The 72,089-nt window shown below is 42.4% G+C and overlaps 2 protein-coding genes across 6 annotated transcripts; one reads left to right on the forward strand and one right to left on the reverse strand.

Moving 5' to 3' along the window:
- Positions 1-3,139: 3,139 nt before the first annotated feature.
- Positions 3,140-13,296, forward strand: RNF146 (ring finger protein 146). Of its 5 annotated transcripts, XM_084284820.1 has the most exons (5): positions 3,162-3,241; positions 4,769-4,855; positions 5,279-5,494; positions 7,793-7,949; positions 11,535-13,296. In XM_084284820.1, exon 5 carries the CDS (start codon positions 11,536-11,538, stop codon positions 12,592-12,594), a length of 1,059 nt encoding a protein of 352 aa, XP_084140946.1. In that variant the 5' UTR covers positions 3,162-3,241; positions 4,769-4,855; positions 5,279-5,494; positions 7,793-7,949; position 11,535; the 3' UTR covers positions 12,595-13,296. The 5 variants fall into 5 exon arrangements, with proteins under 5 accessions (XP_084140948.1, XP_084140949.1, XP_084140945.1 ...); XM_084284822.1 differs by lacking the exons at positions 4,769-4,855; positions 5,279-5,494 and adding an exon at positions 10,065-10,130 and having other exon boundaries at positions 3,140-3,241; XM_084284823.1 differs by lacking the exons at positions 4,769-4,855; positions 5,279-5,494 and having other exon boundaries at positions 3,140-3,241; positions 11,535-11,673; positions 11,761-13,296.
- A 121-nt stretch (positions 13,297-13,417) lies between these two features.
- ECHDC1 (ethylmalonyl-CoA decarboxylase 1) lies at positions 13,418-55,023 on the reverse strand. The gene is made up of 6 exons (XM_084284824.1): positions 54,988-55,023; positions 48,719-48,940; positions 42,522-42,664; positions 38,903-38,955; positions 36,872-36,952; positions 13,418-18,595 (listed from the first exon to the last, which is right to left on the reverse strand). The coding sequence occupies exons 2-6, from the start codon at positions 48,936-48,938 to the stop codon at positions 18,190-18,192; spliced, it is 903 nt and encodes a 300-aa protein (XP_084140950.1). The 5' UTR covers positions 48,939-48,940; positions 54,988-55,023; the 3' UTR covers positions 13,418-18,189.
- Positions 55,024-72,089: the final 17,066 nt, after the last annotated feature.

Below are 72,089 nucleotides of genomic sequence, written 5' to 3' on the forward strand. Positions count from 1 at the left end.
TCCCTTGTTGCAGCTTGACACCATTCCCTCGGGTCCTATTGCTGCACCTCAGTTTTGTTCTTTTCCATAAAGAATAGAATGAAATTATCTAAAAAAAAATGTTAAAAATAAACTCAGGGCACAGGATGGCAGGTGGAGGGCAGTCCCTGTGGGTGAGGGGCACCCTTTCTCTCTGGCAAGCCAAATGGCCCGGGGGAGCCAGCCTCAGAAAAGGGGCTCTCAGCCCCCACAACCCTCCTCCTTGTCCATCTGAGGGCATCTTCCAGGCCACTCCCAACACAGCTGCCTTTGGCCATGTGTGGGCCACTCCATCAGAGAGGCTTGCTGAGGTCACAGTGGCCACCACTGCCCCGCCCCTGCTCCAGGTCCTATAAACCAGGACCCCTGCAGCTGGCCCACCACTCGCTGAGCTTCTAGGCACTCTGACAGCCAGCTTGTGTGGCAGGAAGAAGTCCAGAAGCAGTAAGGTGAGAGGCAGGCCTCCTTGGTGTGAGAGGACAGCAATGCAGTCCAAGGAAGCACCGAGAATGAAGGCACCTAACGAGAAGTGTCATGGGCAGAGGGGTAGCACCTGCGGCACAACTGAAACCAGTGCCCGAGGTACCTCTGGTGCACAGCCCACAGACACTTACAGGCAGTACCACTGACACCGCAACAATGCGGGGAACAGGCCGCCCCCTCAGCCACACAGTGACAGGGGGCCTGGGCCTTCCCAGTGGCACAACGGCAGTGTGGGGTGAAGGCAGGAGCATCAGGCAGACAGCCACAGGGAGCAGAGGCCTGCCCATAGTCCAGAACACAGTGTGGGACCCAACTGTGGCTGTAAAGCACACAGCAGCATGAAACCCACAGATGGAAATCAGCCAGACAGTGGCATGGGACCTAGGGGTGGAACTGGGCAACCCCCTGGTTCGGCACCCTGGCCTGAAAACATTCTGGATGGAAGGCATCCTGTTTGGGCAGTCCCAGGCAAGGAGTGGCTTATCCTTCTGCCAAACACTGTGGGGCCCATGCAGGTGAATCCACCAGCAGATGTGGAGGAACCGATGGAAGTGGATCCACCTCAGCCAGATCAGACCTGCGGCTACCCCAGCATGTCTTCACTCTCTGTCATCCGAGCCCACCAACAGCGTCGCAGCACTGCCTGGAGAGCTCCCTACTCATCACGCAGGCTCCATCCCAAGCATTAGCTTGGAGCTGCCAAACACCACAGACACCCTGCAGGCTTACCTGCAAGATGTCCCGGCAATTAAGAACTCTGTTGCCAATTCTCAGGGGTTGTGTGAGTGCTTCTTTCCCATCCCCCAGCCCTTGTGCAAGAGGTGGCATCCCTTCTGCACAGAGCCTTGAGGAAGAGCATGAGAGAGGAGCCAGCTTCTTTTGGGCTGCTGTGCTGGGGTGACAGGAGGAGTCCCTGAGGGCCACCATGCTCCTTTAACATTTGTGAAAATAGACTGAGGGGTAAAAATAGTAGTGTGTAAGCAATTATAGGTGGCTAATTTCTTATATTAGGAGTGAGTTTCTATACCTGAGTAATTGACAACAACAGACATGGAGAAGGCTGAGGTACTCAACAATTTCTTTGCCTCTGTCTGCACTGGTAGATGGGCTTCCCAAGTCTTTAATTTCCCTGAACCCATAGATGGAGGTTGGGGGATCAAAGTCCCACCCGCTGTAAGTGAAGAGCAGGTTCAAGACCACCTGATGAATTTGAAGAGGTACAAGTCTATGGGACCTGATGACATGAATCCCAGAGTCCTGAGGGAACGGGATGATGTAGCTGCCATGCCTCTCTCCATCATAGTTGAAATGCACTGGCAGTTGGGCCATGTCCCTTGTGAGTGGAAAAAGGAAAATGTCATTCCCCTACTCTTCAACAATTAAAACAAAGAATTGAACAATGAGCACTACTCTTCAACAGTTAAAACAACTAGGAGACATTTCTTCTTGGAAAGAGTGGTCAGGCATTGGAACGGGTTGCCCAGGGAAGCGGTCAAGTCACCGTCCCTGGGGGTGTTGAAGGAAATCATAGAATCATAGAACATCCCGTGCTGGAAGGGACCCACAAGGACCATTGAGTCCAACTCCTGGCACCACACAGCTCTACCCACAAGTTCAGACCATACGGCTAAGTGCACAGTCCAAATGTTCCTTAAACTCTGGCGCTTGGTGCTGTGACTACAGCCCTGGGGAGCCTGTTCCAGCGTGCAACAACTCTCTTGGTGAAGAACCTCTTCCTGATATCCAGCCTGAACCTCCCCTGTCACAGTTTGACACCATTCCCTCGGGTCCTATCGCTGGTCAGTAAAGAGAATAGGTCAGTGCCTGCCCCTCCACTACCCCTCGTGAGGAAGCTGTATCTCCCCTCAGCCTCCTCTTCTCCAGGCTGAACAGGCCAAGTGATCTCAGCCTCATCTCATACGTCTTCAGGCCCCTATAGGCCCTTCACCATCTTTGTAGCCACAGGAAGGTTGGGCCTGGTGCATAGGGACATGATTGTGGGTGACATTGGTAGTAGGGTGATGGTTGGACCAGACGATCTCAAAGGTCTTTTCTAGCCTTAATGTTTCTGTGGTTCCATCTGAAGTGATACATCGATTATTGTTTCACACCATGGTTTATTTACGGTGTACCTGCAGAAAACACGCCTCTCCTTCCCGTACGCTGCCTCCAAGGCAGCAGCCCCCGTTTTGGGTCAGCCCAGCCCCCAGCTACACCCGGGTCCTGTCCCAGAGGCAGGAGGCCAGAGGAGCATCCAGCCCTCCTCGGGGCAGAGCTGGGGCTGCGACTTGGGGGAAGGCTGGACGGGGTGCTTAGGGACACAGTGCTTAAGGACGTGGTGCTTAGGGACACGGTGCTTAGGGACGTGGGTTTGTGAGTGACACCGGTGGTGGTAGGGTTGGACCAGATGCTCTCGGGGGTCTTTCCCAGCCCTAACGCCTGTGTGGCTGCCCAGAAGCAGAACACGGCCCCTCCGCCATGACACCTCCTCGGGCTGGGAGGCGAGGGGCGTGGCCGTGCCACCCCCCGCCCCGTGACGCCACCGGCGCGCGCGCCCCTCCCCTCCCCTCCCCTCCTCTCCCCTTACGGCCCCTCCCTCCCGGTGGCGTCACGGTGGCGCGGCAGCCCCCCCCCCTCCCTCCCCTCCCCGCCCGTGACGTCGGCGCGTCCCGCGGCGGCGGCAGGTGGCGGAGCGGCGCGCGCCGGGCCCGGCCCGACCCGACCCGACCCGGCCGTGCGGGTGAGTCCCCGGCGGCGGCACCCCGGGGGGACGGGGGGGCTCCAACGGTCACCAACGGCCGTCAACGGCCGCGCACCACCCCCCCCCCCCCGCTTCCCACCCTCCTCCCCGCGGCGGGGCCGGGCTGTGCGAGGCCCGGAACAAAAGGGCAGGCCCCGGGGTGCCGGCGGGGCTCCCCCCGGGCCCGGCAGCGCCGTGGGGAGGGAGGCGGCGGCCGGCGGCGGGGCCCGGGGGGGCGGCGGTGCCGGTGCCGGTGTCGGTGCGGGCCCTGCGCGGCCCGTCGCGCTGCGGTGTTGGTGTCCGTGCCGGTGCCGCTTCGCTGTGAGCCCAGCCCGCGGTCCCGTGCCGTGAACCGTGCCCCCGGTGATCGCAAGGGGAGGGCGCTGCGAAAAGTTGAGCCTTTGTCGGGTCTGTGCTAGGAGAAGCGCAGCCTCCCCTACCGCAGGGGATTGCTGAAAACAGGCCTGGAAGTGCCTCCCAAAACGCGTCGCCGAAAGCGACCTGCCGTGACAGCGCCCAGCGCCCGCTACGAAGCCCTGGGATCGATTTGGCCGCTTTGAGTTAATCTTAAATCCCCTGTGCTGGCCAGAGCCCGCTTGGCAGCGCCGTGTGGCTGATGCTGTGGTTGCTGTCCGAGGGAATCAAAGTGCCGATTGTTTAAATCGCTACAGTGCCGAATCTGTGCGGGGAGAAAAGAAAAAAGTTCTTTTTGTTTCCTCCCAAACCCGCTGCAGCAGTTGGGGTGTCGGTCACGCCGTTGTCATTTGCCGAGAGGGATGGAGCTGCAGGATTTCAAGGGAGTTTGCATGGTGGGCTCTTGGAAATGGTGGAAGAAAAAACCTTTATTGGAATTGATTTTCCCCCCCTCCTTTTTCTGTGCATGTTAATCTCTCTCTGTTTAAAGATGTTCCTGCACTTACTTTGTGTTTCCAAAGCATTGATAACTTCAGATGAACCCATTCTTGCTTTGTTTCCCTACGGCAGCTTTGACACTATCAGTTTTGTTTGAGAAAGAAGCTAATATTTTGCTCTCTTAAATAAAATGAAATATTTACTTCAAATTCAGTGCTCCAATTGTAGCATAGGACAAGAAACTCACTTTGAATAAATATGCAGCAGTTCAATAGCAAAATGGTTGACTGTTCTGAGCTTGACTATTTTTCTGTGGTTTAGTTCTAAATCTATACGAGGTGTCTTTTGTTTTGTTTTGTTTTGTTTTAATTAATGTGTAATGGCACTGCATAAGGAATGACAGGGAAGTTGAGCCCTCATGACATCTCTAATTTCCCAAAGATACTCTAACTTTAAGAAAGAGGTACAGAGAAGTCACCGTGGACAGGAGACAGGTTATTTATCTGCTGTGCATTGCCTGGTGATGGTTTGAAAAATATCTGAAAGGTTCAGTACCTTTAGCTGAAACTGCATTGACAATAACAGGCCTTCAGCTGGGAGAATGAGTTTTTTTCCCTCCCCTTATTAAAAAAAAAAAAAAAAAAGGCAAAAATCTTCCCTTCTTTCTTTCCCCAGTGTTTGGCTGATGGTGGCTGGTAGGGAAGGACAGAGTTCTATCCCCTGCTTCCACCTCCTTCCACCCCGCCTCCCCCAGGAATCGAGGTATGAGATAGGGAGCTTGATGGAAACAGTCAAGTACTAAACTACATAAAAGCATTTACCGTTTTTATTTTGTAGTGCTGCACCCATTGATTTTTCAGCATATGGGGACACAAAGGATTAGCTTGTGGTAACTATTCTAAGTAATCTGCAGAGTACTGCAGAATTTATCATTTGAGGCAGGATTTAAATAAGACTGTAGGTAACACCACATTTACATTCAGGAGCTGGCTTCTTAAATATGTGCATTTCTGGGGTACTTTTTTTTTTTTTTTAATTATTATTGCTGTTTTTCTTTTCGCTCTGGTCTCCAAAGCAAAAGAAAAATGGGGGAAAAAAAAAAGTAGTTTGGGCTCTGATAGGTTACTGGGAACCTGATGGGTAGCAGTTAACTGACAAGAAAGGTTTTGTTCCATCTTGGTTTAGTAAAAGCTCGACTTTTTTTCAAAGAAGACCTGGGGTCACTGTTGGATGGTAGCTCAGGTAGGAGGTCAGCCACTTTGGAGTCATAAAGCTGCATGGAAGAGGCTGGCACAACTTCTCCCAGCAAGCGTCCCTGGAGACTTCCAAGGGAACAAAGAGCAGTCAGACACCGCCTGAGCCTCAGCGTGGGAGGAGCTGCTGGCCAGCTGCTGATGCCAGGTCGGTGCCAGGTCGAAGCCCTTGCTCCTGGGTGGTGGGATTGTCCTGCATCCGTTGCGTGTTGAATGCACGTTTCCAAATCCACGTGTGATGGGACGTGTGGGTTTAGTCAGTGCGCAAGGGGAAGGGACTCTTGCAGGTTGCCACAGTTAGCGTAACTCCCCGTACGAGGTGCTCGTCTAACGTAGGCAGTTAATTGCTACGTAGAGAACACGGCTCTTAGCCACTTAACTTCAAAGGAGCAGAGTCCGGGAAAGGGTGTGTGTAACCACCAGCGTCTTTTATCCCGTTTTGTAAAGTTTTCATGACTGGCTTATTACATAAATAACAACGTAATGAAGAGTAGAGGTTACCTGAAGTCAGTTTGTGAACTAGTTCTTTTTAAGAGCTGTGCAGCATTTAGAAAGTTGCCTTACCATAATCCCATAATTATGCCCTAATTGGATTCTTCCCAGTATAATTACATGCATCGTATATGTGCGTGCATTTTTTTTAATAGGAAATCTGTCAGAGCTGACCCAGCGTCCTTCTCCCATGCCTACGTAACATTTGGTGTTAGAATGCTCCACCTCTGACAGTGGATTAGAGGAGGTAGCAGATAAAACCTGCAGAAGGAATAGGAAGCCAGGGTCTGAGCTGAAGGGCTGGGCACCACACCCACAGCATCGAGCTTGTTGCAACCATCTCTTTGATCGTAGCAAACACGGTATTTGGTCTGAGTGGATTAGTGGAGCCAAAATTTCAGTGTGATTGCATCTCTCCATTTCAGATTAATGTGTGAAGAAAGGGGAAGTTGCTGGATTGATGAGGGGAGAACCATCTCCCTTTTGAAGGGATGCTAGGACAAGTAGATAGGCATGTTCATTTTTGCATTTTTCCTTTTGAACGTTTGCTAAAAATAGCTGGACTGAATGCTACGTGGAGCTCAGCTATAAGGAAAAAACCACGTTTGAGTAATTTATCTTACACTGGAGTCATCTGAACATTTCAATCCGACATTATTCGTGATAAATGTTCAGTCATTTGATGGACCATAGCACAGAACACCGTAATACTAAATGCTCCATGTTCTTTCTGAGACTTACCACTCCTTGACTTTGCTCTAGTCTGTGCATAAATCTGATCTGCACCACGTTTACACCAAAACGATTCTTTCCTTGAGCAAATTGAAATCAAATACGTGACGTTCTTGGGTCTGCTTCAAAGCATTCGTAAGTGTAAGATTTTGCAGCAACTGAAAATTGTAATTCAAAATGCCTGAGAAACATCTTGAAAGCGACAGCCCAGAAGAGAGGAAGATACAGCTGTATGGCTCACCAGTCTTCCTACATACGATTCCCAAAATACTTTCTGTAACTAAGGGTGGCTCTTTCAGGTCAAGACCTTCCTGTTTAGAGCTTGAGAACAGGACAGTGAAATCTTGGTGGTCTCCCTGCTCTTGCCCAGTTTGCAGATTCCTACCTGCCTACTGTAGAGTTATTTAGGTAATTGTTAAGACACTGGTTTCTAGTGACTGTTCTGTATTTGTGAAATGAATTGGTTCAAATTCTGGCTGGTGACATACTGCAAAATGTATTTTGGCTGACATTAACTGGTAGCCTGAAGAGGGGCATGTTACCTCAGAGTTGCGGAGCCTGAACTACACCCTTGTCCTCTTTTTCAGAGATCACACGTATTTGTTTCAGGATTGAACCTCAGAAGCACTTGGCACTTCATAAAGAGGGCCGTAAGCTGCAGAGTGCTTGAAATGTGGACAGGACCTAGGGAAATCACCTGTTTGCATGCATTGTTTTCTCCTCAAACATCCCAAAACAGCCCTTGTTTACAGACAAGATACAAAGCTGGATAGGCCTTTGGAATAATATGATATGGCTCTTTTTAGATACAGGTTTAGGATGCTGTTGTTACTTGTTAAACTCTCTGAAAACAGGAAGTCATTTACTAGAGATTAAATATGCACAAACGTAACATACTCCTAACTTTAGTCTTGTTTCTCATTTTGTCTACATGGTTACTTTATGGAAATGAGGCATTAACTTCAGATGTAATAAGATAATTGCCTTTTATAATACTTTAGAAAAAGATAATTTGCATAAGTTAGACATCAGAATAATAGACATCAAACTGTAGGGCAAAATTGGCAATTGCAAAAAACGCAACAATGTCTGATGGTGTCTGCATCAAGTAAATTAAAGGATAGTTATTTCTTTTCTGTAACAGGACCATGGCATTGGGTTTTGTTCACTCATACCTGCGTACAATGCTGTTGTAATGGTGATACTGTTTGCTTTCCATTAGTGTGCAGAGAAGCTGAAACACTGCAGTGTACCATTGGGCAGGACAGACAAGGAATGAGCCAGCCTTGGGAAAGAGGACCTGCCATCCTAGCTGGAGCCATCTGAAGAGAGGACATCTTAGTCTCGTGGCATGCGTCAGTAGAAATTACTCTGAGAAAGTAAGCTGCTGTTGTTTTGTTAATGGTCTTGCATGTGTCAGCTCGTTGACAAACTGCTTAGTTGTAGCTGGGATTTGATCTGGAGTCTGAAAAATTACTTTTTGGGGTAGGGTTATGGGAATTTACTTGCTCTTTGGACAGAGTTCCAGAAGGCCTGGGGAATTTTAGTATAATTTTTATACATTACCTATTCCATACTTTGTGTGTTGATGAAGGCACTCTAGGCTATGTGTCCTAAGCTTACCAAATGAAATGTAGGTTTTAATATTAATTAAAAAAAAGAGAGAGATAATAGAAGTGAGATCTGCCAAGATTGTAGACCAGCTCCTTCACAGTTGGCTTTAGGCTGTATTTATGTTAAAATGTAGCATTCAGATGCTTGTTGTTCCCTTTTTTATATCTGAACTGATGATCCAAATACTTCAAATAATTTTATTTTTAGAACCTGTCACTGATTTTAATTTATTCGATAATGTAATTTTCCCTGTTAGCCAAAATTAATAAAGTAACCCATCTCTCCAAAAAACAGAGGTTAGTATTTGAAAACCATTTTAATATGAATCCTTTTTTGATTAAATCTTGTTATAAAATATTACTGTTAATTTCAGGGAAAATACTCTGCGCTCAGATTTGTTTAGTTATTAATGCCATGAAGCTGGAATGAATGTACTCCCACAGCCATAACTTAGCAGAATAGCAGCTCTAGATGTTTTTCCTCTTTTCCAAAGGGCTTACCTGTTCGATAAAAATCTACGTATATATGCCCTAGTACTAATTTATAGACAAACTCTATGAACTAGATCTGATACTTAAAAAGATAAACAATAAAGGATTAATTAGTATGTTCTTTTAGAAACAAAAAGTGAGAGCCTCAGTTCAGTTGATCTAAATCTTTAAATGGATAATTGTCCTGCATTCTGAGCACATGCAACTGCAGTTGTGCTTGTCTTTTATTAAAAGTTTTATGTTGTGGGTAGTGCTTGGTTAGAGATAAGGGTATTCCTCTAGCTGTATTAATTTTACAAATACTGTCTTCCTCTAATTCATTAAAAATCAGTTAAGACTTTCAAAATAAGGCATTTATTCCTCCTTTCCGTTCATATGCTGCATTATTAGCTTGATCTAGTAAGGAATCAAAGAACCTTCAAATTAAAAGGTGACGTATTTAGCACAGCTCAAATATTAATGAGAACTCTCACACTGCTTTTTGTTTACTCATGATACAGCGTAATACATTTACTCATAATAGTAACAATACCAGAATTTGATTTGTCAAAATGGGTTTCATTTTTAATCCCAGAAGTCTCCAAATTCTTAATTATTATACACAAATTATATAGAAGTTACTTATCTTCATGTTGTTTTTATCTTTTCTTTGAAGAGGATAACCTTATAAAACATATTTAGGGAAAAGAAGCCTTTTGTAAAACTGTAGCATGGAAATAAAAATCTCAGCTGCTGTGCCTTTCTGCACAGTAGTATGTCATTATGGGAACACTTGAAAATTCAGATCTTTTTTCCTCAGCCATGGTTGGCACAAATTAATCAATACATGGATTTCTCTTTCAGCTCTTCTGTTGTGAGATAGCCTTTGACTTGTGTTCGTGGGTATTCTGAAATCTGAATAGCTTTTCTTCTCTCCTTTTTCTAATAAGTTTCTCATCATAAAAACCTAGTTTTGGTGTAAAGTTCTGCTTCCAAATATAACCTGGAAAGTGTGAAGTTGCAAGGGAGCAACTAGTTCACAACACTTTTAGAATGTGTCTCACATGTAGATGTGCACAATAAAGACAATTACCAGGTGATAATGCTGTCTGTATCTGCATGCTGACTGAAGAGCTAGTATGCATATTTGTTCTTAATCTCAGAGAAGGAAATTCAGATACAAAGGTGGACACGATTATATGCCACTTCAGAAAAAAATATATGAACAGTAGAGCTTAAAAAAAACGATTTGATTAAAGAATTAGATTAAAGAAAGGCATTCCTCTTTAGAGGGGAAATTACAGTAACAAAAGGGAATGGGTAGCATATAGAGATACATTATTGTAAAGATAAATATAGACACAGAAGCATAAATCTTTTTTTTTTTTTTTTTTTTTTTCCTAATCCCAGCATGCGTTCATAAGATGTATAAAGCAGTGGAGGCTTTTACTGTAACACGAGGGATTTTCTCTTGAGGTAATGTGTTTTACTAGAAATATGTCTAATACTGGAACAGGCTGTCCAGGGAGGTTGTGATACCACCATCCTTGCAGGTTTCACAAAAGTCAGCTAGACAAAGACATGACTGATCAGATCTGATACTGGTGGTAATGCCGTGTGGAGCTGGAATCTGGGCTCCTGTGACCTCTAATGGTCCCTTCTGGCCCACCCTTCTGTGATGCCTTTGGATGAACTAATCTCTGCTGTTTGTGCAAAGAGGACTAGTTATATTGAAAGGCTATTTTGCTGAGTGTCAGCACCGTGCTGCCAAATTCCTTGGAGATTTAAAATGAAAAAGGCACATTTTTAGGCCCCATTCCCCCAAAGCCCGCTCTTCTCCCTCATTTGGTATCTATTGGTTTGTTTTGATGAGAATAAAAGAGAACATAAAAGGAAAATAACCATGAAAAAGACTGTGAAAGATTGCCATAGGTAGAATGTAGTCTAGCAGGCGTTTTTATTGTCTAGGCTAGAATATTTTGCCTATTGAAATCCTATAAAATGCCAGAGTAACATTGTAGTTGCTTACAAAATTTCTGTTTAATAACAGAGATAATACATGGCCAGAAAAGGCACAGGCAGTGACTTCACAAACAATCATGGCTGCATATTTCATCTCCTGTGGTAGATACACTGCCCCTTCTGCTTGGCTGGAACAATTCCTTTTGAGGTACCCTCAGCTAGATCAGCAAGTTCACCTGTTTTTTAGGAAAGAGAAATCCAGGATAGCTTTTGAAAAAGCCACCTGTCTTCAAATCCAGTTCCTCCTGTAGCCCTGTAGTTGTTACGAGCCCTGTCTGAGGGCTGGTACGCTGTGGTGACTTAAGAAACAGCAAGTGGGAATACTCCAGCCTGGTTCTGCTGCTGGGCATATTTTGTACTATGGAAACCTAGCCTGAAGTACTGTTCTGGTAATCCCCTAGTCAAACTGATGATCACCAGTACTGTACAGATGGATTGTTTTGTGGGTAGGTCACCTCTTGAGAAAAGAATCATAGCCTCTTCAGATTTTCTGAGGAGTTTCCAAAATAACAGGCTGGCTGGGCACTTCGTAGTACCTTTAGGCTGCATGAAGCTAGCTGATGAGCACTGCTTCAGAAAAAGGACAGGAACTGCCAAAGTTTGGCATGGTACTGTGTTAAAAATGAAACAAAAGATTCAAGATCAGCGATTGGGGGGAAAAAAAGAAATCTACCAAAATTCAGCTTAGTTTGTTGACTCAGAAAACAGTGTTAACCTATCCCTTACTTAAGAAGTTGAGCTTCATAAATGATACCTCATCTTAACGCAAGGCAAGTGTCTCATTCTGTGGATGGTGAGGTAAGGTGCCAGTTTAGGTTGACACAGTAAACTGATTTACATCTCTTTGATCTTCTGCAGGATGGCTGGCTGTGGTGAAATAGATCATTCGATCAACATGCTTCCCACAAATAGGAAGACAAATGAGTCATGTGCTAATGCAGCACCTCCCCTGACAGTCCCTGAATGTGCTATCTGTCTGCAAACGTGTGTCCATCCAGTAAGTCTGCCTTGTAAACATGTCTTCTGCTATCTGTGTGTGAAGGGAGCTTCTTGGCTTGGGAAACGATGTGCACTCTGCCGGCAGGAGATTCCAGAGGATTTTCTCGACAAGCCAACCTTATTATCACCAGAAGAACTCAAAGCAGCAAGCAGAGGCAACGGAGAATATGCTTGGTACTATGAAGGTAGAAATGGTTGGTGGCAGTATGATGAACGTACCAGCAGAGAGCTGGAAGATGCCTTTTCCAAAGGTAAAAAGAGCACTGAAATGCTGATCGCTGGGTTTTTATACGTAGCAGATCTTGAAAATATGGTTCAGTATAGGAGAAACGAGCATGGACGCCGCAGGAAAATAAAACGGGACATTATAGATATTCCAAAGAAGGGAGTGGCTGGGCTTAGGTTGGACTGTGACGCTAACACTGTCAACCTGGCAAGAGAGAGCTCCGCTGATGGTGCAGACAGCACAGCGACCCCGGGGGCTGCAGCCGTACAGCCCCTGGTAGCTGTTTCTGCTAGGCCCCTGCCGTCACTCGATGGTCAGCTGCTGAGTCCTTCAACACCATCGCCTGATGCAAGCGCTTCTCTGGAAAACTCTTTTGCCCAGTTGCAAATAAATGGAGACAGTATGGCCGAAAGGAGCCATAGGGGAGAGGGGGAGGAAGACCATGAATCGTCATCATCTGGTAGGGTGCCGGCCCCTGACGCCTCCGTGGAGGAGACCGAATCGGATGCTAGCAGCGATAGCGAGGATGTGTCTGCCCACCTCCAGCAACAGCCATCCTCTGCCCAGCAGAGACACTTGAATGCCAACGCAAACCAGTCAGGAGCGGATAGACCAGTGGCAGGGGGAGGGGTGGTAAACACAAGCGTAAGGTCTAGAAGGCCGGATGGACAGTGCACAGTCACTGAAGTTTAAATCTGGAGCCATGCGATTGAAAAACTCAGTCCCGTATCTGTAAATTTTCTGTCCACATTGGCATTGCACTCAAACCTAGCAGTGTGTTTGGTGGGAGGGTGGGGTGAAGGGGAGAACCAGATCTGGCCTAACTTAAGTCTCTTTAACGTGTCTCAGCTGGAAGACTAAGTGTAAGAAACTGGGTCATCCTGTTAATGGTTTGAAAGCTGCTTAGCAATACCCAGTTTTCTTGAAAATGTCTTGTGTTTATTTTGTAGCATCTTCCCCTTGGAGATACTCGGTCCCTTTTTGGCCAATGTATATCTACTGTACAACTTGAATTGTTTTCATTATCTGACTGTTGCATTAAGTGTCTTACTACTTTCTGCATGGATTGATGTATGAAAAGAACACTAAAGCAATGTGGGAGCAGGCAAGATGTTGGGTGTGAGCAGGATGCTTAATTTAATGTGAGAAAAAATAGATGTGAGTTTGGAGTTAAAATGTGTTTTTACTAGACAAAGAGCAATCACTTACCTTCCTTCAATGGAAATGTAAAAATGCTGTTAACTTTCGTTGCAAATTCTTACCTATACACTTCATGGCATTTTCATGGGCTTTGCCATCTAGTCCTTGTAGTTCTGTTTTTGAGGTCTTTCTTGATCTGTCTCGTTTTTGTTACGGAATTTATAATTTAATAAAACTACATTTTACCAGTAACAATCTTAGATATGTCTCCAGTTTAATTGAACTTCACTGGAGGAATTTTAAAGAAAACCATCATGAAACAGCTTCCTGTGTTTGCTGAACGGGAGGATTGGTTTTGAGTGGTATCTAAGTTCTTAACATCCCTGACTGACTGTATCTCAAACAACACTGTAGGAGTGTGCCTTTCTAAAGGAAAATCCCAAGTTACAGGCTTAATGTTTACACAGGCTTAACGCTCCTCAGCTGAAGAGCTGATCAACTCACTTCACTGTTATGGTAGACAAAACTATCACAGTCTTATTTATTAACAGCAGAAACATTGAAATAAAAGAGCATGAATAATCAAACCCGACCTCAAGGTAAAGAACGCATGTTAAGGAATACATTGCTATTCATCTTTTCTCCATAGCAAAACTAGCAGCACAGAAAAGATAATTGTGGGCTTATATTAGAAATACATATCCTGGATACTGCATCTCCCAGTTTCTACAAACGTCAAGAGTACAATGTCTTTTTTTTTTTTCCTATGGCAGTTATTTCTCATTCTGAAAAATGGTGATTGGTCATCTGTTGATTTGGCTTAATCTTTGAAACAAAGGTAATTAAACTCCAATTCGTAGTGCATATATCCCAGAATAGAAAGGCCAATAGCTGAAATGTAATTATTTCAAATTGTGATAGAAAAGGTGCTAAAAATGGTAGTCTTAAGCTTCTAAGATGTTTTCCTTACTATAACAATGGCTGAAATAAATGTGTATTCATGGATAAAGCTGTGCAAGTCTTCCAGTTTCTGGGGTTTATTTTTGCCCGCAAGGTGAGACAGTGAGTCCAGGGAACAAAGGAATTGACACAGGAGGCTTAGATGGAATAAGGAGCATTACTTTCTTACGACTTAATAGTTCCAAAAGGAAATGAGCCAGTACTGTGATTGGAAGGAAAGAACTTAGATCGTCTTTTCTTCCATTTGTTAGTTGTCACCTGCCTTTTTTCTTTCTAGTTAACATGCAATGGCTCTAATCAAAATCTAACTGTGCTGTAAAAACACACAGTAAGAATGCTTCTGATAATCGCGTGCATTTCACTTAACACAAGGTTATGCACTGTTACAGCAAGATGCAAAATACAAGAGTTGCTATATATGCTCAGTTTGAGGACTTTCAGCACAAATAACATACAGTGAATTTTATTAGTGGTTATCCATGGGGGTTCTTGACCAAAGTAGAGGCAAACCTCCGAACACCCATGATGCTGCCTTTGGCTCCTGCTGGCTGACCGCAGCTGTGAATTACTGAAATTAGTTAAAGTAAGGCTGGTAAGTGCTTAACAGCTAATCATCAGAGTGGCAAATACACACCCCAGATCAAGCTAGGAAGACACAGTAACCAGTAATTCCCGTCTCACATTTAAATCATTACCATCAGTAGGATATTTGTTCTCTATTTTAGCCAAGCTACAGCCACACTGCATTATACCTTTTTCTGTAACTCTATGCATTACGCGATCTTTCAACTTGTAGAAAATAACTATAGAAACGCAGAGTGGAGAGGAAAGAGGATATTAAAATACTATAAAATCTGTACTGCATCTCTTCCGTTCCAGAACAGATAGCTACAGATACAGAACTCCTCCAGCACAGTAAAAAACACCCAGCAAACCACGCATTCAGGAAGAACACCTCGGTTGCCCATTTGGTAAGTATATTCCTGCGGCAAAAATACGGGAAAGTATCAGTATTGCTAAAAGTGATCCCCAGCGTGACCGTATCAGGCGATTGAACGCTTAGCTCACAATCCACACCCCCATTAAGTACTCGGGGTGTCCCAATACACAGAGGCAAGGAACAAGACGGGCATTTCACAACGTAATGTGAAACCTCGTTTGCTGAGGAGGGAGCTGGCAAACTAGCCCCTAGGAAATAGAAAAGCTAGCGCTCCATTTAATTAGGAGGCTGGGAGGATCAATTTTGAACATGGATTTCTAATTCATTCTGTGCATTTAGCGCTTGTTTGGTTTTAGGTCATTTCTTAAGGGGAACAAAAGAGTGAAGCTTGTAGTATTTAATAAATTGTAATATATATATGTATATATATATATACATTTATTTAATTTATATATGTATATATATATATATACATATATAAAATAAATGCCTAAATGTCTATTAGCCACTGGTTACAGGTATTTGTCACTGTAAGATGATAATACAGTGATGTATGAAACTGGGCAGTTAGGTTTGCAATTGCTAAAATGGGACTCCATTTTATCTCTGGAGCCCTTGTAATACCACTCATGGTAATTTAGTTAGACTGGTTTTCATAACAAGGGCTACACTTGCTTTTAAGACAGAAAAAAAATAATAATAGAATACAGTATTAGGCTGAGCACAAAAATCCTTGATCAAAACAAACACCTATAATTACCTTGAGAATCTCCTATAGCAGCATTTGGTATGTTTGCGATTCCAACAGATCAGAGGACAAAATGAGTTTCTGTAACCTTTTCTGAAAGCGTCTTAGCCATTTCTAGCACCAGTTAATTATTTGTGCTGTTATTAGAAGCAAACACTGACTTTGATACAAATCAGAGAGGATAGCTGGAGAAATGCACTTGCTGAAATGAGAAGTAAACTCATTGCCTACAGATTGAACTGGAAAAAGGTCCCCAGTAGATACACATACTAAGTTACGCTTACTGTCAGCATATGTCTAGTTCAAAATGCGCAAGTAAAACAGGCTGCTTTTCTGCTACAGTTTCCTCCCTTTCAAATTTATATCACGCAGTTCGCAGAATATGCTATTGGACCTTATAGCCTGACACCCAAAAAATAAAAATATTCAAGGGTCTTGTTCAGGTTCTAAGTAATATTCACACCATTTTAAAAAACAATCACAATGTTAGTAATGGCAAATTTATTCTTGTTGCTATAAAAGACCTAACTATCTATCTGCCATTGAAAGTACTTTTTTTTTTTTTTTTGACTAATAACAAAATGATGTGCTATTGCTTCAAAAAGTTGAACAGGAATTGGGTGAGCATGGAGTGAAACACGCTCTGAAAGTTCAGTGATGTTGGCAGTCTGGAATCCCTCAGGAATCTTGATGAGCTTCATGAAAAGCACATCAGCTTCATTACTAAATAGTTAAGTTTTGCCTTACTATATTAAAACAACCTTACCTCCTAAGTCATGGGTTTGAAATCCAGGAGAGAATCCAGCAGCACTGGACTAACAGTGAGCTGTTAGATAAAAAGGGTGGAGCACCAAACAGACCACTACCCTCTCCCCTGTTCCCATTCCTATCTAACTTGGAAGTAAACATTGAATGTTATCGTTGGGGAAGAAAGGTTTGAAATCTTTCAACAGTTTCAGGTGCAATGGCAGAAAGGAAGGATCAACAGGACAGGATAAGTTGCTTATCTTTTTTGAGGAGCCAGCTCAGAACACATCCCTTCCTTCAGCATTGCTTCAGGCTATACACGCTCCCCACTGCTAAAGCCATATAGTAAAATACCCAGCGGAGCATAGCATATGCTCAAACGCTTTAGAATCTTAGCAGGCAATCCAAGCCTAATTCCCATCATTAATCTGCCCCGAGATCCTCACTGTCTCAAACTCAGTAATTCTGCCACACTGTAGATACCGTAACATGGATTTCCCTGCAAGGAATCACCTCATTTTCCTAAGGGAGCTTGTACCACATACCTGTTAGTTATGCCTGGTCACAGCAAGAATGCACATCAATGCAAAACATCCCAGAGTTTCCTCCTTAACATGCTCCCTTGCAGGGGGGACATGGGTCCCAGGTTCAGGTATCGACCCTGCTTAATTTAGAGACAAGTTCCTTCTAATCAACAATACAGGAAACTCTCAGTCATGTGTATGTCTGTACATTTTTGCTACCAAAGATATTTAATTTTAAACCAAGAATCATCTCCCAAAGCAGGGACTCAGTCTCAGTTTCTAATTTCTAAAGCAAAAACTCTCCCCACTGAGTTATCTGGTTATTCACACAGTCACTGGCATGGATATCGAGTTCCAAGTTGTCTGGTCTTTCACAGCCCAAATATGCCCTGCAAGTAAAAGTACTTTAAACGGAAGAAAAATCCTTCCAGAACACTGAAGTACTGAGACCATCCAGTCAACAAAATACCATCTGGGAGCATTACGCATCATGGCTTTCTAAGATTTCAACTAGATTTTAAGTGAATAATCAGGTCAGCAGCTTTGCACGTGCTCCGTATCAGATCCAGGCTGTGGGAATGTGCAGATGCGTATGTAAGATCGCTGTTCCCAAAGCAGTCAGTAGACACCTAAATGCACTTAAAGATTTGGATCCATGTCAGTGAACAAGGGCTACAAGCTCTTCAATGAGCTAGAGCTGCTTCTATAAAACAATTGCCATTAAAAATGACATATCACTTTCTTAGCAATTATACCCAGAACTGACTGAAGATGAAAAAAGAAAAAAATATCATCTCAGTAGTTACCATCCCTTTAAAGTTGCTTTAAGACACTGGCAACATGTTTGGGCACTCAGGTTTTCCAGCTTTAGGTGCACCTGCTCTGTAAATAAATAAACCTCTCATCTCTCATTTCCATACCAGTTAGAAAAACAAAATTAACTCCAAAGAAAATAATCTTCAACCTCATTCCAAAAGAATTATAGTTCTACTCTCAGCACGGTATTTACCTTTACATACTAATTTCACTAATCTCCATTCAGTGGGTGATTAGAACAGTAAATTTTCTGGCAATTCCTCTGTGGTTGCACACCAAATATGTCTGCCAGACACAAATGACAGGAATGTTAAGAACTTGTTCATTTAAACTGGCATTAAATGATTCAGTTTTAACACCAGTTTCAGTGAAAGCTTTGCAAAATATCAAGAACATTCCTTGCGCATTGCCCATCATTTGTGTTTTGGCCTTCTAACCAGCGCCTGCAAATTGGCAGGCCCACCCCACACAGTTCCAAAAATGTCCTTCTCTGTCCTTAAGGCATCTTCCAGAGGTAGCTCTCTTCCTGCTGTGACCACCTGTTTCGCAGCCCGAATCACACTAGCTGGACCCTCCGTGTACTGACTCAGCCAGGCTCGAGCTTCTTCTAGGGATCCGCTTTCCTCCAGGGACAGCAAGGTCTCCTCCGAAAGCCCAAGGTGCAGCGCTCTTTCGGGGTCCACCTTGAGGGCCCCGCTCAGCAGCCGGAGGGCAGCCCCGCTGCCGACGATGCGCACCAGCCTGGCGCCTCCTCCCCAGCCGGGAACCAGCCCCATGTGCTTATGGACGAATCGAATTTCGCTGCCAGGCGTCATCAACCTGTCAATGGAAAAACAAACACATTCAGAGGTCAGTCTCTGCACTGACTTTAGCTTTCAGCTCTCCGGCGTTCACTTCTCCATTTCCTCCTCCCCGCTGCTTCCAAAGGATAATCACAGAATCATTAGGGTTGGAAAAGACCTCCAAGATCATCTGGTCCAACCATCCCCCTACCACCACCATCACCCACTGAACCATGGCCCTAAGTGCCACGTCCAACCTTTAAATGCAACCTGGCAGCATGATAATTAGAGCCAGAGCTGTAATACCTTATTTTTTACATCACCCAGTGACTTCAGCTGCAGCTCTCGGCCCTTCTCAAAATGAGACCTGTAGACTGCCACAAGTAAAGGTGCTTAGTGCCCACACCAATCCCCGTAGTCTGTTCGAAAAAGTGTTTGAAAGCAGAATTGCAGAGATGAGAGAGTGCATTACACTTACAGTACTAGCACTGTCCCTCTAATTCATGCCTAAAGCAACAGAGTTTTGGCTAAACTACCGCACAAAGCTCATTTCTTGAGGGGATGCATCATGCTCATTTTAGTACTGATATGCACTAGGGGAGTTCTGTCAACACTGTTGTGCTTGATTATAGTTTTGTTGTTGCTGTTGCTCTATTGTAGAGGGTCTGCCTGAGCTTGATTTTCTAACTACTCACTACAGTATGGGATGTCAGGATGGATCTTCTATTTATGACTCCCAGCATGTAACAGAATTGCTTTCTATCTATGCCTTACACTGTGTAACACAATTGCTCCTCTCCAGAAGACAGCCGCTTTCCTGTTTTCAAAGATTTCACATCTTTGCTTCATTTCTGCAGTCTGTCACCTCCCCTGTTGAAGACCTCACCTTAGGGTTGATTAAGCTGTCTCCCTGGAGGAGCTCTGCTCTGCTGCAGCGGGCTGTACTCTCTCCTCAGTGTTCACACTGGCACATTAGGTTAGTGGAAAAAGCCTCTCAAAATAGAAACACACAGAGCAGATGCATAGAAGCAGACCAGTACTTGCTCTTTCTCAAGATGTTCTGTGGTGTGGTTAGCCGCTGCCGCCTCCAAGACAAGGGATGGAAATTACACTTGTGAAGTAGATTAGCTTCCTCCCAAGCACTAATTGGCTTTCTGAAGATAGATCGTGTAATACTGGGATACACACTCAAGTCTGTTTCCTAACAACACAGTTTTCCGTAATAAAAATACCAAGGTGAGCAGCTTTAAAAAGGGAAGAAAAAGAAAACCTTTAAAAATGCAACTACTACCGGGAGCTCACAGTTCCCCAATCTGCTCAGTTATTGTTAATTGTAAGGTGTTTTTGTTTTTTTGTTTTTTTTTTTTTTCTTAACCAGAGCATTATCAGCATTCATGATGTAATATAAAGCGCCAGGGCTGAAGAGCTTACACTTTATCCCAGTCCCAACACAATGCACAAAGGCAACAGCTGACACGCCAGATTGCATGAAAGCCATTTTGTAGAGATAGCGGAGGAAGGTAATGTGACAAAAGGAAGAGAACAGAGCATTGCAGGGGAGGAAAGGTTTTTAGCTAACATGAGCCAAGTGCTTCCCAAATGCAGCAAATGCCAGGGAGTTCAGGTCCCTTCTCTTCAAAAGGAAGGTTTGGCAAGTATTCCAAAATTCCTTTATTGGCTCAGCTTACTTTTGCTGACACCCAATGTCCCACTGGGAAAACAGGAATGAAAATATTATTTAGGATTTAATTCTAGCTGTGCTGAGCAACTTAAAGCATTAAAAAAAGAGTGGTCATATGCATCTAGTCACGTGATGCTAGACAATCTGTAGGCAGTCTCGTAACACAGCCGCAATAGATCAGTAAGACAGTGTTGTATTTGTTGAGTACAACAAATTGATTTCCCAGATTGTCCCAGGCACTTGTGTACGGGCCTTACAGACAACCTTTTCAGTGGAAAATGCATGGATTCATCTGGGAAGCTCTCTCAACGTAGTTGGAAGTGCACATGTGAAGTCAAATTTTACATTACAAAAACAACCAATCCCTCAGTACCAACAAGAAAAAGGCTAAAATAATTTTCTGTATAGAAAATGATATGTTACCCTGCTCAGGCATCACTTCAGCGAAAATGGAACCAAAGATGCAGAAAGGAAAACAAATGGTTGACAGCGAAATCCACAGAGAGCCTTGTCAGGCTGCAGCTTCCAGGATCTCATGGGAATTCCCCTCTCCCTAAAATGCACCGTTCAACAAGCTCCTCAGAGAATAAGTGGCGGTCAGCAGAAGATGCTAAAGTAGTCCCTGGCTGTCTTCAAACTCCAGAAATATATCCGTGTTTTTTTCAGGCTTTTCAGCTACAAATCCTCTCCTTAGTTATTCCACTCCCTACAGAAACTACCCATCATGCTCTCCATCAGTTACGTTGCCCCCTTGCAGTCCCTATGCCCAGGGAAGCAAAGGAGACCTGAGCTCATTCCAGGAGGCCTTAAATGCTGCTGCTCAGCTCGCCTGGGACCAGCCTCAGGACATCACCAGCTGCAGCCCTGCATAAATATTTCCCCTTTTTTATTCTGTGAAAGGGGCTGAGTCTATCTTCTGAGACATGACGAATCTGATCTACTATTAGATAAATGTATGTAAGAAAAGTACATCAAACACTGCTAAGTACAAAGATGTAGAAATTATAAAGCTGAAAAGACAGAAGCACCATTCTATTCTTGAGCTGCTCGTAGGTTATTCAGCTAGTACTGGCCTTGTCTGAGACAGGAGAGTAGATGAATACAAAACGAGGCTCTGATTTGACGCAGTGTGCCTGTACTTGTCTTCCAGGTCAAGAGAATTAAAATCTGGGTCTCCTATAACCCAGGGGAAGGTCGTATCACAGGGCTCCTGGACACACGCCCTCCCTGGACTAAGAAAAAAAACAAAACACAAAAATCTGTTGCATGACACTGCTGAAAGAAATGTTTATCAAACCTAATTCACACACAGTGTAACTGAAGACCTTACAAGCAGAGAAACAGCCTTCAGAAATGTGAAGGGCAGTGAAATCCTCACGTCTTAAAATGGAGAAGAAAGCTTAAGGTAACATAAGCACCGAAGTGCAGCAGAAGCCTTCTGCGAGAACGTTATAATTCCATGTTACAAACACTGCAGCACCCCTAGGAAGAAAGCACAGCTACCATGGGAAGCATCCAATTTTGGGTTAGTCATCTGAAGCAAACAAGAACTACAGCAAATGTTCCTGCTGTATATTTTAAAATGTTCTCAGATTCAGTAAATGTTACAAACCCTTCACCTTTGATGGAGGATTCCTTTGCTCTGACATTTCCTTGCGCCCACGAACTGCTGACTGTCACATCACCTCCCTGACAATGCATCTGAAAAAACACCTCGCTTGCCATTAACAGCACAACCTAACAAACCCCATATTTAAAGGGGCCTGCCAGCTCCCTCAAAGGCAGCACTCCTTGTGAGCAAGTGGCAGTGCTTTCCTGTGCTAAAAGTACCTTCCAGCTACTTGAAGCCAGGGCACACACAATGAAGGCTGAAAAGATAATGCAAACAAAAGTGTACTTTCTCAGTTTTTTGAATCTGCTTTTTATAGCACTCGTGTTACTGACCTGTTCCAACAGGTATAATCAGTCCCTTGGGCAAAACAAAGATGATAGTAAGGTCTGTGCTGGCCCTTGCTTCCTCATTTCCTAGACTTCTTGGGTCTGAATTAAATTCTGACAAGGCAAGGGCATTAGTGACAAATGCCATCTTCTATTTTATGCCTTTTAAAAGCTCTTACCACTATGCTTCTAAAAGCCACGATGCAAAGAAGGATGCCTACAATATTAGATGTGTTGTCAACAACCTGGATTTCATTCCCATCCCTGTTTGGCTCCCAGTGTCACGTAAGGACACAGCTCCTTACCTCCAGTCTTCTTCTGTGATCTGGCATGACACGGACACATCACGGAGGGACGCAGCCAGTATCACACAGTGCTGCAGCACCTGGTTCTCAGCTATGGTTATTCTGGAGCAGGCAGCCAGAGCTGCAGGAGATGACTTTCATCTCTCTCACAGATACGTTGGCCTCCTGCAGCCTCCCACTGCTTGCTCTCGAACCAACAGCCAACACAAGCAATGGGCAAAGCATATGCCTTTGGGTCATGTAAGTTCTTTCATTAAATCTACCACCTTCCTCTATACATTTTGGCAACTTTATGTAATAACTCTGTAAAATTTGGTAAATCTATAACCAACACACACACAAAAAAAGCAGCGTCAAAGACCTTAGGATGCAATTAAAAGGCATCCATACATTTAGCACACTGTACAGAAAGAGAAATATACAATATAACAGCATATAATAGAATTAGGCATTCAAATACAATTGGACATTTTTGCAAAAGGTAGATGCTAGACACCGAGACACACAAAAAGCAGCAGTCATGGACAGCCACACATGTATTTTGGCTGACTGTCAATCACTCAGTGAGACCAGCAGAATATAATATTGATATCTAAGGCTTTCAACCAACCATCCAAACCACACACGCATGTACTTTTAGCATAGCAAAAGAGAGATATTAAAGAAAGAATAAAATTACCAAGAAAATGGTAATAGAAAGAAGGTAATCAAGGGCCACACATTTCTTTTAACCAGCAAACAGAAGAACCAAGTTGATGTACAATTCAGTTGCAAACTTTTCCAATGTCTACATTTTCCTAATACGCTCATCAATATGCCATCAGCTTAATTAACTCTTGTTAAATTAAGCAACAGCCGTGCCATGCTGACAGGTGGCTAAAACAGCTTTTTAAAATAAGCACTGCTGGGGAGTGGAAGTTACAGACTTCGTTAGAGGTCATACCTTACATTACCTGTGGCTGGTGTTAATCACGCAAATGGAAGTCGTTTTGCCAGGTGGGCATGAAACTTTGATGACCTTGCTTGCAAGTGACAAAAGGTCGCATGTAACTAGTTTAGGATTTTCCAACTGTGCTTGGAAACTACCAGGACAACCAGCAATTGCAGCAGGTCTCAAATCCACATTAAGTAAGAAATCCCGTGTCTATTGTCTACTTCTTCCCTGTCCTACTGCAGCTTCTCAACACTCAAAATACAATCCCTGCCCCACCGCTTCATCTGCACGTTGCACCCATCCTCTCACTCTACCTTCCTAATACTTCTTCGTCACCTCAAGTGGCACAGGAGATCCCCATACTGGTGGTGGGTCCTTGCAGCAAGTGACTGGTGACTCAGGCAACAGGCAGAGTTACACAAGTAATATCCATGATCCAACTTTCCCTCTCCACTTGCTGATGCATGCAAAACCCACCACAAAAAAAATAAATTAATTAAAAAAGAGTGCTACTCAAAGTGCTGCTGAACACAAGCAATAGACAGGGTGATTTTACTCAGCTAAGGTGTTATTTGTAACCGTAAGCGAAAACAAAGCAAAAGAGATTTGTGTCTGTTGAATTTATAGCATCAGAGTAAGAAATAAACTACCAGTTCCTTTATCTGCACAACAAAAGCCCTGATTTGTGAACAGAAGCCCTTTATTTCAGCTCGGTCCAGCACACCACATAAATAAAATAATATCTTCTAGGCAGCATACTACATCTCTGGCTTTGCAAAGAAAATAGCTTTAAAGTGAACAAATTAAGAACATTAACTGTTCAGATGAGGTGAAAGTGGGCGGCAGGATGCAAGAGCATTTCCTTAAAAGAAAGAAAGAAGCCACCATGCGTCTTTCATGGGAGGCAGAAGCACTGCCATAGGTCTCTAGAGCTAAGGACAAGCTATAGGACCCGAGCAGCTGGGATCTTCCATACCATCCGTAATGGCACATGAAAACCGAGGTTGATCTGTGCCTGAGGAGCTGCAAGTGTGTAAAAGGGCCTTCCGCCAACAGCAGGATGAAGCTCTTCCCATGGCTACAAAAGGAGCACATAAATCTACGATCAGTGCTTGCAGCACACACTGGGAACACCTGCCCTGCCCCCAAAACCAGGTCCCAGTGCACCAAGCACTGCCGTCACTGCACCCTACCCTGAGTTGCTCCTGTAATGCATTCTCCCCTTCTTCTTTGGCATGGGAGACAGCCCTGCAAGTCGTAACATATATCGAGCACTCAGTCCTCCTCCAACATCTGCATTGCAAATCTTAAAGTCATGAAGATGCACTGGATACCATGTGCCTTCCCGTTTGATGCATCTGAACCCTGCCCTCCCCACCACGCACATACAGGTGTCTATGCATGTAAGAAACTGCACGGCTTTCTTAGTGCTAAAATAGTTCAAATTCTCGAGGACTTTAATGTGCTCTGTGGTCATTTGCCGTAAAACTCATCTGTAGCTTCTCCAGCATCTTGTAACAGCAATAGCGATTGCTGAACATAGCCCTGAAAACAAGCCCTGAATATGAACCACTGCCTTGACATCTTCACAAAGCCATGGAAAGCCTGAAATGAGAGCACTGTCTAAATTTAACTGGATCACACCAATGGAGACCTAACCTGGAAACCTAAATATTGACACTTAATTGTATTACAACAGTGTGCTCTGTAAGTGACAACTTGTCTTGTATAAATATTTAGTCTCTCAAAATATTCTTAGGGTTGTAAGTCTCATCAGAAAGGCTAGGGATATTTTCATCAGTATTTAACTGCAGAGTGTATGGCGTTTTATTTTTAATAATAATAAATATATATATATGTGTGTGTATATATACATATATATTTATAGTTTTAGCCTCTTCCATGGTTATTGCAGAAAGTCACCTTAAGACAACAAATGAATTAACCAGTCATTTTTTCAATCAAAAAGGCATTTTGAAGCAGCAAGGTACTGCATGGAGAACATTCTGTGGAAGAAATATGCAGTACTACACTAAAATAATTTAGGTAGTCAGCAAAGCCGCTGATGAGCGGTTTCTTGTCCTTACTTCAGTTTTTGTGACAGATGCTGTTAGAATTAGACCCTCAAGAATAGGACAGTCTACTCCAAAAAGCGAGCTGGGACTAATTAATCCATCTCTGCCTATGCAGTGTCTCTTTTATCACTATACCATCAAATAACTACCCAGGCACTCTGTAAAGTGATTATCTAGATAGATCAGCTGAAGATTTTTTTTTGAAATTCAGCTATTTTACTACATCTTCTATCACCAAAAAAAAAAAAAACAAACAAAAAAACAACACCATAATTCTATGAAAATACTAACAAGTGGGTTCATCCTGAGTTAGTTATAATTTCCCCTGCTCCTCTCCCACACTTTCTGTCATGGAGAGGAGCGTCGTGTTTCTGACCAGCACAGAGGAAGATTAAGGCAATGAGGCATCACAGCAATTGCTGCTTCAGAGCTGTGGCAACGTGAAGTGAGACTCCCAAAGTGAAAATACTATAAAACCAACAAAACGAAGGAATTGTCCACGATAGTCCATGCAGATTGACATCATAAAAACAAACTGACAAATCTTCACTCTTTCTGAAAATCCTTCAGTCATGAATATCCACTTGACAGATACCTAAACAGTAACCACTACAGAACATAAAAATAAAGAGAAAATGGTTTAAGAGAGTTTGGGGAAACTATGCCCCTTGAACATAGGTTAGATACAATTGCACAAAGCTGCTCTGCAATCCCAAATTTTACTAGGGTAAGAGAAGACTGTGCACATTAATCCTCTCTCCCATTTATCAGCTTTAATCTGTACTCTTTATTACAAGATTTCAGTGGAAAGAAGTAGGTCCAGCCACTATTTTAATAAGCCCTTTAGAAAGTGAACCCACTCGAATCCTTTCAGTGATTTTAAAAGAAAATCAAACAAAACACAACCGACCTACCCTCTCTACTTGAGATTTAAATAAATTAAAATGATATCCAAGAACCAAAATTTAAAACTTCCCACCTAGCCTCCCAAGTACAGTGTTCCAGGCACCTCCTAAAACTCAGTGTCAAAGGAGTAGGCTCAATGCCAGCTTATGAAATCTCACCAACACAAGAGCTCACTTTTCTCTCAGCTCTTTTCAAACCGTGTTGCAGATTATATGGGATTTTATTTATAGTTACCGAATTATTTTGTAACACTCTCAGTGCATTCATTACACCACCACCCCCTCCCCCAGGGTTTACTTAAAGTAGCCTAGGAGAAAATATCTCACTTCTCCCCAGCATCTATTGCCTTTACCTTTTGTTGCTGCTCCCCAGTCAGATTTCCCTGGAAAATCTGGAACCCTAAGAATTAGGGTCAAAATCTGGTCTGAGAAAGAGCCTCCTAATGACAGATGCGTTTTCTGGAGGAAGAGCTAACATTGTTCTGGGTTGGCTGGGAAATCCAAGTCCACTTCCCAGAGGGGAGCAGATGGACCTAAACAATGGGATGCACATTTGAGGGGAAACCTTAAAATAACCATTTATAACCGTGACTCTATCATGCCTTCTAACATCAACCCAGAGTCAAATAAAATCTGGAAAAAAAAAAGAACAACAGAGTCATGTTTTCATTTAAATGCACAAAACATTTGGTAGATGCTAAAATCCTGAAAAGTGGGGTCGTGGATCAAAGAAAGGTGAGGCATAGTAATGAAAGAAGAGTTGGAGGTAACAAAAAACTCAGGCAGAGATGGAATACAGAGACACTGAAGCAAAGATAATCCATTTTAGCATGCATTTAGTCTCTCTACTGCCCAAACTTTGAGGCATTTAAAGGAAGGTGAGCTCCCAGAAGGCACAGGGTCAACTCAAAGAGACTGCAGGATTTCCAATTTCAAATGAAGTCACTCCAGGGAAGAAGCACAAAATAATATTGTTACCAGAAAAAGATCCACTGAATAACAGGATTTAAATTCTAACAAGCAGATTACAGAAATCTGAAAAACCAGCATCTCCTCAGTAGCAATGCCTGCACTCAGAAAAAGTATGAAACTGCTCTATCAGCAGCAAAAAGGTGTGCGTTTAAGCAGCAGAACACACTTTGCGTAACCTGGCAAGAACCAGGCTAAAAGTGGTCCAGAACATATGAATGACCAGAGCACTAAAGAAGGTTTATTTCTCAAGCATCTCCCTAATCAGAGGAGAACTGCTAAAATAGGGCCAGAAAGCCTGTTATGGAAAGAAAAAGAAGAAAAAAAAATACACAGGGGGAAAGAAGTTGTTGCTAATAACTCACAAGAGGTACAGGACAGTCTCGACCAAGAAAAGGTAGGAATGGCCCCTGAAAGCCTCCTGAGGTGATGATGCTCATAATAACACTGGCTACATAATACTGCTGGCTCTTCTAATCTCCTTCTGTACCAGGATCTCCCAAAAGTCAGCTAAGGATGAAGGCCCAGCAGTTCTGGATTAGGGTTTTTTTAAATCAAATTCTTTATTTCAGGCTGACACTTCCTTGCCTGCAGCGTCACAGAAAAGAGAAAGAGAAAAGTGTGCTATAAAAAGTTACATTTCTTCTTAAAGGGATAAATGAAGCTGAATACTGGAAATTATAGCAAGATTTTTTTTTCTGTAGCAAGAATGAAAAATTGTATTAGATGACAGATCATGGGGCATGAAATAGGTGCCCAAAAAAAGACTGATTAGAACTCCACAAGCACTCTTAAGGGAAGTAAGATGATCCTGTTTGTTTGTTTGTTTGTTTTTTCATATAAAAAAAATAAATAAAAATGACAGGGAGGAAAATGATTTGGCCTAACTGGCCCTGGTGCTCCATGGTGCCTGGTCTGCTTCCCTCCCTGCAGCTGTAGTGCAGGAACCTGTGGAGGCCCACTGCATTTTTCCTTCCTTGCCAAGTCCCGATGCCCTTCTCACTAACACCTCCAGTTCCCAGCTATGACTTTATTTCTGTTCCCCAGGTGCCAGTGGCCCCAATCACAGACACACCGCAACCTCTGCTACCACACAATTATTGTCAGAGCAGCTTCCAGCCTGACAGAGCACTTTGGTCTTACCCACGAAGCAGGTTTTGGCTACGCTTTACAAGCCGCTGAAGTCTAAACACACAAGCAAGCGAAAGCCAAAATAAGGCTCACACAAAAATTACTCATGCTGAAAATCTAAAATGTTACATGAGTCTTCCCTTCCCAAAAAGGAACTGGTGCCATTTGGATTTCGTTCAAATAAACGTTTTCAACACATATGCCTTTTGGACTTGAGCAAAAATTTCCATTAGAAATGGTGATATTTTCCAGATTTTTCAATGAAAAATGACCATTCGTGTGTAACATTCTGTTCTTGCAGCATATATACCTGTGTTAATAACCTGTTTCCCGAATCTTTATTTCTGTCATATATGTTTATCAAGACCACAGAAAGCAGAGCAAAATTCTCCTGGACCCAATTCAAGAGCCTCTTAAAGCAAGAACATTTCAGTCATATTCTTTGCTTGTCTCCACTGCTGACACAGAAAAGGGAGGGGGAGTTTTCCCAAAAACATGGCTCAGAGATTGGTATCTGAAATGTCAAATAGGCAGAGATCACTTTGCTCCACTGATCTCAGCTGATTGGAAAGTAACAACATTTCTTAACATCAACCCTAAGAGTTGCAAGATCCAACCTGCTCTATTACTCCATGATGTGTTTGAGATATCACATTTCTGCAACCCACGGCATGAAAGGATTTAAAAAATATCATAGCATCACACTAACAAACCTTTGCGAGAACTAGGGTAACAAGACACACGCTGAAACTCAACCATCTCTGTGTGCAGTGTTACTGATGCTGAATTTGCACATCCTACACAATGATTTCTGACTACAGCAGAAAGATCATTTGAAATCACTGGTGGTGAAATTATGACATTGCCATTTTAGCGGGATACCAGGTTAATGAACCCATGCCATTTTTTTTTTCCTTTTTAAAATGATCGCAGTGGCTGTTTCGAGTTTTCTGGATATGATTATATGATTTCAGAACTCATCTCTCTCTCTCTCTCTCTCTTTTTTTTTTTTTTTTTTTTTTTTGGAGTGGGGGAGTGGTATCACAATGGCATATCTCAAAAAAGGCTTAACTGGGATGGAGAATTTGACGTTAAAATTCTACATTACAAACAGTAACTCGTTTCTTCACCTTTTTAATTTTTCATTATCTATATTGATGGGTAACTACAGACAGTTTCAGCTCACTACCTGGTGATACGTTCAAGACTAGCCAGACAAGGCACAGGCACATTTTCAGCAAGCTGTTGGAAAACCTGCACAAACATGCTTAAGCGTGTGACCATTTCTCTTGGCACCAGAAGTATAATTTCCCCTGGTATCCTTTCATTTCTGACTTTTCTCTCTCTCTAACACAGATAAATTCATAGTAACTGAAAACACTGTTTTTCCCTCAGTCCACATATTTGCTTTTTGTTTACGAATGCATCAATATATCACAGATAAATTCATAGTAACTGAAAACACTGTTTTTCCCTCAGTCCACATATTTGCTTTTTGTTTACGAATGCATCAATATATAAAAAGAGAACTGGGGGATAACACCTAGTAACAGACCATGGATACACCAGAAGTTCTTAAACATACAACAGTTTAAGTAAAATAGGAATTTATTTGATGTAAGAACTTACAATTGTATTTATTTTTACTGTGACTGCTGAGTTACAACAGTAGCAACTCATTTTTTTTTTTTACTAACTACTTACTAGAAGATTGTATTCCCATCCCCTCCTGTTCTTCGTTATCCTCTCCCAAACACTGAATTCCTGCTATATGTTGGTTCTAGCCATTACTAGCCTGCTAAAAATCACCTTAACTCACTAGAGGAACAAAAAACGTCCAACCTTTCTGTTGCTTTTAGGTTTGATAATTGACTCATACCGGCATTTTCACTGGTGCTTTGCAAACCAGTAAGCAGTGAGTTAGGAATGGCAGCAGCAACATCCTCTTCCAACATCAAGGTGAGCTGTTCAGCCAGTTTGCCCTCCCCATGAAATCACAGCTCAGTATAACCCCACCTCAGAATCAGCAGACTTTAATGTAAAGTCTGAGAAGGACTTAATCAACTTGTGGAGCTATCTGATATATATATTTTGTAGTGAAGATCAGCAATGGAGTGTCAAACCCAAATACCTGGAGGCAGTTTATCTAAACTGGGGCTGAGTCACTTCACAGATGCAATCATAACGGCTGATTTCCATGCATGCCTACTCTTCCTAAACTAATTCTCCGAGAACCTCGAATGCTTCCCTACAGTGGAACGACAGCCTGGTGTCTCAGCAGGAGTCAGCACGGATCCAGCTCTGCATTCCCTAAAATCTGTCTTATCTAGATTTTCCATTATCTGGGCTATCTCTATTATTACTGCACAGCAGAGAATCGGCTGCATACAGGGTTATTCAACAGAAAGGACATAAGGTTGCATAGTAGTAGTAGTCAAAAAGGTAGATACATGCTGATGACAAAACACTCAGTCTTCCACAATAAGATGATTTGTTTTCCCAACGGGAAAAAAAAAATGGGATGAAGTAAATCCCTACCTAAAATAACAACAACAAAAACAACCTCAAAAAGAAAAACTTCAACTCAAAATCATGTTTTGTTGCTGTTATTTACATTTCCAGTAATACCAAACAGTAGTAAATCTGAACTGTGGACTGTATGCAAAAAAAACCCTTTGTGTGGAAGACTGTGAACACATGAATTTCAAAAGCCAATAAAAACTGGTAATAAAGAAAAAGCAACACTAGTCTGCTTAGAGGCAGGCGACGTGAAACTTTTAAAACCATAATGCATCTCTCTGAAAATTCGTCAGAAAATTGTACTAACAAAGCTCCCAGGGATCTAAAATGAGAAGTGATACATGATTGCAATGAAATTCTAAAATTACCAACTGATTTCAAGGAGGTTTTATGCGTAGATACACACACATATATGTCCCCCTCTCATATATACGAGAGGGGAAGTTAATAGAGTTAAACGAGTGATTTGTGGCATACAGCAAGCACCTGAAGTTGCCAGAAACCATTCTTAGACATAGCTACTGATTCTGTTCCCAACAACGTGCAGCGACATTATGGAGTCACTTCTGATGGAAAGTGCTTTGTTGGCCCGAACTTTGCAAGAACTCGTGGATATGTGAATTCCATCCGGTAACATTCATATCATGCTCTGCACAAAGAAAAGAGCTATTATGTGCTGAGGTCCTCTTTTTTTTCAAATGGCAACCTCCTGTATACCTAAAGGCTCCTTCTGATAAAAATGAAAGCTGAAATTCTTGCATACAGCGAAATATTTACAAAGAAGCAAGCGTGTTGTGCTCTGACATTCTGAAACCAATTCTTGGAAAAGCTTACTGTAGAATATTAACATTTCTAAAGCCTTTTTTTTTTTTAAAGGAGCAACAAATGAACTGTAGCCTAATAAAAGGATGACTGTTGACTGTCTACAAGCGAGAAGTCAGTCATAGTGGGCCTACATCTATGTAGCAGTTGTACTTTCTTCTGCTCCTGTCATTTTGTCCAAGTTACATTTAATGCACTAAGTGCACGCTTGTAAAGTATATAAACAAGTCATCACAAACACAAACAGCAGAAGCATCTCTTTGATGGAACACATCATCACCTTAAAATAATAAGAAGCACGCCTACATGTTTCACAAAAATGCAGAAAACATTCAACTCAAATACAGCAGGGCCAACTTGATATCAATGCAGTACTACTAGGACAAGCTGCCTCCCCTGTTAAAAACTTCATTCTGCCATTCGAGACAGAGCACAAGACTGCTCAGAACGCAAATGCTTCTTTAAATCAACGGTGCTTTTTACAAGTTAAGATATTACTCGGCACAAACAACAAGAGTAATGAAATTGGCCCTTTGTAATTTAACTATGAAACATCAGTACCACCTGAAGAAATTCTGGTTGATTGATTTATTCTCTAAAAAAATAAAATAATACTTCTGCTTCTACTGATGAGCCCATTTTGAAGTCAATATTATGAGCAGTGTATAGCTTTCTATCTTGGTATTCTTGCCCTTTGCCTGGAGACACCATCTTTTAAATTGGATTCACAATTGACTATTTTGACTGCAGTAGCATTAGAGAATAAGAAGGGGGGTGCAGGGGAAGAGACTATATGTTTCAAAAGCACCAGGTACAATGAAGTTAATTTATCAAGTGAGATAGGGCCAGATTTTCAAAGCTGTTGAAGTGTCTAAATGACCTACAGATTACCCAGTGAGATTTCTCAGAGGCATCAATGTGAAACAGAAGACAAGCCTGTTCAGAATTCAAAGCCAGTTGTTCCGGCTATTGGCTGGTAGCCCACTGATGCTAATGTGCTCAGAGATCATTGTGTTCAGCTAATTGCACAGACAGATCCCTTATCTATCCCTTTCTGCCCCATATCTAATTTTTACTTCATTGCCCAGCAAACCACTATAATTCTTGTCCAAATTCCTTAGCCAACCCTGTAAACTCAGCTCTCCTTAAATTCATGTGTTGTGCATACAGGATATACTTCAGGTTTCTGTACACAGAGAACTCAGAATGGGTATTTCATTTCACTTCTTTGTAAAATTGCATCACTGACTCAGGTGAAAGCCTTCCTTCTCTCCCCCCCCCCAAAACCATCAGCCCTTTTCTACCTCCTCTTCCCAACCAGCAAAAGGGAAGAAGGGAGTAGGGGCTGCAGTCAGTCCCCAATGCTTTGTCTACTCCAGTCCTTCACAGTCACTCTCTGCTGGAGCAAACTGCTCCAGCACGGGTCCCCCACGGGTGGCAGCTCCACCCAGACCCCTGCTCCTGCGTGGGCTCCTCTCCACGGGCTGCAGCTCCAACCTGGGGCCTGCTCCTGCAGGGGCTCTCCATGGGCCACAGCCTCCTCCAGGCCACATCCACCTGCTCCACTGGGGGCTCCTCCACCCATGGGGGGGCTGCAGCATGGAGATCTGCTCCATGTGGGACCCATGGGCTGCAGGGGGACAGCCTGCTCCACCGGGGGCCTCTCCACCGGCCGCAGGGGAGCTGCTGCTGCCTGGCTGGAGCACCTCCTGCCCTCCTGCTGCACTCAACTTGGGGTCTGCATGGCTGGTTCTCACTCCTCTCTTCCAGCTGCTGTTGTGCAGCAGGTGTTTCCCTTTCTTAAATCTGCTTTCACAGAGGTCCAACCAATGTTAGCCACTGGCTTGGCTCTGGCCAGCAGCAGGTCCCTTTGGAGCCAGCTGAAACTAGCCCTTATCTAACATGGGACAGCTTCTGGATTCTTCTCACAGAGGCCACCCTTGCAGCCCCCCGCTAACAAAACCTTGACACATGAACTCAATACACAGTCATTTGTGCACTCCACTAAAATGGCTGCAGTGTCATGCAGACTGCAATGTACACTGACATTGGCAGCAGAATCCCACAGCCATCTTCGCAGACTCAGAAAATACACAGTAGTGGCACATTGAAAGCAGTCTAGATTTCTTGAAACTACCACAAAGCCTTGCTGCCAAAACAAGTTTCATACACACAGTTTTATTTTACTCAGATTTACAGATATAATTGAGATAAATAATTACAGTGTCAGAAGCCTTATCTTCCCAACTTTCATATCAGAAAAAAGTCTGAAAGGATTTTAATTACCTTGCACTTGTCTGGATAATTATAATTTTTTAAATCATTTGTTTGCAATCTTATAAGGACGTTCCTTCTTACGGAGAGATGTTCTGCAACAGTCCATAAAGTAAGATAAGATTGAAGATGATGCCTTGGGAAGACATCCTCTTCCAAACTGAAGTGGACTGACTTAAAATGCTTCTGCTTTTCATCACTGCCCTTATGTCAGCAATAAATGTGCCAAAGCTCATGCAAGACCTCCCTAACCTAATTTTACATGAGCTGGCTGAAAACAGAGTAAGAGACAATTAACCACAACAACTGCCACTGGAAGAACAGTGTACTATATCAGTAACATATTAAACCACATCAGATGTTTTAAAATTGAATTTGTCCACACCTCTACTCCAGTATAGATGTGCATCATGCTGCCAGAGTGCATTTCTGAGAAGGTACATAAGCCATTTTAGTTCAAGTGAGTCACTTCAACAGCATCAGTATAGTTAATGCAGTACTAAGGCAGAGATGAAAATAAGAAAGTTTTTCAGGCCAGGATCAAGACCTTTATTAGTTTAACATGATAACTGAGAAAAATAGAATTGGATTTGAAAAATTAAATCAAAAGCAGCTACAACTCACTCACTCTCATTAAAAAAAAAAAAAAAAAAAAAAAAAGAGAGAGAACAGCGGTTTATTCAACATAAAGAAAGAAAACAAACCTCTCTGATCTCTGTTCTCAGGTTCTTCTTTTGGTATCTAGTGATTCAGGACAATATTTCTGTTCCACAACTATCTGCTCATAGTCCTCAGAGAACTACGATTTTGTTGCCCAGTATTAAAAGCCTCAAATTCAAGAGCAATAACAACAACACAGAGAATGTTTCTCTATCTTGTCTCTGTTATTAATTAAGTCCCATTTGCTTCTTCTGAATTGCTATTATTTAGTTGCACTGCATGGGTGTGTTAGAAAGCAGTGGAAGACGGATCAACAGCTGTAGTTATTGCGAAAATTATGGCAGCACATCAGAGGAATTGCAGCTGCTCACTTCATGCAAATAAGAGCTACTTGACAATGATTATAATTATACAGTATGTCAAACAACATAGCTGGAGTAAGAGTAGAAAGTATATGTTTTAGAAAGGCAAAAGATTTCCATCTCATTATGCTCACATGCCTTAAACTCCTCCTTAGGGATAACAGGATCCACTTTCTGTCAGTGGACTCACAGATTCAGTAAGATCTACTAGGTCTCCCAGATAAAACTGTCTGGTCAACTCTACAGCTATCAAACATGGCACTTCTTACCAGGTATTTATAGTACAGCATTACTCAGAGGCCATAGTCAGAGCTTAATGCATCTTTGTACCTACACTAAAAGCTGTGTAGATATGAAGAAAGATCCAGGTGAATGTAGTTTCAAAGCAAAAGTTTCAAAGCCACTCACTGCTTCTGAGAGGCTCAAACAACATGGATGCCATCTCCTCTTTGCAAAGCCTGGTTTTGATACCTAGAACAGCTTTAATATTCTAATTTACTTTTGCATGTAAGTACTTTCAGCTTGTTTTGGCCAATTTCTTTGTCATTTCAGGCACTAAGGCCCTCTTAAAGAGCACATTTCCTTCTCTTCAATAAAAACTTCACTGAAAGTTCCTAATTTTCAGAGAGGCTGTGTGCAGTGCTTATCCTGCTACATCTGTAGGCTGTCTGCACATTAGCAACTGTTTAAATAAAGTGACATTTTATTATGTTAGTTTCTTCCAGTTCCTGTTCTGCATTCAGCCTCTTTAATTAAAGCCCTCTATTTTTGCTAGTTGTTTCATGCTGGCAAATGCCTGCACCTGTGTGGAAAAAACAGGAACTGAACCTCATTTGCTTTCCTCTGCATCTCAAACCTGTTTCAAAAACTGTACAACAATTATGTTGCAAATAGTAAATCCACAACACTAAATACAAGATAAATGGACAGTTTTATTTATTTTTACTCACAACTGCTGCAACAAAAAGAGACATAAGGAGATATATAATTATGCAGTCTTCCTGCCTCTCACTTAGGTACAAGATCTTGGAACCACTTTGTCTGTGACAGACAGTTGCTAAAGTTCGTCACTGTTCTTGTTTTACACAGTTTTTTGAACTGTGTAACTCAGCAGTAAGTAATCTTTCATTTGTACTATACCAGGAAAAAAATTTGGAGTTTCCAGAAGTCTGCTGACCAAGGCCCAATTCCGAAGGCAATGAAGCTGGTGAAAGGTCTAAAGAACAAGTCTTATGAAGAGCGCTGGAAGGAGCTAGGGTTGTTTAGCCTAGAGAAAAGAAGGCTCAGGGGAAACCTTATAAAACTGTACAATTACCTTAAAGGAGGCTATAGCAGGGTGGGTGTTGGTATCTTCTCCCAAGCAACAAGTGGTAAGACAAGAAGAAATGGCCTGAAGTTGCACCAGGGGAGGTTTAGGTTGGATATTAGGGAAAATTTCTCTCTGAAATAGTTGTGAAGTATTGGTAAGAGGTTGCCCAGAGAAGTAGTTGAGACACCATCCCTGGAGGCCTTCAAAAAACATTTAGATGTAGTGCTTAGTGACATCGTTTAATGTTGGTCTTAATAGTGCTTGGTTTAAGGTTAAACTACGTGATATTAGAGGTCTTTTCTAATCTGAATGATTCTATGATTCTGTGATGGGACTCCAAGTTGAAGTGGTACCTAAAGCTTCCTACTTTTCATACGTAGTCATTAAATCACTGATGCAACAGTGGCTATTGAAATTGTTAATCTTACCTGAAATCACATGCTGTGGTAAGCTCGGCTCCTCCTCCAATAGCTTTTCCTTGGATTAGTGCAACACTGATCAATGGCAATCTACGCAAGAGAATTTTGCAAGCAAAATTCATTCTTTTATTCTGAGAAACAATCAAAGGCAAACTATCTTTACAGTAAAAGCTCAGAAAAACATTCTGCTCTAACTCATTCGTTCTTTGAATTCAAATCTATTGAATTTTTTCAATAACATCTTTGCAGGTTAGCAGCACAATACCAACTCCACTTAAACTAAATCCATTCTTTCATAATTAATATGGGAACCATGATGCAACAGCAAGACAGAAATATCTAATGGAATCACAGTAAAGCAGATCATGTACTATATTATGAAAAAAAAAAAAAAATACATACTACGATTATACCTGAGAAGGCTTTCTGCAAGAAGGAATGACAGGACAGTGACACAAGACTCTACAGTAAGCCAGGACAGAGAGCAGTAGCAAGGGACCCCAAGAACTGCACAGCTCGGTTGTTGAGAAACAATGAGATTCAGCGTGACAACTTCAGCAAACTTCTTCAAACAGCAGTGCTATCATCTCAAACATCAATAAAACTTTTTTTCGGAGGACAAAACTATCCTTTGAGGATAGCAACAATCTGTTAGCTATGATGGTGCTGTATTCGATCACGTTCAAGGTAATTCAAAGGACAGAAGGAAGGAAGACTATGTGGGGAGAAACTCTTTTCTGACTGTCATTGTGAAATCAATATTAATAAACAGTGACTGACTTAAGATAAGACAAGTACCCTAAGAAAGGAAGATAACTGGTCAGTCCCAGACCTGATACATCTTTTACTACAAAGAGGCATTTAATTCATTAAGCAGGGTTAAAACCACATTCAGAAGTCAGCCTCCCAATCACAATCTGGTATTTGGTTTTACTTCTACTTTAAGAGAAATGCCAAAAATTTCTTATGGCCCAAGTCCACTTGCCAGCTGCAGCACACTTAACACAATAATTTGCACAAGGGAACCCCTGGAAAAAGGTAACCTCATTATTCCTACGGTTTGTGGGAACCCAGAATATATGGGTTCGAGCACCCTACATCCACACTCATCTCATCTGTTTGAGGCACCTCCTTCATGATCACAGTTTGCCTCAGCTCCCTCTGAGGGAGACGGATCCAACTAAGATAGATCTTGCCAAAGAGCGATTTAGTGCTCCACCTGAACCACAACCGCAATACAGTGCAATATACTTTAAGTCAAGATACCTGAGGTGAGATTTTAATCTTCATACATCTTCTTCCTCTTTGTTTTGCCACATCACTTTTGATTATACCAAGGCCAAATTATACAAATGGATTCTAATTCAGATCCTGAGGATTCCTTCCAATACAGTACTACTAAGAATAAGTCTCCAATTTCCTGGGCAGTTTTGCAGAATACTGTTAGCTCATAACATTTTATCATATATACTATTTGAAAACACAAAATATTTATCTTAACAAAGCCCTGAGCAGTCAAAAAATGGAACCTACCATACATGCGTGTAATAGAAATGTGATTTCTTAAAGGAAGCTGAATCTAAAAGAAAGGAAAAAGAAATCAGGAGTACCAGATGGTAGAACTGAATACATTCCTCCTATGAAGTGGGAAGATTAAATAAATATATTAAATAAATGTTACCTGTGTGGGCTGCATAAGCTGGCCCTGCTTGTTTGTTAAGAGCAAGCAATTTCTACTGAGTTACAAAAGTCAGCTTCAGAAACATTAAAGGCCTATGCTTCCTTAACTATAGTTATCTCTCATCTCTCCACATAGAAACCTATAGGTATTCTTCTGTTCCAATCTTTGGAAAGTCTAATAATAGTTGCAAAATGTCAAGGCCTAAATTAAAATCCACAAATACTTACATAATTAACATATGCAAATACAAGGTCTGGGATTCAAAATTTAATATTTAAAACATCTGATTAAAGAGTTAGCCAAAACATATTTCAATCATTATAATTACTTCATAAAGAAAGGTAAAGAAAATATATTACCTCATAAGTCTGGTTAAGGTGTTTTGCATAAACATGCACATATTCATCCCATCCTATAAAGAATGAAAATTCAAAAATGTTAATTGGTTAATCTTGTCCATAATCCAGTCCAACCCCACTAAGCCCAAAGAGAAAACCTAGTGTAGATTGAGTTAAAAAAAACAACAAACACCCTCAATCATTTATTAAAATTGCAGTTATAATTAAACCACTATAAAAATAATTTCAATACCAACTTGCTGTGATGTGAAATTTTACATCCTTTCCTCTGAATCTCCTGTCCTCATTCCTCCCAGATAAACACCCGTAAAGATGAGCTTTAAACATTTGTATAGGACCATGGATGGCTGCGAACTCCATACTGCTCTAAATCCACACAACTTTACAGAAGTGAAAATTTACCAGCTTTTTATTTTAATCATTTGAATCAAAAGCATTTCAGGAAAAAAAGATTGTAAAACAAAAAGGAGGAAAGACGTAGCATCAGCTTGCAAACAGTAGTGACTAGGGAATAATTGTTCCCTTCTCTTCCAGTACAAGAACAAAGGCTTTAAATAAAATCAGCTGCTGCCAGGTTCAGAACAAATATCTCTTCCTACAACATACACAACAGAACACTTTGCAGCAGATTACTGCAACCTTTAAAGGACTACATGAATTCAAGAACAACTACATAATCTCACAACAGAAAAATCTGCAAAAGGTTACTAAGTACAAGGTAACACCTTCACACCATAAATTGCTGGAGACTAAGAAAATATACTGAATTAAAATCATTCTCTCTCTGCCTTCCCTGTTCTTACGTTCTTCTCCAGGCGTCTAGTGTTGACCAGGAACACACACACATGACTAAGCCAAATGATACAATATGACCATGGCTGTATATGTATGTTAAATGAACTGCACATGTGACATTTAATCCAAATTAAGAAAAATAATGCTTGGGTATAGTGAAAATAATAAAGTAGGTAACAATTCCATCTTGTCTTCCAAAAAATGGCAGGAAGAAAAAGAAACAACAACATATCTGTATCAGTATTTACTGATTTCTAATGAACGGTTTTACAGGGGTTTTCATGTTAAAGAATCTGCCTTAATTAAAAGTTTCTGACTCATACCTATGGGAAAGAAAAGACGCAGTAAATCTTCAGTACCTCTTGGAATAGGGGCTTGCAACAGGAATAGGACAATTTCAGCCAATTTATTGTTAATTTATTCATGTACTCCCAAGACCTACTCTGCCCGTAGCCAACCAGAATTATGGTATTCAGGGACAGATTTCTGGCAGACAGAAGATGCCATGACAGCAGCATGAGGAGCAGCCAGCAGGCTGAGGGAGGCAATTATCCCTCTCTGCTCTGCCCTTGTGAGGCCGTTCTTGGAGTGCAGGTCTGGGTCCCCCAGCACAAGAAGGATGTTGATCTGTCAGAATGGGTTCAGAGGGCTACAGAGATGATCAGGGTGCTGGAGCACCTCTCCTACGAAGAAAGGCTGAGGGAGCTGGGGCTGTTCAGCATACAGAGAAGGCTCTGGGGTGACCTTATTGCAGCTTTTCAGTACTTAAAGGGAGCTTATAAAAAAGGTGTAAAGCAAAAGAGATGGAGTTACTTAAGTCCTGGACAACATACCCTTCAAGTCTTCCTGATAAGAAAAATAAGGCTACTAGTCAGAGTATTTTTTATCTGAATAAGAGAGATGTTCACTGGAGTCTAGTGGAATAATCACATTTTCAGCTCTAATATGGTCCTCAGAGTCAGAAGAAAACTAGTTAGAAGAAAGGCAGGTAAAATATTGTATGCACTACATGCAAAGACAAAAAAAAAAAAAGGATTAATAGCTTGGGGTGCAGCTGGGAGATACAAGGAAAAAGAAAGTCACTTTCATAAAGTAGAAAAGGAAACTGTACCCCTGGTTCTTTTTGCTGCAAGAACTTACAGTCATAGAAAAATAGAATCACAGAATCATCTAGGTTTGAAAAGACCTTCAAGATCACCAAGTTCAACCATCACCCAGACCTACTGAGTCCCATCACTAAACCATGTCCCTTGGCTCCATGTCCACTCGTCTCTTAAATACCTCCAGGGACTGGGAACTCCATCGCTCCCCTGGGCAACCCATTCCAACGCCTAATCAACCTGTCTATCAAGGAATTCTTCCTAATGTCCAACCTAAACCTCCCCTGGTGCAACTTGAGACCTTTTCCTCTTGTCCTATCACTTGTCACCTGAGAAAAGAGACAAACACCACCCTCAATGCAACCTTCTTTCAGGTAGCTCTAGAAAGAGATGAGGTTTCCCTCAAGCTTTCTCTTCTCCACACCAAACAACTGCAATTCCCTCAGCCATTCCTTGCAGGTCTTGTTTTCTAGTCCCTTCACCAGCTTTGTTGCTCTTCTCTGAGCACACTCAAGCAACTCAATATCCTACTGTACTGAGGGGCTCAAAACTGAACTCAGCATTTGAGGTGTGGTCTTATCAGTGCCAAGGGGACAACCACTTCCCTAGCCCTGCTGGTCACACTATTTCTGAGGCAGGCCAGGATTTAGTCCATCTTCACAAATCATTTCCATCTGCTCAGAAGTCCTCTGCTGCTTACTGGTTAGGAACCTCTGTTGTAAGGCTTCTAGATGGAGAACAAAGAAAGTGAAAACCTCCTTCATGCCTCCTTCTTCTTAGCTGTTCTTTCAAGAACCTCTTCTGCTTTTCAGATAGCCAGCTTTTCAAGTTTCACTCCAGAATGAGGATATTGTTCTTGGAACCAGGTTTACAAGGGCAGAAAGAAAACATTTTTCTGTAACAATACCACTATTAATTTGCCTGCCGTGATTTGGTCACCCTAACATTAGTGCTCACCAACAAAGAACAGGCAGGGGATCTGGGTTCGTTTCAGGGTTAGGAATAGCTGAACATGAGAGGAAGAGGAGAGGGAGGAAGAAGAGGAGAAGCCACTCAAAGGCACAAAAATCCTTCAATGTTCTTGGCCATTATTTTGCCTTTCCTGCACCAGATGGAAAGGCAGACCATATTGCAGATTATGACAAATACCACATCCATCCAGCCAATTGGTTGAATAAAATAGAAGTGATTTCTGTCATTACTAAAAGCTCTTCAACCCCCAAATTACAGATGACTCCTCTAACTGGACTAAGAGATCATTGCCAAAGCTCAACTGGACAAGAGTTACATTTGTTCTTCCATTTTATTCAGGTCCAGACACAGTGTTGACAAAATTGAAACCTCCTTGTAATAGCAGCCACCCTGCTTAAGTTTGTTTTTGACTTGAGAATATATAAGAAGTGATTACTTGTCTTTGCTTTTAAAGGTCAAACTACTGAAGCATGGGTTATTTTATGTGTAAATGCACCATATACTGTTCTGAGAAACCAAAATGAGATTTTTAAAAGAAAAGGCTAAAAAGAATAAGTCATGTAGGAATTCAGAGTTACGAATCAATTACAGTGACACTTAAGCCATGGCTTAAAGTGGTTGCCAGCATTTTTTAAACCATGTGCTTTGCATGTAAAATTGCAGCATAAACACAGTGAAACACTTCTGTCTGATAGGGATCTCTGAATATCAAAAAGCTCATTTTTCTCCCAAAACTTTGTATCACTACTTGCCTGGCTGTTGGGTATTGCTTTGACAGTATTCAAATCAGATCCTGAACAAAAAGTATTTCCTGCACCACAGATGATAAGGCCTTTGCCATCCTTCCAGTTTTCCAGTTCAGCTACCTTCTCCTGGAGCTCTAGCATCATAGTGCCTGTTACAAGAGACGAGAAGCAACGCTTAGAACAAAATGACTATAAGCAGCATGTTTTACACTACATTCTTCACTACCAAAATCAAGTTATCATTAAGATGTAATAGGCTTAAAAACACAAGGGAAAGAATCACCTTAAATCCCTGCCCAGCACTGACATGTTTTTAATCCAAAAATGTACTTACTGAAATTTTGATGAGTATTCTGCAACTTGCATTACACTCACCAAAACAAAGCAAAAAATTCAAGTGGCATAAGCATAAATTCTACCTGATTTATTCTTGTTTATAATTGCATAAATTCAGGACACAGTAACTTCTTGTGTCTATCCAAATCAGTCCATCTAGTCATGTCCATCTTTTCATGTCACTGACATTTCACTCTGCATATTCAAATGTAAATATAATTAAAAAAAAAAAAAAAAAAAAAAAAAAGAAAAGGCTGCAGAGCAAACAGTGTTGAAGGCCAATGGCATTTAGAAGCATCCATCCAAAAGAAAATAGATTTAAAAATTGAAGTAAAATAACTTTTTTAAAAGAACAATAAAAAAGGAAATTTCTCTGAAACATCTTCTATTCCCTCCCTGGTAACTGTCTAGAAAAGCTGTCTTTACAAAGTACGTCCTAGGCTTCAAATGTATGGATTAAATAGTACCGTCTTTTTACTTCAAATATTCTCACATGTTCACTTAAGAGCTTTCTCATACTACAGACGATTATAACTGTGCTAATCCCCAGAGTTACACAACAGACTTGTTTGGGTTATTTTATTTCTGCTCTAAAGAAACTGGAAAAAAGGATGAAGGGAAGAAAATTATCAGTGCTGTGAGACAGCTATGTAAAGCTCACATTTAAAATGTGGAATTGAGAGGTTTGGACACTTCAGACATTTCATCATGAGTTGCTGAGAGTAGAATCTAGTTTGTTCAGTGAAAACTCGTTTTACGTACTGCCCAAAGCAACTGCCTGAACTCGCATTGGCAGGCTTTACTTCCAGAGACCTCTGACCACACCTACCTTTCTTCATCAAGTATATATGGAATTCGAACAATTACTGCAACAGCCCATGCCCGTGATTTTTTTAATCTTTTATTGCATAACACTGAGGTGTGAATTAACATCTGACATCCAAAAGTAGTCACTCCTTAGCAAGAAACATTTTCTCATCCATTTACAGATCTTCAATCTACTTCACATTATAGAATATCCAAGTTGGAAGGGACTCACAAGGATCATCTAATCCAACTCCTGGGTCCCTGGAGGGCCACCCCAAAAAAAAAATTATCTATCTATCTATATATATAAAAATCAGACCATGTATCTGAGAGCTTGTCAAAACACTTCTTGAAGCTTCTCTGGGCAACCTCTGCCAGTGCCTCACCACCCTCTGAGGGAAGAATTTCTTCCTTAAATTTCATCTAAATCTACCCTCCTTTAGTTTGAAGCCATTACTCCTTGTCCACACCAACTGAGCATACCCACATTAACTTAAAGCTCTTCCCCTCTGAAGGACTCTCATATGTTCTTAAGAGAAAAATATTTATACAAAGTAATTTTAAAATGCAGCATAACTACAGGATGAAGATGCTTTAAGCTCTACCCTCCTTAGATGAGGATGTACATGGACAGACCTACCTTCTTCAGATGTAAATGACCTTTAGATTAATATCTCAAGGAATCTTTCATTTTTTTCCAAGTCTCTTATTTTTTTGACCCTACACCTGTACACACATTTCACTGAATGTACAGTGAACATTTCCTGGCCTAAAACTGCCTGTTAGCAGCCATCCTAACATCCTGAGATTTTTTTCTTCCTACTTGTTTTCCTTACAGTTCCTTATGAAGTATGCATCCCAGCACCAGGCCAAGAACAAATGCTTTATAAAGGACCTCCAGCTTGGTTTGGTCTCAGCCACTGAAATAGCTGAGACCATGCTCCTGAGGAAAGCAAGAAGTGCACCTTAAATATTATATACCAGAACGATTTTTATTTTTTTTAATGGCATACTATATACCAGAACTGCACTTTTACCAGTTCCTTTCCATTTGCTTTTATAATTTGCTCAGGCTATTTGTGTGTTGCAGATTACATCTGTTTTCACTGAATTTCACCTTTTTGATCTTGAGCTCTTTGTAGCACTTAAGCAACTTCACTTTGAATTCCACTCCCCTGCTCCAAATAACCTTCTTGCAAGTTCTTCCAATCCTGGGTCATCTGATAATTTCAGCAGTTCACTTTCTATTCATCACCCAAGATACAAATGAACATACTGAGCAGAACTAGGCTAGCAGAGGCTTCCACGATCTTCACTTAAAATGCTTTCCCAGCCTGACAGCATATTCAATGTCTTTCCTACAAACAGTTCTTTAAATAGGTGTGCTTCAACACCACAGATTTTGCTTTTTGTGTATTTCTCAAGTTTCTTACATGAAAGGTATTTGGACTGTCATCAAAGCTTTGCCAGAGCCAAGACATAGCACAACCACTGTTTGTGGTGCTTTTAATAATGAAAGCAGTGAGGTAGTGAAGAGTCTTTCCAGAGAGTATTATGAACCAAAAATCTAGGTAACCAAAAAACTGAGCTTATAAAAAGGGACTGTATGAGCCAGCCGCATGCAACAGTGGGTGGAACAAGAGAAAGAGGTGAGCACCTGCCCCCTCTCCCTGGCAGAGGATTCCCACCATTACCGTGTACACTGACAACACTGAATTATTTCACCAACAGACACATCACAGGATGTCTGATACAATGATGAGGACACAACAGTAAAGCAAATCCTCGTTCTGCCAGTCATGGTCCTTCAACATACGATACCAGTAAGTTCATGCTCCTCACAGCAATGAAGGTACTTGCAATATTTCATCTGTTTGTATATTAATTGTTAACTAAGAATAAATAGCTTTTTATTTAGAAATAACAAGAAATTATTCTAGATTCTATATTATAATTCCAGAAAATAAGTTTATCGTCATTACCTTCTAGTTCTTGCAGGCTGGCCTCCTTCTCTTTTAAATAAAGTTCAACTTTAGTTCAGCAAGAGGTTGGGTTGCTGAAATTGGTTCCACCAGGCTTAAACTGACATTATTAGCATTTGTTTCCAAAGAGACCATTTCAAACAGGTGGCTATCAGATTCCAATTAAGAAGAGAAAAAAGGCATAACAACTTCCACATTGCCCATTAGCAATTTGCCAACAATTTTGTTCTGCTTTCAGTTCCATGAGTTGCTCAAGCTTTGAACAAACATAATTCCTCTGAGATAAAAAGCTGCTGTGCAAAGTAAATGCTTGGCAAATGGAATTTCTCTCAGCAGTTTAATGATGTTTTGCAGCTTTCTAAAGGAAGCGTATATGTACATACAAATTCATATCTGCCACTCTTCAGAAGCTCTGAGACACAACATTAACAGAATTTCTTTGAGGTAGGGTATTTCACAGGCTCTGGCAAATGAAGTTAACCAGGTCTTGCTGGAGCAATTTAAGGGCTGTACATCCTATTCCTTTCCACACTTCCCCTGAAGGGTATTACTCAATACACAGCAAATGGAAAAAGATCAAGTGCTTGCTAGTTCCTCAGCACCTATGGATTACAGACAATGATGTTAAACTGAAGTGAAGAGCATTGTAAATTAACGTACCATACCATCACTTGTTTTGGCCAAGGAGCCAACATGACTCTGCTTCTACTCTCCTTGCTGCAACAACAAAAAAATCTGTAGCAGAGGTGCACAGTGAAAAAAAGCAGTTATCTCCTAAACTGCCACTGTAAGATTTTCCAGAGCAAATTTCTGTGGCTATTACCTAGCGAAATGGGGTACTGCTCTCTAGAGGGCTCTACACACTCCTATAAAACAGAACTGTCTGGTCCCATGGATCATTTGCTGTATGCTAATCAGGGTCTGCAACAGAGACACAACTATTAATTTCCTCTTAGTTTTTTGTAGCTTCTGTTTGCTACTAGAACACTGAAGTCATTCACATTCACTAATAATTTATTTTCACAGCAGTCTTATAACATTACAGACCACCAACTAAGCCAGAGAGAAAATACCTGCTAATTTTGAGTGTCCAATTTGAGAGGTCTGATATGATTTCAGCACAATAACGTTGTACAGCACTCAGTATAGTCAAAGCACAGCTACCAGTGGCCTAAACAGCAGTTGTGACTGCTCAGCACTTCTGGAAATCAGTTCTGAGACCCTCCCTTCAAGCACCCAGAAAACATGGAACACGGTTTTAAGTTCAAAGTTTAGAATCATAAAATCACAGAATATCCTGAGTTGGAAGGGACCCACAAGGATCACTGCGTCCAACTCCTGGCTCCACACAGGACCACCCAAAAATCAGACCATGTGTCTGGAAGCATTGTCCAAATGTTGCTTGAACTCCAGCAGGCCTGAGGCCGTGACCACTGCCCTGGGGAGCCTGTCCCAGTGCCTGACCACCCTCTGGGTGCAGAACCTTTCCCTAACCCCCAGCCTGACCCTCCCCTGTCTCAGCTCCATGCCGTTCCCTCAGGTCCAGTCACTGTCCCCAGAGAGCAGAGCTCAGCGCCTGCCCCTCCGCTCCCCTCGTGCGCCATGAGGCCTCCCCTCGGCCTGCTCTGCTCTAGGTTTGGTTTCAGCAACTTGACTTCCATTACATCTGATCCCCATAGCAGGCTGGGCTTTATCTGTCCTTCCTCTTTTATTGCTCACTTCTCATGATTCTTCCAAACAAAACAACAAAAAAGCTATGAACACCCAGCCCATAAACTGTAGTTTGCACAGCTCTATTTTAAGTCAAAAAAAAAAAAAAAAAAAAAAACAACCTGTAGAAAAAGAGCAAACAGTAGTGTAATTATGATTGTATAATAACATGTATGCTGACAGGGAAGTATTCAGAAAGACAATCTCCATGCTAATGTCTTTTAACTAAACTTCTCATGTTATGCAATGATTTTACACATGAGCTTTTAAGAAGAAACAAAAGAGCAACTGCAGAGACATCTGGGTGAATTACCACAAATTCTGTTATTCTGTTAGGTTTTCTTCCTTTCAGCTAACAATCATTTGTGGACATTCTCCATGTAAACAGCTCTATGCTTTGCTAGTGTGTTGCAAACTTATTTGCTGACAGCAAAGGAACAGTGAGAACTGGGCAGGAAAAGAGAACAGCAAAAAAGAAATCAACAAGATGACAAATGCATCCATTTCAGAATATTAAGAGATAAAGGCATTCTTACAGGCTTGCAAACAGCTCAAGTTCAGGCACATGAAGACCCTGAACGTGTGCCACTTATGTCTGAAAAGAATTGAATAAGTTGGAATATTGCTAGACAGTTAAAGAGAGAGAGCAAATATACATATCTTGGAGATCAAAAGCTTCTCATTGTTCAAGACTAGTAAAATATAGCACTTGGTTTTGATAACTATACGCTTTTACACTGGACAATACTTAAGAAGATTCCTCATCTGCAACACCTGAGAATACCCAACTCATCAGGCCTTTCACAAACATCAGTATTTAAGGTACAAGACAAGTGAAGAAGAAATGGAAGTCAGTCTGGGAAACTAGAAAATACCAAATTGCAGAAGCTTAAGTTAGAGGGAAGATTTGAGGTAAAGAACAACATAATAAACTGGCCCTTTCTACACCATCTACAAAACAAAGATCATATTTTCCCATCCCCATAAAAATACCACATAGTTCCAGAGCAGTAGAGGCAAAACAAAAGAAGAAATAAGAAAAAGCACAGCAGCAGAATGGTCCTCACTGGAAAAAAAAAAAAAAAAAAAAGAAAAAAAAAAAAGAGGAGAGGTACGTTCTGCAAGACATTCTTTATGTCATTAGGAACTTCTTGCATCTACGATGTTTAGGGCAAAAGTACCATGAAGAAGAGGGAATTTTACCACACCTCTGGTTAAAAATCCAATATTTCTTTTAGTTAAGGAATGGTAAGGCACAGCTTTTCACTTTGTTTATGCAAAACCATAGAAGAACTAACTGAAGGGGGGTGGGGGGGATCAAAAGCAAACACAAAAACCAGATTCTCATTTCTGTTAACTAATTAATACCTGTGAAGGCATTCATTAGCTGCGGGTTGTTCACGGTAAGTATTCCAATGCCATTATCTTCTTTGGAAAGGTTGATGGATCCACCAGCAAACTGCTGAAGTTTCTTCTTTATCAATTCTTCCTCATAGCCATGCGCAACATTATACAGTGATACCCTTCTCTGCTGTATTATCCTCTTCTTTGCAGTCTGAAATATTTTTTTGCATAGAGAAACTGCCATTTCTGGAAAAAAAAAAAAAAAAAGAAAAAAAAAAAAGGAAATTTTTGCTTTGAGATCCAGCTGATCCAGCTCAGTTTTCTTTCTGAAAGAAAGAGAAGCAGGACAGCAGAAACTAATATGAAGAGGATGGCATCACAGAAGTCTACAAAAATTTGCTCATTACAGACTGTATTCACAAAAATCTTAGTTCGAAACTACTCCCACAAAGTTAACAGCTTGAGTTTTATGCAGTGATTTTAGCAGTTAAGACAGAAATTACCATCTTTTAAAACCTTTTCTTGTAAAAATTACCCCAAACTATTTGGGTACAGAACACGGAAGAGGCTCAAGAAATGCAGTAAAATACTTGCATATTCCATTAGACCAACGTATTCTGTACTAATCTTCCAACCCTCTTCCCCTCCAAAACAAACAAACAAACCATGCACAAAAACCTCACATCTGTGTTGGAGAAGAAATCCTACTGAAACCTCTAGCTTTCAGAAAGAGGACTTCCTGTTTTTCTGTAAGCAACTATTACAATAATACGTTCCTGGGAGAAGTGCTGAAGAACTCAAAAAATTAGGAACCAAAGATCTTTCCCACCTTCAGGTCAATTCCCTATCATCTAAGTCCATTAACCTACTTATCACGTCCCATCTTAAAACTGGTTAGATTGCCTAGCCCCTAGAAGCCATCCATATGTCAGTATCTCTTGTTCCACTTGGAATTGACCTCACTCAGACACAGGGCACCAGAACCTATACAGTATCCCAAAGGAGGAAAAGTGTAGAGCAGTATTATAAATGGAGTATTGCCCTTGCTTTCTACACAGCTACATAATATTGGTAGTCTACTTCTGTGTACCAGAACACCCACGGCTCATTCCTCCACTATTTCCACTCTACAAAGTAACCACGTGCACCAGGACATAACAAGGAAGTCATTAAAAATATTATTATTTATCTTTTTTAATTAAAATTTAATAAAGTTAAAATCTGATTGAAAACAAAATCAGTTAGCTCATATTTAACATCAACCTACTGCTCTGTATCTATGAACATTCAAATATCTGCAACATCTCAGCTATCATCCTTCAAAGCTTTTAAAATTGCTTTTAATTTATTTTTTTTTAAATAGTGGAAACATATTTCCAAAGGCAATTTCTTAGCCAAATTCTTCTTCTGATATTCAGGCTCTCAGAAGAGAAAACGTCTTCCATTTTCTCATGTCATCTAGTACAGCAAGGTGCCAGAACACTAAATAAATAAATAAAAGAGCATAAGGGAATAAAGTGACAAATTTATTTAATTCACTCAACTTTGACTTACGGCAATCCGCACAAAGCACTGAAAGCAAGCTGTTGCTCTAAATCTTTATTCTCCAACATACATTCATGCAATAAAACCTCCCACCCAGCTACTAATTTTTGGCCAGGAGAGAACAAACGCTAAAAGCATGGATAGGTGCAGGCTCTTGCTGCAAAACGCAGCTTGCACTATGCCTGATTCAACACAGAGCAATTAGTTTCCAATTTTTAATGAATACAAAGCCTCCCCAATCCTCATAAGAAGAAAGATGAGACTTAATTCTCTAGGAAACCACAATGATTGGCTTGATAGAAAAGAAAAAAAAAAAAAGCCTGTTCTTAACCTAACCCCTTGCCAAATTATATCTGTTTGATCATTTTTATACTACTTAGATTTTACTTGTCAAAAAATGTATAGAGCAAAACAGCTTTAAGATATGGAAATTTCATTCCACCAAAAAAAGAGTCTGTCATTTTTAACTGTGTGGTTATATGCATTAACAGCTCTTTAGTATTATCTCTATGGCAATAAAGAGCATCAGCAAGTGCTGGATTAGAAAACAAATTGGACATCATTGCCTGCTGATCGTGACTCATGATTAATGACTCATGCAAGGTATTATCATTGAATTACTTTTTAAAATCCATCTCTTACAGTGCCGGTCAGTACCTACTACTTTTTTAATAAATACAGGATTATTTTTAACAGCTCAGTTAGAAAAAGCTAACCACTGAGGAAAAGCATGAGGTTTAAGCTTCACTGCTCTCGGACTAAAGGAATTTTTGCTGATCTCTGACAAACAACACTCAAAATTTCAGTAAGTATGGAGCAACCCACAGCATGACTGAGACTGAGTTTTTGTACTGCAAGTGAAAGGAATGCAAGAGATAGCTGTTGCTGTAACCAGCACAATGTTGTAGGACAAGCCAAGAGATATTGTACTAAAATTTTCAGCTTAACATAAAATAATTGTCTATTTAGATACATTAAAATGAAGTCTTATAGTCTGACATGCTATACCCATTAACATCAGTAGCGCACAGAATTTATGCATAGCTTTTATAATGACCAGATTTCTGACAGTATAGGAATAATGAACAATATGGACAATTTGCATCTTTCGAATTTTGAAAACTGCTAATGTATTGCTGGTAGCAAGGAACAGATAAGCAAATAGTATGGATATCACGAGCTGTACATTCCACATCAGTACCCAAGTTTTGTACCTCTTACATAAAGCAACAGTTTCAATCCCATATGGTACTCAATTGATTTTTTTTTTAATACACTTTCACATGGGCTAGAAGATTATGGGTTAACACGGACACATGTTGGAAGTCAACAGCTCAGTATCAAAGGAATGATACATGATGTGAAGGTGCCATATATACACATGTAAATGTAGACAGTTACACATTTTCTGTGTATGCATATGTATCAGAGGCCTTCTGAACACTTTTGGTAACTGCCTAGTTAGAATTCAGTTCTCAAATTAATATAAAAATAAAATAGAGAAAATATCAGCATTGATATTCCATCTCTAGTAGACAGAGTCCTTGGGAAAACAATACACCCCAACTCTCAACCAAGCATACCTGTCCTTGCCAAAAAACACTGTTCTATTGCAACCCTAATTTTTCTTTTAAAACACACTGTATAAAACAGCAACCTTAGTCAGTATTGCCAGCTGCAATTGCCAGAGAGCATAAAGATGACTGGCCAGAGCAATGGTTAAAGGATACACACAGCAACCTCCTGGATGGTCAAAACTAAGATAAACCAGAGAACTGGATGCTGGGAACTCAGGCAGACATTTGAGCTGCATGCTCAAACAAGAAAAGCTGCGCTACAGAGCAGCTACACAGAAATAATCTACAAGTTAAAATACGCAAGCAGGGAAAACTCCAACTCCAAGATAGTGTCTGAATTACTGACACAAATCAGGGAAGAAGAAAAGGGGGAGAAAGGATGCAGGGACATGCTATCACCAAGCAGCTTACAATGACTGGCCGTGATATATCAGAGAAATAAGGATGCTCTTTCTTTTGGGTCAGGAAGTGACAGGTGTGAAGTGAAGACATAGACCTGTGCATCACCTGCAAAGAGACATCAGCTGAGTTTCTGGTTTTGGATAAAGGTATCCTGAGATAAAGTGCAGCAGGAAAAAAAAAAAAAAAAAAAAAAAAAAGGACAACTTATAAAGTCCTTAAAAAATATCAGGGAGAAGAAAATATTCAAATTGCATAATAAAAGAACAATTAGAAAGAAAAATATAAGATACTGCCAAATGTGTTAAAGGCAGCTGACAGGTCAAGAAACACTGGGGAACTTGACCTGACACTGACCTCCAGCAGCTGTAATTTCAGTGACAAGCACAGAAGTGTGAAGGCAGGGTGTGGAGAAAGGGATAGAAAATGTATACTGATGATGATCGTGAGATGATTCACAGCTTAACCATGCGTGTGTGTTACCAGTCACTGTCTATCTGTGCTAGGGAACAGTGAGGGTGACTGATGGGTGCTGCACTGGGTTCCCTCTGTGAGGGTGACTGACTACCAAATAGAAGGCAAGTGGTGAGCCAACCCTGAGGACCAGCACAACTGCCTCAATATCTGCATGAAAGCAGACAAAAGAGCAGAGCAAAGGGGAAACACAACCAAAGCATGAAAATAGTCCATCTGTACAAAATAGGTAGGTTGAAAGTGAGTGATAATCGTTAACACCAGCTGACTGAAACCTGGGACAGCAGGCTGGTGAGTGTTGGAGGAAAAGAAAAAAAAGAAATTCTAGTGTTGGAGGTGGGGATGGAATTCAGAAACTGCAAAGAGGGCCAGCCTGGATGAGAAACCAAAACAAGGGCATGGGCCTCATAGTGAAGAGGAGTCCCCAGACCCTGGCTTCCAACACAAGAAGGGTGAAGGCAGGAGGTATCACCTGAGCACTGGCTGAGCAGGCCGCTGATGCCAGCTGCTTGTCAGCACCCCTCACCTGAAGGTTACAGAGCCCTCCATCTACCTATCTCACCTGCTTATGCATCAGTCCTGTTTCCTTCAGCGATGCATGGCCAGGCGAACTTAAACACCTTACCTGGCAGGTTCTTCCCATTCCAACAACTACCAGCCGAGGCAACCTGAGGGCAGACACCTCTCCAGCTGGCTTTACTTCAGCTGGAAGAAAGCAGTGAGCAGATCTTATGCAGGCCGAGGGATCAGAGGCACAAAACTTGCTCTCAAACCTGCTGAAACTTGTTCAAACTTTTAGTACATCATTGCTGGTACCTACATCATAGCCAAATTAGGCAGGATCAATAATCTCTGCAGTTCAGTGTGAAGATCCTTAAAGAGCTTTGCAATTCCTCTAAAATCAGACTTTAGAAGTACCTAGAATTAGAAAGGACTTTTTTTAGCCATTATAATATATTCAGAGAACAAGCAGTTTGGGCCTCCCAATTTCCACTTTTCAGCATTAGAAACGATGTTTACCTGTCCAGAACTGAGAGAACAAGATGTGAGACATCCAAATAAACTAACTGAAGATGCTTCAAACCACACACCATGAAATAAGTTTTGGAAAAAGATTTTTAACATTGCAAGTTACAAGAAAACATTGTCGGTGATTTTAGTTTTAATATGGTTTACCCTTTACACCTCTTTTCTTTTACAGTTGCTTTTATGTTTTTTTCTCTTTTCAGCTTCTACCTCTTTTTTTCCTTGTTTTTTCTTTGTTTCTGAACAGATCACTTTTGGGGATGGTGTGTGGTTTCTAAACCATTTGTTCTCTGCTTAGTCCCTGCGTGCTAAATTTTAGATTTAAATCGTCTCTCTCTGTTCCTAACCAATTATTTTCCCTTTTAATCATGCTTCAATTATTTTTAAGATTTAGTAAACAAATCACACAGAAAGTTACCCAAATCCAGTGAAAAATAACGGCCTTCAAGGACGTAAAACAGCTGAAAAAAGAAGCCCTTCCATAAATACACACGACACTACCCAGTAACATTTGGTTCTGGTCCCACAGTGAGCACAGGAACCGAGTTTCACAGCAGAGGGTGAGAGCAAGAACCTGTTATCTTCTGCAGAAAGCACACAGACACCTCATTGCTAATACATTGGTCTAAAGAGGTCTGTTTGTGTATCAGCGTGAAAAAAAAAATCATTTTAAGTTCATGCAAAGCTCACTGTCCGCTAGGTGTGTTTTGGACACCTTTACGGGGAGCAGACGCGCCACCCCACAGGATCGCAAATGACCCCAACCAGCTCACTGCTTGCCTCCCAGTCACCAAATCCTGACCCACAAAAAGCAAAGCGGTGAATTCATCCTGGCCGTCACCTCTTGTGATACTTTCCCGATACGCCTTGAAAACGACACGAAGTTTTGTAGCCAAAAAACAGCAGCGGGGACAGCAGCGGTGTCATCCCCCAGCCCGCTGCAGTGACACGGGGCACTACCAGGACGGCGGGGCGGCTCTGTGGCAGGACACACACACACACGTTTTAGACAGCAGCCACCCTGCGTGGCGAGCAAAGCAGGCTCCCAGGGGTGAAACCCCTTCCCCAGCAGAGCCTCCCTGCCGCCCGCTATGCGGGACCGCGCCGCCCTGACAGCCCCGACACGGGCACCCGGCCCCGTGCTGCCCCCCGCCGCCGCCGCCGCCGCCGCCCCGAGCCTCTGCGCCCCCCTGCGCCCCAAGGCGCCGCCGCAGCCCCGCTCAGCCCCGTCCCTGTCCCTGTCCCCGTTCCCCGGGGGAGGCAGGCACCGACCTGCCCGCAGCCCGGCCCGGCTCCAGCTGTGCCCCTTCCCCCGGCAGGGCGGTGCTGCGGAGAAAGCGGCCCCGCCGGGAACCACCACCGCGCTGCCGGGGACCGCTGCTGCTAGGGTAATTGGGTTGTGTCTCCTCCAGTAGTAGTGTGCACAGCTGGAAGCTGGGTTTTCAGCCAAAAAACCTGAGTTTCGGCCCAAGCCGGTGTGGCGGGCAGAGGCCAGTGGGATGAGGTTCAGCATGGCTAAGTGCTGGCACAACAGCACCGTGCAGCGCTACAGGCTTGGGGCAGAGGGGCTGGAAAGCTGTGCAGAGGAAAAGGATCTGGGGGTGTTGGTGGATGCTCCCCTGGACATGAGCTGGCAGTGTGCCCAGGTGGCCAAGAAGGCCAACAGTATCCTGGCTCATATCAGGGATAGTGCAGCCAGCAGGAGCAGTAGGTGATTGTCCCCCTGTACTCTGCTCTGGTGTGGCCACACCTCGAGTACTGTGTTCAGCTTTGGGCCCCTCACTACAAGAAGGACATCAAGGTCCTGGAATCTTATCCAGAGAAGGGCTATGAAGCTGGAGAAGGGCCTGGAGCACAAGTCCTGTGAGGAGCGGCTGAGGGAACTGGGGTTGTTCAGTCTGGAGAAAAGGAGGCACAGGGGAGACCTTACTGCTCTCTACAACTACCTGAAAGGAAGGTGTGGGGAGCTGGGGGTCAGCCTCTTCTCACAGGTAACTACTGATAGGACCGGAGGGAATGGCTTCAAGTTGTGCCAGGAGAGGTTCAGGTTAGAAATGAGGAGACATTTCTTCTCGGAAAGAGCAGTCAGGCACTGGGACAGGTTGCCCAGAGAGGTGGTGGAGTCACTGTCCCTGGGGATGTTCAAGGAAAGGTTGGACCTGGTGCTTAGGGACATGGTTTAGTGGGTGATATTGGTGGCAGGTGGATGATTGGACCAGATGGTCTTGAAGGTCTTTTCCAACCTTAACGATTCTATGATTCAAGAAGTTAGTGTGTCCCTGTCCCCATCCATCCAGGATGACACCTTGCACCGCAACATATGCTTCTGCCCCCAGAGCCCTGCCTGCAGCCAGGCTTAACTTAAGTCAGTGTATTTGGCTGTCCCAACCCCTGTGGCCATGGCCCTTGCCCACGCCAGGCCTGCCCACCACACTCATGCAGCTTATTGCCACAGGCCCTGCGCTGCCATCATAAGGAGCGATGCCCACTCTGTGCTAACACGTGTCTGGTTTGTGTTGTTCTAGGCGTGAGCAGCTACCGAAAGGAGAGCTCCTGGCCACTGCCTCCCCAGCATCAGGTACCACTCACTGGCACCAGCACTCTGCAAGCTGTGCATGCATGGAAAGTAACTCATCCTGGAGATTCAATGTAAACTTAGAGCTGGCATGAAATGGCACTGCTACAGCCCTGCCTGTCCTGTCTTTCCCCTGGCCATTTGTTTTACCTCCTGGAAGGACGTGTGCTGCCCCACCAGGAACTAGACTGAGGAAAATAAATGCTCATTTCAATGCAGATCACTTTGAATACACAGCTGCTTTGTGTATTCAAAGCAATATGCAAAAGCCTGCTGCTCTTTATTGCTATGTCTTTGTTAATATACATATGTAAGATGACTCACTTTAAAGTATTTGTAGCCTGAATAAAAAAAATATGCTTGGAAATACTTCTCCACCTTTATTAAAACTGTTTTTCAACGTAACTGTCAATACAAATGGCATAAAGTCGGTCTTGTTGATTAAATATTATGATTGAACATGCAAAGGATTTCAATTAATCATACATTTGGAAAAACAAAATCTTTGCACTCTGAACAGATATTTCTAATTTTCTATTGTTAAGAGATCCTGTAAGAATATGAAATATTCTGGTCTCAGATGGCAATATCTTCACAGAACAGACAATTTCATTTTCCTTATTATGACATTCCCAGCATACATAGAAATATTACAAGAGGTGAGCTTGCCTCTTATTTCAGTGTAAAGGCTTTTTTCTCTCGTTTGCAGAGGAGAGATTCTTCCAGCAGGATTCAGTCATGTATTTATTACTGTAAAACCTCAGTCCCAAGTCAGAAATCTGCACTAGTGAAGCAGCTTTCAGCATGTCCTGCTCCAATGCAGTATCCTCTTCTGTTGAAGCAATGTCCAGGCATTGTCCTAACTGTCCTAAGCAGAGAAGAGTGGTGGTGGTTGGAAGCTCGTGGTTTTCCAGGGAACATATTGCCACCTAGCAGCGCTCAGAGAAAGTAGCACAAACCTGACCTTAAGTTTCATAGTTTGTCTCACTTGTCATTGTGTTGTACCATGTATAACGTGATGATTGGAAAAGGATATATTTAGACTACAGAGTGAGGAATGGAGGAAAACAGACTAATTGTAGCCTCCTCTGATTACTTATGTGTTGAAAATTCCACCAGCAGGACAGTGACACTAGTTCCTGCATGCTTTAATGTACAATAAGAAAGAGAGAGAGAGGCACACAATTCTGTAAATAGCTTCTTGTTCTTATGTGTGCAAACAATCCCACTGATTTCAATAACACTTTCTCCTTGTAATGCTAAGCCAGTACTGCCATAGGAGAGCCAGGTCATCACTTGAATTATTGAGTATGTTCCCGTTTCCTATCACTGACCCCAAAGCAACTTCATTACTGCTGATGGCTGTGTACTGGCTAAAAGAACAAAGCCCTGCTCTCAGGTTCAAGGCTGCCAGACTGAAATATTGAATTCCAATATATACAAAGCTCCATGGTACTATTTTTACGAACTCCTTTCAGAGTCACTGAACAAACCAATGACAGATCGGGGCTTACATCTTAGGAATTATTAGATACTAACTGACACACAACCCCATGGTCAATTCATAACGAGTCCCTTAACTGTAATTTTCGGGATGAAAATGTCATCAACTCTGTTTGGAAAAATAACAGGCCAATGGTCTAACATATACTCCAGAGACTAGATCCACAAAAATGACTTGGTACCTGCATTCTATTTCTAAAACCTTTCTCAAATTTAAATCTCAAAATCATGATGCTCTGTTTCTCTTCCCCAAGCGGCTGTCTAACTCTGGAGGCTCTCAAGTCCCATTGGTGCTTGACAGCCTCACTTCATGGGAAGAGACAATTTATATCAGACTGGCTAACAAGACTAGCACCCCAGTTGTCTCTCCTGTCCTCACTGCAGATACTGGAAATACCCCTGAGCTGCTGCAGCTTTCTATACATGGCCCCACATGCCAAGTTAAATTTGGTTTGATTTCGTTGGGCTGGGGCTGGCTGGGGACAGCACAGTCACTGTGCATACCTCAGGACTGTAAACTTATCAGTCACTTGTGTGTCAGCCTTTCCCTCTCATGAACCAAAGCAATCAGCACTCAAGACTAGGGCTGCTTCCCACCTAAGATTCCATCACTGAGCATGTCTACAAAGGGCTCAGCTCTTTCTGGGTAGCTCCAAACCCATCCCACCATGGTGTGTTGATTCAACATTGTCAACCCATGCCATTTAAGGGTCACCATCCTGTGGGCAGAGCTGACCTGGCTCCACCAAGACACAGCTGGAAGAAGAGGTGAGGAAGCATCTGCAAGGAAGCACCTGCCTGTTGTACAGTGGCATGGGAACCATCACCCAGCAGGGCTCAGTGCCCTCTTCTGCCCCAGAAAATGAGCTTGTTTCTCTGATCACCAGTCTCTGGCATGTTCTAGGGAAGCTAAGGGAGACCAGCCCAGGCCTTTGTGCCAAAAGCTATTTCACTTGCTGTAGCATAATTAAATATTCATTAGGCCAGAGAAAAGGAAAGAGGTTCAGCGTGGCCACAGCTTGATGTTTGCTCAGTCTCTCGGTGACCCAGCAAATATTGATGTATTTAAACATTAATACCTACTGTAAGTTATTACATGCAGTATAGAGCAGTTTGAACAAGCAGGATGAAGCAAGTTCTTGTTCTCCAAAGACCTCTGTCTGGTTATGGCTCAGCACTAGAAGAACAGGCCTGGTGTGGCTGCTGCCAAAGGGTCAGCAAGCCCCTGCTGTGTGGTCCCACCTTTCACTCTTACCAGCACCGTCATTTGTTGGACATTAATTTGCTGTCATGAAGTGTATACCATACAAAAATAAGCTTGTGTGGGGTTTACCTTCCTACACAAGAGCTTATTTCCCAATACTGCTTAATTTACAGTACATCTTGAATTAGCAGCTCACCCCCACAGAGGGATGGTGGTCCCATGCTTCTTTCTCTTCCTTCCTGGGAATGAGGGTGACTGCACAGTGAGCCAGCTGAGCTCACCCAATGGGCAGAAAACTGTTTTAGCACAACATCTAGTGTTTGGTTTGTTCCCAGGGCCAATGAACTGAACCAGACTGGCTTGCTACCAGGTGACCTTCAGGAACACAGAAATAGGGGAAAGAAGTAGGAGGAAACCTCAGGCAGAAGGCTGTCCTGTTTTAGCAGCGCTGAGCTATCAAACGAGCTCTGTCATGTTTTTATACCTGGCTCCCATGGTGGACAGGGTATTGCCAATTTGAGGAGAAGGAACAGGTTAGAAAATACGTGCCCCAAGAAAAAGCTGAGAGCCATGTGAGCATCTCTGAGGGGCAGCTAGTCACTGCATCAGGTTAATTGTACCGGAAAAGCTCAGCCTAAATCCCTCTGAAGATCCACCTCTATTTCTTCCCTCTTTCTCAGTTGTCTCTTGCCACTGTGTTCTATAAGATTTCATACTAAAAAAAAAAAAAAAAAAGGCATTGTACCTTTTTCTACAAGAGTCTTTGAATTGCATAGAAGTAGGCCAGGTGATAATTGCACAGCACATTGTAGTGCTGCTTAAATGTCAGCTGTTAATTAAAAGCCTATCCTGAAAATGGGCCATTAATTAGGACAAAAGCAGCCATCCTTTATGGGTTCTCACTAACCAGTGAGGAAAAAAAACAAAAAAAAAACACAAACAAAACAAAACATTATTTTAGCATTGATATTGGAATTGTTAACTTTTATTTGATGGGGCTTATTTACTATTTAAAGAAAAAAAATAAGAGAAAATGTAACACTGAATTTATTGTACTTTCTTTTAAAGAGAATTTAAAATAGATATTCTGGCACAAGAATATTCACATGTACACAGATTGTGGTAGAAAATATTTCAATGTTAGCTCCAGATGTCTCTAGCAGTTGTATAACTTCAGTAGGAATGCTAAAACTCTGTAGATACTAAAACACAGCTCTAACCTGCAAAACAGCCCATTGTGGCACTTAACATACGTCTTTCTGTTAACAAGCAAATGGCACTATCTGCATGAACAATGTTACACAGGCACCAAAATGTTTGCTAAATCAGGGCCAGAAAGTGAGGCTTCCTCTGAAGCTTTTCTAAACCACCCCGAATCATTAGGGAGAATCATCATATCGATAAAAGGTCCAAATTTCCCAGGCCAAAGAGTCATGCAGCTTAACCATTTCACATTTTTTCCTCTCTGGCCCAGGTTCAGCAAGGCAATTAAGACCCTGAGTAGTCCAGTCGATGTCAGTGACACACAAGCACTTTGCTGAATCAGGCCCATCCTGCCTGCCAAACCTCGTGCTCTCTCTCCTTGCAGTGCATTAAAGATTTCCAAAGAGCAGTTGCAGTATTTATCTGTAGCTGCAGCATGAAATTATGGTAGGTGTTGGCAGTTTCATGCCTATGCCTCAGGTCCATCCACCAGCAACCACGGAGTGAGCTGGTGAAAGATTTTTGTCTTTTGCAACAGTGCCATGGCATTTGCATGAACTACATTGAGGCACGTGACTGGAGATGCATAACAATGATAAATAATCTCATTTGTGATGAAGACTTTATCCACATAGTAGCCAGATCTCATAACTTTATCTCAGGTAGCAGCAAGAGCTAAGGCAAACACTTGCTTCTCCCAAAATCTTCCCACTCCGGAGGAAAAACATGATGGATGCAATGCTGGGGTTGCTGCTAAATGAACAGAATTGGATGTTGTTTTAAGGCAGCATTGTTCCCTACTTTCATTTGCTTTTTCATTGGTTTTCATCCTTCTTGCCTGGCCATCGTTCTGTTTGCTTACCATATTTTTATACTTCACATTTTATAGATAAAGAGCAAATTGTAGCAGTGAGAATTAGGCAGCAGCGGGAGCTGCAGAGCACTTCTCTTTAAAAGCAGAGGTGTTTTTATTTGTCTGAAGGGCACGTTATGTAAGTGTATCGCTTCTGCAGCTGAGATATTTCAAAAGATAAATAAGCAGGCTCTCAGCTGGCCTGAGGCTGAGCAGCCTGCCTGCTCCTATGACCCCATCCCCACTGGGGCTGCTAGGCCTTACGCCGAGATGCTGACCAGCTTAGGGCTTGCCTGGTAATAGGCCACAATGAATGGAAACACAGCATATTTAAAAATACTGCAGTGGTAGACGAGGAAACTGATAAAAAGAAGTTTTTGACTGACTTCAGAGATTTCATGGTTACCCATGAAGATTTTTTAAATAGTGTTAAAGAACTAGTTCTGGCTGTGATCAAATCTCTGAATAAGTTAATTTAGGAATAAACTCATACCTACACATTAGTGTTTTTTGTTGTTGTTGTTTTGCTTTTCGGGAGGGGGTGTATTTTTTGTTTGTTTGTTTTTCAAAAGAAAAAGCTTGCATATCTGCTGTTCTTAGAACCTTCAAAGATAACCAGCACCTACGTTTTTCCTCCAATGAAAGCATAATCCTGCACGCGTGTAACAATCTAACTCATCACCCTTTTTATAATATTAAAATGTACTGCTCTTGTGGCATAACTCAAAGCTAGAGCCAAAGGCAGAAAGATCTGGAGGCAAAACAGACCTTTCATGACTCCTGTTCTGCCACTGATGCTTCCTGCGCTGACCCATCTCTCCCTGTTGACAGAAAACAGCTGGACAAACAGCATACGAAATCTCCATTAATTGACTTTTTGGAAGTAGCTAATTTAAGCCCAAAATATCACTGAACCTGAATAACACAGGCACACGAGTATCTTTGAGTTACCTCGTAATTTGTGCTATGTTTTCACTAGCAGTGTAGTCCATCTATATTTTACTAAAGTCAGTCTAGGTAGGTGCACAGTGCCAGCTGGCCTAAACTAGCAGGGGAGCCAAATCACTTGATTACCAGTGGTAATTAGGGGAACCTGTGCTAACTAGCAGGCTGGAGTCAGCCTGAGCTTAAATTAATGTGATCTGTGTCATTGCAGCAGGGTTGCCCCTGCTTGCATTGGTTGCACATCATCTGCTTGTACCTTCAGACAGCTTTATTTTGGGATGCTGCTGAAGATATGATCAGCCTACCCTGAATGGCACAAAGCAATGAAAAGATCATTACATCACTTTTATCATCTATCTCTATTGCCTTTCAAATACATGTGAATAAAATTGGATTTAAATTATTAACAAAAAGTGTTAGTCTTCATAGAATGCCTTTCTGTCTTTCTGGTATTTAAATAACATTCCCCTTCCCTCCCCCACCCCCCAGTAATATAGTAAAATAACAAATTTTACAAGCTTTTAACTGCTGAATCAAACAAATAAATCATAATTTGTAATGCATTCAATGCGGACAGTTATTTTTTCTGCTCCTACCGAGGTGATGATGAGGCACCGTGCCACTATTTCAGAAAGTGGTTAGGATTTGTGTGGTTTTTCCGCCTGCACTTTTTAGCCAGGCGTTACTGGCTGGCTAGGTCGGTCTGCTTAGATGGGAGCTGACGTGTGCATGCTCACAGCGCTGAGCAAGGGTCTGGGAGCAGCTTCGCAAGAAGCCAGAGGAGCTACGTGACCTGACAGCAGGGATGCTCTGCCAGTGGGGTCAGGCTGAGAGCAAGCGAGCATTCCCCATCAGTAAAGATGCTGGTTAGAGGAGCCTCCTGCCCTTCCATTCACCTCCCTTCCCCTTCTGCGTAATGAGAGAGGAACAGCTAGGCAGACATCCTTTATAAAGCATTTTGTAAGACTGGATACTGTTATTATTTACCAAATATGATCAAACATTTGTGTCCATGTATATTTCAGCAGCTTCTGACCTGGCATGCTGTGCAGTATTCCCTTTGTTGTTTCCTCATCAACACAGGATGAGATAGGGATGGAGCATCATCAAATCTTTATATATATATATATTAAAAAAAAAAAAAAAAAGGAAACTAAAATAACAGAAATGAATCTTTATATAGGCCATACATAAAGGTGCTGTGTAGGGAATTAGCTTCAACTCCAGGCCAGGTGGTGAAAAGCCTGCCTGGGACCTGGCACCCAAACTGCCTACAAAGTAGGAGTCCAAAGCACTGCCTTAAATGTGGTGCAGGTCTTCGAGACAAAGGTGGAAAAAAATGGGTTGAGGCACAGGGCAACAGAAGCCTGTAGGATGTCTTCTACAGCAGAGGCCAACAGCTTTGTGAGAGTTTTGTTTTCAGGCACCCAGAATGTCACCCCAGAAATTCAGAGAAGCTTATAAAATGGGTGAGGAGGTACGGGTAAGTGTATGTTAGCATGTACTTCTGTAGTGCTGTAGGTTCAGTGAAATCCTGGTGGTCAAGTGCCTTCTTCCCTGTCTTTACAGGGAAGGGTGTTCACTGGGAGGGGTTTATTTGGGGCTGGCATCCCCACTGCCAGCCCCTGCAGCTGCTATGTCACAGCCTGGTAGAGGAACAAATGCTCACAGCCTCCAGTGCTCCCTGACACCATGGCTGGTGCTGTAAGAGGTCAGCAGCAAGGGTGGACCTGGTAGCTCATAACAAGGGGGAAGCCTTGGAGAGAGCCAGATCATCTGGAGTAGAAATTTGCTTTATGGCTTTTTTCCCCACCTCTACCCCTTCCTTTCTTGATAACCGACTTGATGATGGCATCTGTTTTTTCTCCTGGCTCCTGCAGTAAGGAAGGCTTGCCTGTTTTTGCTTCAGTTTTGAAGCATGAAGATGCTTTTGTAAGAGCCCACCTGGCCAGATGGCTGCTTCTGCTGGCCTTAATGCTTCAGTAAGCAAATGCAAATTGTCAGATTACATCGCCCTCTGATCATACATGAGTTTGCATGCATTGCTTATTTATGGCATAATAACTTCAGAGCTAATCAGCAATGCAGCAAGAGAAGCAAGGCCCAGGAATGAGGACCACCAAAATCTCTCAGTATATCTTGTCTTGGGCTACAGGCTTATGATCATGTGCTGAACTAGTGTGGATTAGAGGCATTACACTAGTGTTTCTCTGCGTTTGAGAACAGTGCTGCTGAAGTTCATACCCTCCACCCTCCTCTGGGAGCTCATTCCTAACTCCTAACATTCCTAATCTTTTTGACATTTCATCTGCCTTGACCTGTGCTCTAACGTTCCTTTCTGGACTTGGTCTGCCCAATATGTGTAGCTGCACGTACCTTATAGCCATTCATACCAAGGAAACCTCTGTTTTTTCCTACACAGGCAGTCAGATACAGCAGCTATTAGCACTGTTTCTGGCACATGTAGCTTCTCTTTGGCACCAGCCTCACACCCATATGCACTGAATCATAGGGCTGTATCCGTATCTGTCACCTACAAGCAGAATGAGCCCAGAGAAGGATTTTATTGTTGTAATATGGTCATCTGCCTTATATATTGGGGGCTTCCTGACACACTTTCCCAGGTTTTACAGCCCATGTGATGTGGGTAGTCTAAGGACGTTGACTGCCTTGCCTGATTCTCCCAGGAACATGACAGCAATGTGGGGAGTGCAGCAAATCTATACAGACTGCAACCCATGAGCAGTCAAGCTTTCATCCCCTTGTAGTAATAACATTTCTTTCTTTTCGAGGGGGCTGCTTTTCTCTTCTTTCCTTATAAAGTAAAGCCAGGAAGGAACAAGGAGCAAGACATTAATAACAATGGCAAGTTTATACTGTGAAGACAGAAGGTAAGTGTCAGAAGAATAAAAAGGAGGAGGAGGGGGAGAAGGCTGGTGGGGTGCTGTGCACAGAGAGCTTGCTTGGCCTGGCTGAGACAGGAGACAATCAAACCTATTTACAAAGGCAGTGTTGGCAGGTCAACACTTTTGATATGAAGCAGGAGTCCTTTTTTGTGGATGTGGTTTCTGAGTTTTGCAGCTTCAGAGCTTATGCTGACAGGTGAGCACAGTCTGTGTGACATATCAGCACCCAGGTACCATCCTGTTTGGGGTGGCTGAATGACACAGAGCAAAATCCATTTATTGAGGTTTGCATGAGAAAAACAAGATGAATTTCTCTAGCATTTCTTCATGGTGAACCACCTAGAGAAGAAATCAGAAAGCAATCTTTGTTTTATTTATATAGATTGGTAGGTGTGTGTGTGTATACAAATTGTATTGGTCCAGTTTGACCTCACCATGCTGTTTGAAAGAGTGGCATGTTTCGGTATCTCAAAGGAGGCTGTAGTGAGGTGGGGGTTGGTCTGTTCTCCCACATGCCTGGTGACAGGACGAGGGGGAATGGGTTTAAGTTGTGCCAGGGGAGTTTTAGGTTGGATCTTAGGAAGAACTTCTTTACCGAAAGGGTTGTTAGACATTGGAACAGGCTGCCCAGGGAAGTGGTGGAGTCACCATCCCTGGAAGTCTCCAAAAGACGTTTAGATGTAGAGCTCAGGGATATGGTTTAGTGGGGACTGTTAGTGTTAGGTCAGAGGTTGGACTCGATGACCTTGAGGTCTCTTCCAACCTAGAAATTCTGTGTGATTCTGTGTGTGTGTGATAATCCTGAGGTATCTACTCTACGTACCCTTGCCTTGTCATAGAACCAAAATGGTAGTTTTAGTGGTGGGATCACCCTGGTCTCAGACCTCTTTTATGAGAGAAGAGTGGATGTGGAGAGAGAGGACACAAAATTATTGTCCAAGCACACCCTTCAACAGGGGCTGCACTGAGTTTCCAGAGGAAAACATGAGGAGGGGCTTGGTTTAGTCCTTGGGACTGGAAGGTCATATAAACAGCATGGTTCATGGCAAACAGGACAAAGAGGAGAACACCATGACTATAGCAGGACAGAGGAACAAATGGCATTATAGCTGGCACTTTGGTGAAGTTAATGATACAACTTCAGGAAAAGCAAGATAGCAATCAATATGCATTTTGGTTTGGCATGGTATTCATGAAGCAAGTCTGACTTTAAGGAGATACAGAAGCCTTGCATCTCGGGCTTACCCTAGATCATAGACTTCAGGAGTTACGGCTTCTTTGTAGGAGAATGCTTCAACTTCTCATGCACTGCTGTCTTCAACTCCTTGTGAGGGATGCCAGGCTTTCCGCAGTGGAGATGCCAGAGGAAGAACACCAACAGGCAGGCCCTCAGTCCCTGGCAAGGATGAGGAGGTGAGGAAGGCAGCCCCAGTCTGCAGCATTATGCTTCACCATGAAGACTCACATGTGCCTTAGCTTGATTTCATCAACCTGGTGCCCTTGCAAGGAGAAGATATCAGCTTCCATGGGGTGATCCATGTTGGCAGAGAAATACTGTGATGGGAACCAGTGGCTGAGAGTTAGTTCCAGGGGAGACATCTTCCATGCTCTCAAGTGAAAAAATAGATGCTGGTATTCTAAGCCCACATGGGTGTAGTGAGGAATCAGCCACAGCAACAAATGCCAAGAAAATGAGTGGACTTTTAAGCTCTTGGTGTGCATTTGACTCAAATGTCTTCCAATCAAATTCCCAAGTAATTGTGCTCTACGTAGGAATAAATCGGTGAAACCACAGAATCACAGAATGGTTTGGGTTGGAAGGGACCTTAAAGACCACCCAATCCCAACCCCCTGCAGGGATACCTCCCACCAGACCAGGTTGCCCAAATCCCCATCTTGCCTGGCCTTGAACACCTCCAGGGATGGGGCATCCACAGCTTCTCCAGGCAACCTGTGCCAGGGCCTCATCATCCTCTGTTTTGCTCATCTGGTCAGGCTGTCCTGGCTTCGGTGTCTATAAATCAGGGTTGATTGCCATCAAGTGCCATCCTGAGTCAGCGTGTTGTGGAAGGCCAAATGCTCCCTGGGAATAAAACCAAACATTTTAAATAATATCACTGTGGGCAGGGCACGTATCATGTTATAACCTAAACTTCAGTCAATGGTGTCACAAATTACAAGATGTTGTGGCTGTCCTACCAAGCCCATCTTCAGCTGTAGCTGCCAAGGTGGGAGCTGCCAGCTGTTCCTCTGTAATCCAACAGCCCAGCATCATGCCCTCCCACTGCCCTGGCTCCAATCCTGCAGTCAGAGACAGGCAGCAGAAGTTGAATCACTGTAATTATAAAACTGCCTTGACACAGTCAGCAGGCAGAAACAGATGTGTGTCCATCTTGCTGTGATATAATCCAACACTTGCTGTTAAATGTGCTTTCAACTGTGTTTCAGGAGGTGGTTTCTCATTCCTGTTGAGTGAAGAAATCAGCAGCCTGACAGCCACAAGCTGCTTTCTGAACGTGGTATGGGCCTCATCAACAGTGAAGAGAAATGGGCGCTGTATGACCTGGTTGAAGCTGGCTTTGGCTAGAGGTTTGCAAAGTGACTGGTTGGAGCAGCTGGTCCCACCAAACCAGGCTGAAGTACCTCCAGACCAGCCTTGTTCTTTTTCCTTATTGATCCAGTTGCTCATGGGGCCTAAGTGATTTGGCCACGGAAGGTGAGCAAAGAGCCAGTTTCCTGCCATTGTGGGCAGAACACACCTATTTGTCACTTTAAGATGAGCTTTTTCAAGCTCCCCCCTCAGGACTAGATCCCTCTGTGTCCACAGCCACATTCAGCTAATGGCCCAAGCCTGCTAACATGCAGCAACTCTAAAGCAAGCTTCAGGTTCATGGCCACTGGTGGTGTTACAAAACAGCTGCAGCAGACCGATGGATCTGGCCAGCGTGGTAATCAAATATTCGGGAACCTGTGTGGGAACAAATGGGAGAGTGTAAAAACAGTTGACTGTGGGAAGATTTTTGTGGGAGAACTGAGGAAAAAATATCCTGCGGTGCCAAAGACTGATGGTATTTTGAAATTGCTCATTGTGAAGCTTAGTTATTGCTCTGCATATCTATGCCAGGGAATACTCTATTCCCTTCCATACAGTTACCAGGGAAATTAAATAGGAGGTTGCTACTATTTCAGGGCTCAGGATGAAAAATAAGAGTGCTGGTTTGCTGCAGCAGAGTGAATTTACAGGAAGTTTCTGGGACAGGCTGTTGAACCAGACTGAAAAGTGCCCAGGGAACTTTACTGTTCTTGTCAAAAGCAGCCCAGGGCTGATTCTCCAAGCAGGATGAATTACAGTGGATGTGTGCACCTCTCACCTTGCCCACAGTGTGGAGGGACAGAAGTTGGATGTGCAGATGCTACTCAGTAAAGCACAGCTCTGCCTCTGTTAAAGGTGCTGCAAAGACCTCACTGGGGTGAGTGCTTTTCTGCTGCTCAACTACTGCTGTGCCTCACTTATAACCCCTGGTTGTTCCTCTGACAGATGCACACAGATACAAGGAGATGGCTAAGAGAGGCTGAGCACTGCTAACGGGGCTCAGGGAAGCACTGGGGCTGAAATTGTGACCAGAGAAGTTGCTGCGGCATGGCACAAAGGCATGCACACCATTCGCCAGGCATTCTGCTTTATTTTTCCACCAACCTAAAACAGCTCAGGTGTATATTGATGCAGGGATCTGTCATTAACAATGAGGATAATGTGGAGAAGCGAAGATATCTGCTATATGGATTATTTATTTATTTATTTATTTATACAGCTTCCTGAGGAGGAGAAGCACAGAGGGAGGTGCTGGTCTCTTCTCCATGGTAACTGATGGCGAGACATGTGGGAACAGCACAAAGCTGCTCCAGAGAGGGTCAGATTGGGCATTAAGGCAAATGTCTTTACTGTGAGAGTGGTCACACACTGGAATAGGCTTGTGAGAGAGGCGATCGATGCCCCATGCCTGTCAGTGTTTGAGAGGCATTTGTACAATGCCTCCAATAACATGTTTTAACTTGTAGTTAGCCCTGAAGTGGTCGGGCAGTTGAACTGGATGATCTTTGAAGATCCCTTTCAAATGAGCTATCCCATCCCATCCCATCCCATCCCATCCCATCCCATCCCATCCCATCCCATCCCATCCCATCCCATCCCATCCCATTACATCAAGTCACTACAAGAAGAGCAGTGGCAAGCAAAATCCTCCCCTAAGTTATACCCTGATAACTTCACAACATAAGACATGGTACAACGGTCTGGAATTCCCTCGTAGTTCCTCCAAGATGCTCTTTCTTCCTCTGTGCTCTGTAATGGCACATGAATAATGCATCCTCTGCCATCAGCACTCCAAGTCAGAGAGATGAACGATCTCCTATGAGAAACCATGTCTTCATTTCATTGACAGCGTATCAAATGCCAAAAGTCCCCAGTGACCTGCAGAGCATCTCTTTGAACAAATGACAGGGGATCAGGGCAAAGAAGAACAGGATGTTAAGCAGATAGTGCTGAGCGGTGCCCCTCTGCCACTGGGACAAGCTGCACTGGCTGACTCCCATGATTGCTGGGACAGTGTGAGGTGAAATGGGAGAGCTCAAGACCCCTGAAAACAGAGCAGGCCAGCCAATGCTACACCTCAAAGTATGGCACTGCTGTGCCCTGAATTCATGCCCAAAGGGACAGGAGACATTTTCAGATGCTGCTTCAGACCTCTGCTCTCCTTCTCGCTCTCCCTGCCTGTAGCTGCAGACATCTCAGTTCTCCCTCAGTGACACGTAAAACAACTGGCTGTGCATCTGTCAAATCTGTGAAATATTTACCAAAAATATCACAACTTGTGGTTTTGCTAGAAATGCCACAAGGGGGAAGAACTGCATTATTTACAGGGCAGCATTCCTATGAAAAATTTGGTCTGCGCAGAGAAATGAGTTTGCTCTTCATACCCTCTGTTGGGTGAGGCAGGGAGGGAAGGAGAAGGAAGGACAAGACCCAAGGAAACCTCAAACTCTTCAAACAATTCTATTTCTCTATTTAGCTTGGCCAAACTGACAAGTTCTACATCACATTGGGGTAAATATATATAAACAAATAAATTCTGGCCTATATAAAATCAATCTCTTTCAAAAGTATTCATAGCTTTGCTCCTGGACAAACTGCTTTTGCTTAAAATTTTCAGTAATCTGTTCAATGAAAGAAGATTATAAGGGCTCAGTTTAACAGAAAGTCCAGGTCAACAACTGACTAATCCCTCTCTTTTTAGTAATATATCACAGGAAACAAACAAACAAACAAACAAACAAACAAAAGCTAATATGGTTAGTCAAAGTGCCTGTAGGCTCACTGGATATGATTTTCATTTTAAAAATTTGGGTTTTGTTTTTGCCTTTTTTTTTTTTTCTTTTCATCATTCTAATGATATCTAAGAACCTTCGTGAAAAATGAAAATCCCAGCCATGTTTCAGGTTCATTTCAAAGCACCAGTGCTTGCCTAGCATGCAGAGCTGCAATATTTGCTGACACGGAGCTCCAGAGCACATCTGTATGATGGTGGGGTAGTGGGTTTTACAAAAAAGAAGCAGAGGCCAAAACAACCTGCTGCTTCAGATTAGCACATCAGCTTTGCAGCCTATGAAATGTAACTGCTGTAAATGTATGTATACATGCATAAGCATCATTATGCTTACGGGTTGACATAATATAGACATGCTTGTGTGACACTGTCATTTGGATGCCCGTAGATAGCTGAGTAATGAGGTAGTGTAATGAAATACAAAGTGCAAATTGCTTTAAAATATTCTGGGATGATCCCAAACTTTTACATGAGTGGTTTGACTGTAAGAACAGAAAAAAGAGAGGCACTGAATTAGCAATCCTAGGAAATGAATAAACTGTTGCAGCCAGAACGGGAAGACAAACAACATTTTCTCTCCTCAGGAAGTAAAGAAAGCTAAATTAATTCTGCAAAATATAACAAGGACTGTTTGTAGTAAGTTAAAAACAGCAAACTCCAGCTGGTCCTGGAAGGTTCATTTTCAATGATAAAATGTTTCTTCTTGCAGGAGCATTCCAGAAAAGAGATTTCATCCTCAGTAACTGTGCTGAAAGTCAGATTGTATGGGACATATGTTTACAAGCTAGTAGAGGAGCTCTCTGATGCCCCATTAAAAGCAAAAATTGAACACGCCAAATGAGGATTTTAACCCAATTTATAAAAGATTGGTAGAATGAGACTTGCCTGTTCTTTTAACTAGAGGTTCAGCCTCTATTATGAAAGCTGTCTCCTGGCTTGCCAAGGAGCACTTTCTATTGCCAATCCATCATGCTGAGGCATCCTGGGGACAAAGTAACTTCTGGCACAAAGCAGGCTAGCCTTAGGGTGTCTAACTAGTAAAACACTGGACTGTCTAACTACAAAAGTATCTCTCTAACCAGAACAGATATGGCATTTGGACTTTTTTTCAACTTCCAGTCCAAATCAGCTTCCTCTTTACTGTTCAAGAAAATCTGCTGTTTCAGTGCTGTGCTTCTGCCCTGGAATAAAAGATGCTTTAAGTCCTTTTGAGAAGGAGTTGCCTCAGTGGTAGAAGTCAGTCATGTTAAGGATCTGGATGCCCAGTTCCACTGTGATCATAGATTATTCCTTATGGATATGGAAACAAACTTGTGTGGTGGCGAGAGGAGAAAATTAAATGTAAACTGTGCACCCAGGCAATAAATCTGGCAGAACTCCCTTTCCTTTTGGAAACATGTCCCACATAATGTCTGTTTGGATGGAAAAGAAATGATTTCATAGTTTCTGGAGTTCCTCACTACTACATGTCAGTTCTCCCAGGAAAAAAAAAAATCAAAACTGTGGTGAGATTTTTAAGTCTGCCTTCACCTGCACTAGAGCCAGCCAGCCAACCATCATTAAAAATCACGTCACTTCTGAGAGCAAGCACAGCGAGAAGTGGTGTCAGGGTGAATGGCTTTTTTATCCTTCAAAAGCTATAATAATGCCAGGTCATGAGTGAATTTAACCAAAAAACACACAGGAAGAAGGGCACTTGTACTGCAGGCAAATTAAGATAGATCCACAGAGTGGTTTGCTCGCTAGCAGTTATCCATGCATATTGAGTAAATAACTAAATAAGTGTAGATAACTTCCCTGT

The sequence above is a fragment of the Netta rufina genome (genome assembly GCF_964035555.1).
Source record: "Netta rufina genome assembly, chromosome: 3".
Taxonomy (NCBI): domain Eukaryota; kingdom Metazoa; phylum Chordata; class Aves; order Anseriformes; family Anatidae; genus Netta; species Netta rufina.

Coding starts and splice junctions, on each gene's coding strand:
- ECHDC1 (XM_084284824.1), bottom strand. CDS start 48,938: ATGGCAGTTTCTCTATGCAAAAAAATATTTCAGACTGCAAAGAAGAGG. Junction 38,956..42,521: donor AAGCAATACCCAACAGCCAG/GCAAGTAGTGAT, acceptor CATTCTTTATAG/GATGGGATGAATATGTGCAT. Junction 18,596..36,871: donor ACCACAGCATGTGATTTCAG/GTAAGATTAACA, acceptor TTCCATTGACAG/GTTGATGACGCCTGGCAGCG.
- RNF146 (XM_084284822.1), top strand. CDS start 11,536: ATGGCTGGCTGTGGTGAAATAGATCATTCGATCAACATGCTTCCCACA.